General features: G+C 36.1%; 8 protein-coding genes and 1 long non-coding RNA gene across 21 annotated transcripts; 5 read left to right on the top strand and 4 right to left on the bottom strand.

Moving 5' to 3' along the window:
- Positions 1-1593: 1593 nt before the first annotated feature.
- Positions 1594-19530, top strand: pHCl-1 (pH-sensitive chloride channel 1). 5 transcript variants are annotated; one of them, XM_064692455.1, is made up of 5 exons: positions 1594-1829; positions 7321-7371; positions 10557-11198; positions 16668-16778; positions 16857-19530. In XM_064692455.1, the coding sequence occupies exons 1-5, from the start codon at positions 1626-1628 to the stop codon at positions 17001-17003; spliced, it is 1155 nt and encodes a 384-aa protein (XP_064548525.1). In that variant the 5' UTR covers positions 1594-1625; the 3' UTR covers positions 17004-19530. The 5 variants fall into 5 exon arrangements, with proteins under 5 accessions (XP_064548525.1, XP_064548526.1, XP_064548528.1 ...); XM_064692456.1 differs by lacking the exon at positions 7321-7371 and having other exon boundaries at positions 10506-11198; XM_064692458.1 differs by lacking the exon at positions 10557-11198.
- Positions 19531-37609: 18079 nt separating this feature from the next.
- On the top strand, positions 37610-44827 carry meru. Its single transcript, XM_064692463.1, has 5 exons — positions 37610-37803; positions 41119-41527; positions 42795-42951; positions 43284-43426; positions 43993-44827. Exons 2-5 carry the CDS (start codon positions 41147-41149, stop codon positions 44797-44799), a joined length of 1488 nt encoding a protein of 495 aa, XP_064548533.1. The 5' UTR covers positions 37610-37803; positions 41119-41146; the 3' UTR covers positions 44800-44827.
- Positions 44828-46992: 2165 nt separating this feature from the next.
- On the top strand, positions 46993-48084 carry LOC135435422 (zinc finger protein 706-like). The gene is made up of 3 exons (XM_064692468.1): positions 46993-47162; positions 47555-47723; positions 47797-48084. The coding sequence occupies exons 2-3, from the start codon at positions 47580-47582 to the stop codon at positions 47884-47886; spliced, it is 234 nt and encodes a 77-aa protein (XP_064548538.1). The 5' UTR covers positions 46993-47162; positions 47555-47579; the 3' UTR covers positions 47887-48084.
- Positions 48085-48167: 83 nt separating this feature from the next.
- Positions 48168-49382, bottom strand: LOC135435421 (CDAN1-interacting nuclease 1). Its single transcript, XM_064692467.1, has 3 exons — positions 49075-49382; positions 48521-49009; positions 48168-48461 (listed from the first exon to the last, which is right to left on the bottom strand). Exons 1-3 carry the CDS (start codon positions 49332-49334, stop codon positions 48284-48286), a joined length of 927 nt encoding a protein of 308 aa, XP_064548537.1. The 5' UTR covers positions 49335-49382; the 3' UTR covers positions 48168-48283.
- Positions 49383-51232: 1850 nt separating this feature from the next.
- Positions 51233-53492, top strand: NUCB1 (Nucleobindin 1). 2 transcript variants are annotated; one of them, XM_064692462.1, is made up of 4 exons: positions 51233-51614; positions 51685-52332; positions 52415-52958; positions 53025-53492. In XM_064692462.1, exons 1-4 carry the CDS (start codon positions 51372-51374, stop codon positions 53255-53257), a joined length of 1668 nt encoding a protein of 555 aa, XP_064548532.1. In that variant the 5' UTR covers positions 51233-51371; the 3' UTR covers positions 53258-53492. The 2 variants fall into 2 exon arrangements, with proteins under 2 accessions (XP_064548532.1, XP_064548530.1); XM_064692460.1 differs by having other exon boundaries at positions 51234-51614; positions 52415-53492.
- A 2486-nt stretch (positions 53493-55978) lies between these two features.
- Positions 55979-65088, bottom strand: ssp2 (short spindle 2). 5 transcript variants are annotated; one of them, XM_064692443.1, is made up of 7 exons: positions 64964-65088; positions 64646-64755; positions 64445-64563; positions 61670-61746; positions 57073-59463; positions 56855-57016; positions 55979-56795 (listed from the first exon to the last, which is right to left on the bottom strand). In XM_064692443.1, the coding sequence occupies exons 2-7, from the start codon at positions 64690-64692 to the stop codon at positions 56592-56594; spliced, it is 3000 nt and encodes a 999-aa protein (XP_064548513.1). In that variant the 5' UTR covers positions 64693-64755; positions 64964-65088; the 3' UTR covers positions 55979-56591. The 5 variants fall into 5 exon arrangements, with proteins under 5 accessions (XP_064548513.1, XP_064548517.1, XP_064548516.1 ...); XM_064692447.1 differs by having other exon boundaries at positions 56855-57013; XM_064692446.1 differs by having other exon boundaries at positions 61670-61749; positions 64451-64563.
- Nxf3 (Nuclear export factor 3) lies at positions 61675-63947 on the bottom strand. The gene has a single exon (XM_064692449.1). The coding sequence runs from the start codon at positions 63705-63707 to the stop codon at positions 61875-61877; it is 1833 nt and encodes a 610-aa protein (XP_064548519.1). The 5' UTR covers positions 63708-63947; the 3' UTR covers positions 61675-61874.
- A 349-nt stretch (positions 65089-65437) lies between the features above and the next one.
- GNBP2 (Gram-negative bacteria binding protein 2) lies at positions 65438-68061 on the bottom strand. Of its 2 annotated transcripts, none has more exons than XM_064692470.1 (4): positions 67844-68061; positions 67045-67782; positions 66930-66986; positions 65438-66008 (listed from the first exon to the last, which is right to left on the bottom strand). In XM_064692470.1, exons 1-4 carry the CDS (start codon positions 67974-67976, stop codon positions 65551-65553), a joined length of 1386 nt encoding a protein of 461 aa, XP_064548540.1. In that variant the 5' UTR covers positions 67977-68061; the 3' UTR covers positions 65438-65550. The 2 variants fall into 2 exon arrangements, with proteins under 2 accessions (XP_064548540.1, XP_064548539.1); XM_064692469.1 differs by having other exon boundaries at positions 67045-67791; positions 67844-68060.
- On the top strand, positions 66807-68771 carry LOC135435425 (uncharacterized). 3 transcript variants are annotated; one of them, XR_010437372.1, is made up of 5 exons: positions 66807-67002; positions 67073-67568; positions 67673-67846; positions 68410-68557; positions 68616-68771. It is a non-coding gene; the product is annotated as an uncharacterized LOC135435425 (long non-coding RNA). The 3 variants fall into 3 exon arrangements; XR_010437371.1 differs by having other exon boundaries at positions 66809-67002; positions 67655-67846; XR_010437373.1 differs by lacking the exons at positions 68410-68557; positions 68616-68771 and adding an exon at positions 68254-68374 and having other exon boundaries at positions 67655-67846.
- The last annotated feature ends 1458 nt before the right edge of the window (positions 68772-70229 follow it).

Raw genomic sequence — 70229 nt, 5'->3', positions numbered from 1 at the left:
TAGATGCATTTATGCATCTATGCGGTGTAAATGGCAGGGTATACAAACAGTGAAATATTCATACTAAACAAGAGCATATTTACAAAAACCGCTGTAATTTTATTATATTGAAAATTTGTACAGGTTGCTTCCCACTTCTTAATTTAAAATTTTTTTTTAATATTAAAATATAGTAGAATACCTATTTTTGTTTTATTTAAATGAGAATTGAATATGACAATAGTTTTAAAATGTCAGTTTCGGATAGAGGGTGTTTAACCTGATGACTCGCAGTGTATACATCTGTTTATAGAATTGACCAAAATATTCGAATACACGCTAAGTACATATATTCTAGACAGGTAATCAAACTAACTACCCATTAAAAACGAATATATAAGGTATAATGGCTTGTGCAAATGTATGTAACCGGCAGAAGGGGGCATGATCAATTTAGACATGCCCGTCTGTCCGTCTAAATAAACGCGTCGATCTCAGAAACTACAAAATCTAGAGCCTGGTAATTGTACATACATTTTTCTCTACTATATGAAATACAAGTGAATATTTTTTTCAATATATGGTGCCATTTCCAAGAGCAAAAATTAGGAACTATTTGAGTTATATACATAAAATATTATACATATGTGCACCCTAGTATAGTATACGCAGTGCATAAATATCTCACATAGGGGTATGTTCCTCATTCCCTCCGAAATTTCAAAAGCAAAATTTTAAAGCTAAGGACGAGATTTGATATACACACATATTTGAATGCCATGTAAATTATATCATAAAGATGGGACAAGAAACAATCAACATTCAATTTACAATATGGGGCGCAGGGGGAAGAAGCAGCTAATTTCTAGTTCCCGTTATTTCTATCTCTTGATTCAGTCAATAAACATTTAAGGTTAAAATTTCCCATTTGACTACCACCAAAGACATTATAAATACTGTCTTTATATTGCCTTTGCTAAAATGTTATTCTACCACAAAATATGGTTCAGTTTCTTATAAAGAACTCTTTCAGCCTTAATGAAAAAGCTTGCTTACACCTCACAACAAACTTTATACGTCAATCTTACATCAGCTATCATTTGAAACACACAAAATGAACTGCGCCTGTTATATTTTTGATCCCTACAGTTTTTTACTGGACATGTAGACTTTATACGTTTTTTTTTCAAAATGGAAAGTGTCGCTTTTTTAGAGCGGAGAAAGGCATGCTGTGAGACAGAAAGTAAAACGCAAACTACCCTAAAGCAGTCTAGTTACATTTTGAAAGCATTTTGTTAAAAGTACCTCCATACGTCTCCCAAACGATATTTTAGTATATAGAGGCTATTTACATTTTAACACGCATTATACAACCGCAATGTGGCCCTGCAATTTAACTCGAACTTTTGCTAATACATCTTTACGTACAAACTAATTATTAACTAAATTACAATAACCAAACAAAATACACCATCCTTGAACTGCAACATAAGACCCCGAAAATAAACCCGCCGTCGTGTTCCATATAAGTATGCAACATGATGGTAAACAAGTTACAAATCGCTAATGCAAGCTTTTCTGTCTTTCTTAAATCCAACTTTTCTACGCTCAACTCGTAACAACAACAATAACTAGGCGTGACAACAATGTTGAATTTCTTCACTACCTCGAATGGTTTCCGCAGCACCCTGCCCGTTGTCTCCAATCTGACGGCGATGAATGTGTGGGACGGAGTCTGCATGTGCTTCATTTACGCCTCTTTACTGGAGTTCGTTTGTGTCAATTATGTAGGACGTAAGCGTCCGCTGCACAATGTCGTCTATCGTCCGGGTGAAAATCCCGTAACACAGGTAAATTAGAATACAATATAAAAAAGTTTAAAATAAAAAAGTGCTCATAGGTCATAAAGGGGCCTGTGGCTGATTTGTTATGCATTTCAAGCAAAGAAATATATATCTTACATACGCGTCTATTGAACCATTCAAAACGCACACACACAAAAAACACTCCAACACACAGCTAAATTAACTTACCTTTATTATTTATACTCTTGTTTTAAATGTATTTGGTTAAAAACACAAACCCAAAAATGTTATTTTCGGATTACCGAAGATTAAATACCCTTGCGGACAGAAAGAAGACTTGCGAAATATTTCTATACTAAGCTCGACCACTTAAACTGTCTCCGGCGATTGTTGCTATTGTAGCTACTTAAAACTCTAAAAAGATGTTGCCTGTATATTTGGACAAATTAAGGCTCAAAGGTTCTGAGTTTTTATTGAAACTTATTAAATTTTGAGCGAATGTTCACGGTGATATAGCGGTGATCCGATATAAAAGAGAGTTCGCAGTGAGCATGGGGAAGCTCGAAGTTGATAAGTTTGAAAGAAATATTTTTCGATGGTCTGTATGGTGGTCCAGCCCGCGCGTCTTCATACGTACCAAGATTCATTAAAATTTCTTTAAAGCTGAGAAGCTGCTTTCTCGAAACAGACAGACGCACAAGATTTAGCCGAATCTGCTGATCAAGGGTACAAATTTATGGACGAATATGTCTCACTCGATGCATGACATATTTCGTAGCAAATTTATAATACCCTCTGCAAGGATATAACAACTTCAAAGCACTAGTAAACAAAAGTCATACAGAAAAAAGAAACTATAGTCACTGTGTTGTTTCTGTCTATCTCTGTAGCCTAACTATGTATGTATAATATGCTATCTTCAAGTTCTCTATCCCTTTTATCTCTACTCTACACATAAGTCTTATTTTAAATTTATTTCAATGTGCTAACTATAAACATTCCTGATATAAATGCTCGCTTTAAAGGTCACCTTGTATTTAGCTAAGCTCTGCATACCTCACAGTTAACCATTCCCAATTAGCATTTTGAATTGAACTTCGGTGTCCTAAACAAAAACAAAACAAATAATCCTTAAGTTACCAAAAATTTTAACTTTATTTGTACTCAATAATTGTTAATATTATAAAATAATAAATACATATGTATAAATAGTGATATATATGTATTTATATATATTTGTACGTTGTGGTCGAAAATAACTCACTCTACTTATTTTGAATGTGTTTCTCACTGTACTCAAGCAAACCCGATTTTATTTCTTTTTTCGGAGTATGCCGGTATTCTTCTGAATGTTTTATATTGAGCGAAAAATTACCCTTCACCGAAAACACTTTGAATGTTTACATATACTATTCAGAGTGTCTTTGTATTAATGTTATAGTAAAACAGAAAAATAGTTTCAGTTGATTGTGTTGTGTATGTTATGTTATTATTGTGTATGTTTGTTGCTTTCTATTTAATTACAAAATATTAAATATAAATAAATAGCATATATCAAATAATTAAGTAGTTTTATATTAAGCGAGCACAAGCACACAAAGCATTTAATAAAACTTTTTCTGTCACTGAAAGACACTTTCTTATTCTCTCAAAAATAAGTCGCCACGAGAGGGAAACATAAATAACGGAAAACTAATTCCCATTAAGCACTCTCACAAAAACGAAAGCGACTTTTTTTGCTTACCTCTGAACTTCTAACATTTATTTAGAACACTTCAAAGTTGAGTGAGTTATTTTCGACCACTGTTTGTATGTTTGTGGTGATGCTCAGCTACGTATTTATTTTGTTTGCAATTTTAATAAAATAAAAAGAATAAATCCCTCCCAACTGCTCCAAAAAAGAGACGTGTTGTTAATTTGATTTGTCCCAAGCAATCTAAAATTTTCATTCCTTTTTGTAAATGTTTTATAGTAACAATGTTGCTTGTGCGTCTACAAATATTTCAAATTTATTAAACAAATAATAATTAGATTTTAAATACGGCATCAGGTATATTTATTTATTTACATTATTAGGTATGTGAATTCATTTAAATAATAAACACTTGAAGTGTGCATGTGTGCAAGCATTTCGTTAATGCTGTTTAAAGAAAGGAAAACAAATTGAATATGTATGGTAACACTAAAGACAATATAGAGCACTCTGTTTATATTGGCTATAATAACACTATGTCGGAGCCAATCAAAAATCGATAAGGCTTAACCTCACTACTGTGGTGGGTTGGGGCCCCGAACGAAGACACTTACACTAATCAACAGTCACTTTGTATCAGCTATCATGCTTATGCATATGGGGCTCCAAACAACGAAAAATCACTTTTTTCCATGGTAAAATTTTTTTCTATTTCAAATCTGGCATTTTGTTCTTGTTTTTTTCCTCAGTTTTTCCTCAGGTTTTAATGATCTTCACGCGTTCTGAAATATAATGAATATTATTCATTCATATACGTTTTTAAATTTAAATTAGTTTCTTACCTATATAATTTACAATTATGAAATTATCATTTGTTGTGCGGTACGTTTTTCGATTTGTTAGCTTTAAAATTCGAGGAAAGCTCGAAAAAGAAATTTGTATAATTTTTATCACTTCATACAGGTGTAATGGTTTTAATTAGGCGTAGTTTTTGGTTAATAAATTTTCACCTCGATGAAGAATGGTATGTTTATTTCCCATGACACTACCGACTATTTTGAGGGCTTGAAAAACCGCAAAGGATTGGAAATTATTTGTTGACACCAGCAGGGATATTCTAAGCCTGGCTGTAGGCCGTCTTACTCAATAATGGAAATTAGACGCCCCCAAACCCTGTTCAAAGTTGCACGCTACAAGCTGGGACTATTAAGAACTTTGTAAAAGCTCTAGATACGGAAGGTAAAGAACAAGTGTTTCGAAAAACAGCCTTCACACTTCCTTCAATGCATGACAGGGCAGTCTAGAACTCATGCCAACAAGTCACTGCACAGCTTTTGAGTGCGGAATACATTGGAATCTTACAAAAAATTGTATTTGAATAATTGGAGCAATCATGTCACTGAAATACATTTCCTACATTCCCAATTGATCGTTTCCAACTCAATTCTATGAAAGGAAGTTGTGAGAGTTTGTGAAATCAGAACATGATGGGCGATTACGAGTGAGGTCTCACACGAGAATCTGATTCTTATACCGCAATCAAAAAAACTTCGGACTGCATTTTTTACTAAGGTTTTCTTTTTGCAAACTTTGATATACATACGTAAACCGAAGTTCGCTGAACCTCCCGACTCTAAGTTCTTACAAGGACTGCTGATGATAAAACCGGGAGCTTCTTGAAATAACTATGCAGAAACTTGTGGATGTTTGTCGTTTTGACCAATGTTGAGCTCGAACAGTCCAGCTTAAAATCTTTTTATATGGTTGTAAAATCAAACAGCCACAAAAATTAATTCAGAGCGGCATCCTGGGACTTTAAAGTCTCGTAGAGAGCTTCGCATATAAATCGTCTATATAGACGAAAACGTATCTAAATTTTGTCAATTCGTCGTCTTTATCAGTCCACTTCGAGTAAATTGAAAATCCGTTAGAGAATAACGCACAAAAAATCATAATTTTATTGATTCAAAATTATGTAGTTACAAAACTATGTTTATAGCTAAAAATGTGTATGAATATTATTTATTTATATATTGCTTTCAGGCAGCCGAAGCCTTATAGTCTTAAAGATTCTCATCTGTGCAAAGCCAATTTTAGAAAAACAAAGTTTTTGCAATAATATCACTATAGGAAAATTTTTAAAGAAATATATCCTGAGGTATACCATAAAGTTGGCTTGGTAACTAATACAACAATTTTTTAATTTTAATTTTTAATTAATTAATTTAATTAACTATTTTTAAAATTAAGCGAATAATTTTTATGTTTTTTTTAATGCGAGCGAAAATCTGAGCCGACTTAATCATATTAACAATTCTCAAAAACTAATTTAACGATCTAATAATACGTCATACACTTTGTAAGTGTATCTGAGTTATAGTTGAAGATTTATAAAAGAAAAACAAGAAAAAATCCAGATCGTCATACTAAATACATATATGTATATAGCTTCCGATTGTTCAAAAATTGAGTTCTTTCGTGAAAAATTTATTTTTGAAATGTAACAACAACTTTTCTTGTAATAACAAATTTAATAAATCTTTGACCATAGTTCAAAAGTACAAATTTTATATTTCTTATTCGTAAGACGTTCAATTACCTTTTCATATACATTTAAATATTTATTTTCGCTTTAGGAGTGCTCCAGTTTACCAAAAATTTGGGCCTTGCCACAGAATCTGTTGCATAGTTTAATTGTTGCGCATTACTTAGTTGATCAAAGGTTTGTCCACCAAAGATAAACAAAATAATTTTCTGGACGAAATTTTCCAACTGAAACAACTCAAAGCCCTCATGCATTCAGAACATGTATAGCAAGAATACAGTAATAGCAAGAAATATTTAAAAAACAAAAACATGTACAGTAAAAGCTCCGATTACGCACAGAGCTCATAACCGGAGAAAAACAGTGCGGCGGTGGGGGTCCGCTAATGGGAGCTGTAACTGTATTGACAAATCATGAATGTGCTTGTTTTCCAGCGTTGCAAACTTACAGAAATAACTTCTGTTAAAATTTTGCATATAAATAAATAATGCATTTAATTTCGTAAATATTCCAAATACCAGGAAATGGCAGATATGATGTACCATATATTTCATATATCATTTATAATCTGCTGACCTTGTGGCTCTATCATCTTATATGCTTCGATATATGTTGAAAAGAGCTGGACTTTGAGCCCGATCAGACTTGTCTCGATCTTTTACTCGTACATACATCCTTACCGAGGAGGCTAAATTTTCGGAAAAGAGCGAAACAATTTGCCAATTTAATTAAGCAAGGACTTTTTAAATAGAATTGATGTCGACTTAATGTCCAATTTTCTAAAACTGCTGGTGGAATTTTTGCAGGCCCCGCCTTAGAGCACACGTGCATCGCTTAAGGTAAAGATTTCGGCTTCTTAGCTTTTACAGCCTGGGATCAAAGTCGGTCACCAGCTAGGATTAGCATAGCTGCACTCTGCGGGCGATTTCCCTTTGCTCGCATTCTGTACTTATTGTCTAATGATAACGAAAACTATACTTATATATATGCCACTTTAATGTTTGTTATATGTATATGATAATTTTAATTTTGTAGATTATGGATAATTAAAATACATATAAAAAGTATATTTAGGCCCAAATAAAAATCAAACATTGTTCCCAATTTTTTGTGATGTTTAAGATTATATTTATTTGATACAAGAACTTGAGCATAAGCAAAACGAATATCTTACATAACAGCAACTAAGCTATGCAAAAATTACGCAGAATCAAAGCAATCTTAACTAAAATCGACAACTTCAATCAAACTTAAAGTGTGTTTTGAGTATGAACATTATTTTGTGTACATTTTTACAGCGTCTTCCAGCGGTACTAAGCAGGATCGGAGTAATTCTTGCAAGTCCTTTGGTAAGCTATTAACCACAAATCATGCACCTTCCCTTTTCTTGTCAAGAAATGAGACAAACACCAACAACAAAAACATAGCATTAACATTATAATGGAACACAAACTCATCCAAAATCGCGCTTCTCACCGCTCACACAAAACCGACATCATTAAGTGAGTCACACAAAATCTTACAAATGGCATGTGAATTTTGCTTTTAAACTTAACTGCATAAAAGAATTGTTTTATTTTCATTTACTTATTTATATATTGTTTTTTGGGTTTTGAGTATGTTTGGTTTTTTATTCATTTAATAGATTTTAAATGAAATAATAGGGAAGTATTATATATTTCATATAACATAATATAGAAGCATGCTTTAAAAGTTTAGTTCATTTTACTTTTTGTTTTTAGTTTCATATTAATCAGAGTTCCCGATATTTTCGTGAATTCTATTCTTGTTTTTACCATAATAAAACTCTCAATATACTCGTAATAAAACACTCGGCAGCCCAAACAATTATAACAAAACTGTGAATAAATAATATTTAATAAAACAATATGAACAAATCTGACAATATGACAATATAACAATAACAAACAGCCGGAAACATCAACAACAACATCAATTGCGTAAATAAAAATAATATAAAAATAAAACACACTTTAAGATCACTTACAATTGGGAAAAATGTTAAAAGCAAAACTCGAAAAATGTGAGCATATGAAAATATGTTCGTTTTATATGGTACTAATTTAAATGAAACTGAAATGAGCAATAAATTATTATATAATTTTATTTAATTATTTATTAAGAGTATTTATGTTATAATATTTCACCTGTTTTTTATGTCTTTGAGTTACTGACAACAGACACGCCATATGCAATAACTAAAAGATGCTTTATCGTTTTTAAAATTCAAAAATATTTGAAAAATAAACCATATTTCGAATTTGTAAATTGTGTTTTGAAGGTATGTAGAAGCAACCGAATAATGCCGAAAGTTTTTAATTTTCGATTTTATGTTGCTGTATGTTTAATAGCTTTTTTAGGTAATTTATCTGGTCGTACCTTTATTTAAGACTAACTTATTATATTCCTTGTAGTATATGAGTGCAATAACCCAATACAATACAAGTACAAATAAATATATATTATTATCTTAATGGTAATTGTGTTTGGTGAATGCTAAGTTATACTTTTCCAGTCTGCTTTGATTTAATGTTAAATTTATTATGTGTTTCGCTATACTTGTCATAGTAATTAAATGCAAAATAACCCAACACCTTAGAAATATCCATAACAGTATTTGTTTTTTGTGTATGCTTAATTCACATAGTTAATATACATGTCTATTATATTTTTGCTTGCGAGTAACCCTTATTTATAAGCTGACAGTGCAAGTATATCTTTTATTGTGAAATAACTGATTAAACAGATAATTAAATTGAGGGTTTTTAGTAGTTGTCGCCAAATAGTTTAATATTAAAACTATATTTTACATGTGGAAAGTGAACCTTAACCTTGGATATGTTCATTCAAAGCCTGGCAATCTTAGTAATTTATTATACAAGATTTCCGTTTTATTTAAGATTTCCGTATTTTTTAGTCTTCTGGTTTTTGAAAGTAGTATTAGTTAAAGGTATTAGAATAAAAAAATCGATATATTTTTATTCAAATGATGTATATAAAAAATAAATAAATAGAGATATCATGCCGAAAAGTTTCAGCTTAAACAAAAATATAAAAGCATTCATTACAGATGTTATTTTTTGGATTATTAATAGTTATCTCTGATAAACGAAAAAGCATTCATTACAGATGATATTTTTTGGATTATTAATAGTTATCTCTGATAAACGAAAAGGCAATGAATAATTCCTTAGGGTGCAAAAGTGAGTTTTAGTAATTTTTTACAATAACCCTATTGGTACATTTAAATTAATCGTAATGTTGGGTTGCTTGGCAAGTATTCTCCCCAAATCCTCCAGGATATTAGAGAAAATTTTAAAACTATCCTGTTAAGCAATGTTATGTTCTGGAACTAGAAAAATCCCATCGCATGTCTATCTTACTCATCGTATATTACAATATCCAGTTGTCTCCATTCTTCCGCAAAAGGATTCAATTAGGCGAACTGTATAGTTTCCTTTAACACAAAGCGCAACCCACAATAACTATAAAGTCAGCCTGGTGTTCCTCTATCCCTGCAATACTTGTGATGGTCACTTAATACATCCCGGTTAACATATTTCGCTTCTAAGCCGTACTCTGTTAGATTTTTAAGATTTTTTATTTAAGACCCAGATTTAAAATGTCCAGAGCAGCTATTTGCCCGAAATGGATGCTTAGTTTTAAAGCAGGTCATCATATCGTGAATTGGCTGCTGCCGTTTATTGCGTTTTGTATGGTAATTATTGGTCCGGTTCGCTTGCTCAGCATTGATTATTGTGCTTACTTTTAGAAGATTCCTTTAGATTTTAGATGTCATCAAAGCAGCAATTACGCACATCTTACACCATCTTCATTTACCGACTTGTTCTTAGACTGAACCTCTTTAGATTTCTCAGCTCTTCAAGGAACTTCGACCAAACATAAAATTATATTTTTCCCTTGACGAGCGTTTTATAATTTTGTCACAAAATGTGCATTCAAAAATAAATATTCTCAGAAATCCACTGTAATAATTATAAGTCCCTCACGTTTCCGTTTCCTTGCTGATAAGTGTTTATAGACTTTTAGAGATATTCAATGGCATATAAATAGTATAAGGCATATAAATAGTAAGAAGTCGTATTCAAAATAAATTGCAAATTGAGTTGCCAGAAGTAGCGATTACCTAGATACCTATTCTTTCGACTACTAACTGCCTTTGTTAAATGCGCTTTTACCTTACAATTCCCAAAAAGTGATTTGCGATCTGAAAGCTCAGCAATTGTGGAACAGCAGGAGGACCCTGCATGTTAAACTAATTCAACTAACTGAAAAAACAACTGTGCAGCAATCAAGTCCTAACTAAAAAAAATCTCCAACTCTCTCTCCAATCTCAACATCAATGTTTCCTCTTTCAATGTGCTCGTGCAACATGCAAAACCAAAAACAAATAAGTACAAAACTATTGCACCCAACTGTCCCATCCACCAATACAAGATAGGAAATAATCGAACAAGAATTTCACGCTGCTTTGTCGTCTCCCAACGAAAAGGCGAGCACCATCACCACGCCGGACATGGCCGGTACGCCGCTCCCAATGAGCTTAGCCGCGCCCAAATCCACACCGGGCACACAAAGGCCTGCGGAGAACGAACTTCTTAGCGGCATGCGGTGGCAAGAGGCGCATGGTGGTATCATTGGTGCAGCAGTGCAAAATTTGCGAGCACGTTCTATTAAACGTAAAAGCGGCCACGAAGCCACAAGAAGCGCGTCATCAAAGTCCACATCGCCAGGTCTAAAATCCACCTCATTGGCTACCGAGCACATTTATGAAGAGCCTGAGCCGGGTAGCAATATGACAGCAAATGTGGCTTCGACAAGTGTTAGATTTGAAGATGTACAGCAAAAGGAAAGCTCTCCCACGCTGCGCCGCTCTGTTGGCACTAGCACGCCAGCGTTGGTGGTGCGCATCGAGCAAGAAAAGGAAGAACAAGAAGAAGGGGCGAAGGAACAGTTGAAGCTGCAACCATTGCCATTTATCGAAATGGCCGAGCGCCAGCATCAATTAGAATTACCTTTAAAGCCGCCACGCAGAAAATCTTCGCGTTCAAATTCACCAAGCAGCGCCTACGCGGCGGATATGGAAGCAAGAATAATAATCGGGACAAGGACATCCGTGACTGAAGTGAAAAATGTGAGTAATGGCCCGTCGACAAGCCGAAAAAAGCCAAAGTGACTAACACAACTTTATTCCGTTATTGTTAACCGTTAACTGTTAACCCAAACCATAACAACGCGAACCCAAAACGAATTACATAAATTCGTACCAATTTATATATGTACATATGTACATTCACACATTCATGCAGAAAATCACACAGACTTTCTAACGCAAACGCCGTAAGCTGTGCACCTTACGCAGCGCTTGTGCTAAGTCGTTCTCTGTTCTATATATTTCCGGCAGGGATGCCTAGTACCCTGCTTCGAATTGCCGTAACATACATCCGTACTTTATAACAACATACATGCATAAGCAAGTAACAGTGCTCTAGTCGTATTTTCCCGACTAGAAGAGACCTTGAACCCAAATCTTCCACATCTAGTTGCTCAAAGTTTATCTAAGAAATACACTTTTACCCACTTAAAGGGCTAAAGAGATATCATGAACATTGTTAAAACTAAATACTTAAAAATATAAATCCGATTTGCTGGGATTGAACTCGCACCCCCATCAACCGAACGAACTTATTGGCACGGCTCATACTAACTCCCTATCTTGAAATAGCAGCACACATGGTTTAAGTTCCAATTGGCATTCTTGTAAATCTACTTACTTGATCTGTATACCAAACGGAAAGCTACATGTCAACTCTGAAGCCTAAGAGATATGCTCCGAAACGCGTATTTCGATATCGATTTGTATCGATTGCTTAAAAACGGGGCCCGATATTTATATACCCTGTTCGTAAAGTATATTTTATTTGTTTTCTGCGATTTTCTTCTTGCTGCCCATCCGTCTGTCGTTATGAGACAGCCAGACTTATTACTCTAAAGATCGAGGCAAAATATTTCGACCACGCCCACAATTTTATAAAATTAATTTCCCTAAAGTTTGAATGTCACGGTCATGAGATTACAGTCACGGAGTATTAAGCGAAAAGACTCAATTCGATTGATTTAAGGTGTTATTGCACTGCAAACTGAGTATCGCGCAGTCGACTCAAGCCGACTGCAACCTTCCTTGTTTTAAATAATATTATGTTAAATATTTGTAGAACAAAACTCAAAAATGACCTTTGATCGTTAGCAAAAAAAAAAATGGGCATTTGCAATTATCATGACAATGGCAAATTAGAAAGTGTGGCAGCAGTTTGCATAAAAAAGAAATACATAGTTAATAATTTATGGAGTCAACGACGTCTCATTAATTGCCTTTTTTACTAGGCTGTAATTAAAATACTATTTAAAAGGGTATACAAAAATATTATCCCTACAAGTTATCCATTTTGAGTGCACTCGGTACTACAGAGTGTTTTGTGGTTTCTGAATCAATGCAGGGAGCAATCAACAAGTGATAGTCCTCCAGTTTAGAGTACCCGACTGTCCTAAGGAAAATATACACTATGGAAAATTTAATGTTTGTCCATCTTCGTGAGATAGTCGACAGGCATTGACGCCTACAAAATTGTATCAATTAAATCCCATAACTCATTGAATTCGTTAATTTATATACCAACGGTTATTATGAAATACTTTTCAAATTTATAGGGAGGTGCTTTCATCCACTGGATCTACTCCTAAAAGACTCAGGCGAATAGCATACAGTCCCACTAATTAATTTTCCTCCACATACAAAAATCAATAGCATCAATAACAAAATCATCATCAACTTCATAATTAAAATGTTCTCCCCTGTATGATAAACAATGTAAATGTTGTGCCATATGTCAGCTAAATGTAATTTCTCGTTGAACGTCAAGATAAATCGACACAATTCAATGATTGTCTCCGTAGGACAGATTTGAAGTATATTACATATTAAAAACAATTGTTGCAGGGAAAGTGTCAACAAAATTAAATATTCATACTCGTACACAAGATGATAAGTGTGTGGCAGTTGCCTTGAGTCTTTGGTACAAGCCTGCCATATGGATGGGGTCTTTTATACCAAGTGTAAAAGACCAAAAGGCTTTTAGGAAACCCTTAACAAATCCATGCCACTCGGTTCTAGCTTACCGGATTGGTTGGGTTGTTGCTAGCCAACTATACTTACACATCCTAAATAAATACTAATAAATTGAAAATATGTCCGGTAATTAGAAGCTACAAGCACCGAACCGCTCAAACGAAATCTTCTGAACTATCATGGAAATTTGCATTTGCTTAAGAGGGGCGATGTATACGCTCCTATAGTAAAGCTCTAAGACCTAAAATTATCTTATACGTATTGGGCATATACTCGACAGTGAAATATTTTTTTCTGACTGATTTCTGATTAACGCACAGTCCAAACCATAAGAGCTAGGAAGCTGAAACTTTTACTGTAATTACTTCATGTGTTGCAGATGCAAAACGGGGAAATTCCACCCACAAGTATGGAAAAATCGCGAAAAAAATATGTATGATAATTATTTCTTTACCATCTGATCGGCCTAAAACTCATTCTCAAAGATGTTTGTTCAAATTTAATCGAGGGATGCTTCACACTTTTCGGAAAATCCATTCCTCTTTGGTATAAATGGGCGTCAAAGATTTGGTGATTCGCATTCAAATTCGTTGCCAAAGATCTTAATGAAAAATCATTTAAAATGAGTTTCACACTTTTCGAAGCCTTCTCCAAAGTTTTAAGTTTCGTTCGATCGTCTTTAATCGTATTTTTAAGTCCCACCCTCATCTATGGAAATTTGACCGAAAGCGGTTTTATGTTTATCGGCTTCAAATTCATTTTCAAAGATCTTTGCTCAATTTCATTTGATACGCATTTCACACATTTCGAAATTCTACCCGCATAAGTTAATTATCGTGCCTTTAAAATTTCATAAGGAACTCATCACTTCCTCAGCTTTGTAGCTCTTAGGGTCAGTCAGGACAAACAGTTTTATAAATAGAGATAAGGTAGGTAGGGTAGACCGATAATCATTGGAAATCACTGAACATATGGAATAAATACGTGCTTCTGATATATTGATTGATCGTTTCCTTCTTAGCGTTATACATTTAATAAATATAACGGCAGTGCTTAACTTTTTCAAAATTTTAGAACATAAATATGGTATGCAAAAGATTGTTTATACCCATAATCTATTTGTCCAATATTAAAAATGTGAAAGATATTCTCGTCTTTCTTTGTCAATTTGTTATCCAACCTAAAGAGCGTAACAGAAAAAACAAGAAAATAAAATCAATAAGAAACAAATGCACCTTAATTAAAAAGTTAAAAAGGAAATTCAGACTTCAGCTTCAGCTTTTTCAGTCTGTTTTTGGATTCTAAGTAAGTCAATCAATTAATCGGGTCTGTCAATAATATAAACAAATGTAGCAGCCCGTAAATATGCTTTAAAAAGGTGCATATACTTTTTATACTTAACGGCCTGTTAGTTTTCTGTATTTTTCGTCCTTCTGTCTGGCCCTCCTGGAGAACTGTTTTTTAGACGCTAAGACGTTTTATGTAGATACCCGCGTTAGAAAGAGTAATGCAATCAAAAATGTGTGGCTTCCACAGCTATATATTAATATACAAAACTCACAAAAACAAAAAATGCATTGCTACGAAAGTTATAAGTCATGAAGGTTAAATTAAAGTGTGTGCATACCAAAAAGAGTATATCTCAATAACTTTTGTTTGCAAATTTTTAACGAGCATTAAATGAAATATTTTTTGTACAAAAACCGACTTATAACTCACTCTATTTAATCAGGTGATAATGGCTGGTTTAGGAATTTGTTGGTTTTGCGGGAAATTTGCCTCTTCTTTGCCTCTACACATGCGTTTTCACAAGACCAGAATTCCCTCTTTTACCCATTTAACATGGATACAGGGTATAAAAAGTAGAAGCTTTTTACTCAACCCTTGCTTTGCGCACTCGCTTTATATATGTAATTTTTCAGCACGTTTAAATTATTAATTTCCATTGCTTAAATTACTTAAAACTTCGCACCTCCCACGTACAATAACGATTTTCAATGACGTTAAGCTTTGATCATTTTTTAACAAAATAATTCATAACATACGCCTTTCCACTCATTTACTGCATAAATCCGAAACAAAATTCTCATGCCATATCAACAACAAAAAATATTATTTAAAAAAAACAGGCTTCGGTGTGCCGAAGGTTAAATACCCTTGCAGTATTGGAGCTTATCCCTTTATCCACATAACGCAACTTAAATAATAAATTCAGTTTTATATCCTCCTTATTCCAATCAGAAGCTATATGGTAGGCAGTCTGATTTAAATACAGTTTGTTTTGATAGGAACGAATTCACAGAGTTCAATAATCAAAGCCTATATTGCTGCTTAATGTATCTTAACCAAATACGCAGATATGCCCGAAACGATTAATTGCACTGCCTGCAACAAAAAAAGAGATGATACTTTTAGATCGTTTTACAACCGATTCAATAGAATCAAACATCAATATTACAATATAGTCATCATGTACATAAACATAATTGTGTATCCTACAAAAATTATAATACCATCTGCAAGGGTAACAGCTATAACAAATAATGGTACAAATAAAAATGTTAAGCAACATTCTCTAAATAAAACATTTAATGCCCAATTTTCATAATTATTAAATGCTGCCTTCAAAAAAAAATCGTTCAACTGGGACAGCCCGTAAGTATGCAGTAAAAATACGCCGTATTCCATTTAAATTGCAGTCAACATTATTTTAGAGCTGCACATTTAGGGTAGTGGGCATAATTCTTCCTTCCTCAGCCTGGCAATATGGAACATTCATTGCTAAATACCCTTATTCATAATAAGTATATATATTTTAGTTACTACCAACAGCCGAAAGAATCTAGCCACGTTGATCTGTGTATCCATCAATGCAGGGCTTAAATATGGTACACAAGAGAGAGTTTTATTATTCAATTTTGTGTAAAAAGCGGAGTTAAAAAACTATGTCTCAAAATGAATACGAGAGTATTTATTTCAAATTTTAGGTCTTTAATCTATCTTTCGCTATCTGTTGGAGCGCATACTTGATTCAAAAATTCTAAAAATATGAGATGATAAATATATATACTTTAAGTGGCAGGAGTTATAACCGTCTGGCACTCTCAATGCATATTATAACCAATAAGACTGGCCATATCTTGTATACAGGGTATAATTGACAAAGGCAACAATCTCAATATATCTTCGTTATTTGGCAACCTTTAAGAAGTTTTACTCCGAATCGTACATGCAATATTTTTTCCCAGTTTGTATACCCTATATACTGGTCCCTAAGCAATGTGTTCGCATAATTTTTATAATCAAGGACATAAGACTTGAACTGTTAAAAAGCTTATATTTCTATTTGTTTGTGATGAAAATGCATTTGGAAATAAATTCAATTGTTTATTGTTTTACGCATTTAAAAGCTTAAAAGTGTTATATTCTTTTGCGAGTGATCAATAATTAACCGCTTTCATTTTTTTAATGTATTAGGGCGAAAAGCGACGTGACGCCGGAGCACCGAATGAGATTGTGGCATGCACCACATGCGGAAGCAGCAATAGCCCGTGCACCCACTCCGCTAATAATGGATGCGCCACGGAGGTGAGATACGAGTTTGCGCAGATATCTCAGCAATATAAAGAACCTCTAAATATATATATTTTAATTATGTATTTGCAGACCTGCTTTGTTCAGATGCGCAAGAAAGAGCCACCGCATCCGATACGTGTGGCGAAGACGATTGATGTCATCGCGAGAATAACATTTCCAACAGCTTATGCCATATTTCTCATATTTTTCTTTGTACACTATAAGGGATTTTCATAAAATTAAGCTAAAAGCAACATCCATTAACTTGCGCTTAAGGAAACAGCATAAAAACAGCATACAATTATTTGATAATCTAAAAATGTGGAAATACATCTTAAAAGTCATGACCATAAATGAACAAAATTTCAAAGTTCTAAAGGTCTTGCAAAGCCATTTAACTTAAATTTATTAAAGAAAACAACACAAACTAATTTATTTAAAAATTAACACATAAGTTAAAGCATATAAAAAGCATATAGTAAAGCAAAAACAAAACAAAGAACAAGTGATAAACAACGCTAATCGTCAATATAAAAAACAAGAACAACCCTAGTTAAAAAACATAAAATTTTTTATTAAAATAAATATACAAACGAATTGTTTATTATTAATATAATATTATTTATACGACATTAAAAATAAACAAGCAAAACAGTAGCAGTCGGGTGCAGCCGACTGCTCAATACTCTGTTCACAGTGTAATTATAGCTTAAATTAGACAAACAAAAACCTTGATGATAAGTTGTTGGCTCTAAGAATGCAATTTCAAAACATTGACTTTCAAACTGTGACTGCGAGATATCGATCATTTCCTTCGTTAGTCGGGGAGTGGGCGGAGCGGGAATATTGCCTACTCAATCTTTAATCCTTTAGGATTTAGAGATAGTCAGGAGAAGACTGCCTGCAATATTTGTGACTCTAGCTTTCAAATTGTGTGAGGTCCAGATTTCGCGGTTAGCCCGCCGCCTAGATTACATGGCCAAAAGTCTTAGCACATTGTCTGGCACGGACGTACATGGGATACGGAGTTATATATTTCATGTTTGAAGAGTATAATATTTTAACAAAGGTTGCGTTTATTCAAACAAACGGACGGGAAGCAAGACAATGCACAAAGCCAATATACTCATTTTCAATTTGTGAACAGAGTAAAAATCATACGTATTGATATTCGACTGCTTGTTTAAAAACTGTGGACAAGAGACTTGCTTTAAATCAAATGTTTGGCAAGTTGGAATAAATAATTATTTTCATAAATAATATTTAAACCGATATTTTAAGAACTTATGCTGAAAGTATGTACCAAAATGAAACGCCGTCTAAAATAAAAGACCTTAGCATAAAAAGCAAACAAAAATCAGCTTTAAAGCTATAAGTATCTAACCGTAGTTGAAAAGAAAAATAATAAAAAGGTGATCCAGGTTATCATCACACAAAAATAGTAACAATGAATGAACCTTGCATAAAAGTCGTATTTATACATATGAAGATATTATACACATATGCATATGTTATTAACAACGTTTCTAGTCAAATATTTTGCGTGAAAATAAATTTTGTTCAATTACTTTATTTAATTTAAAGCCTTCAAATATTCAAGTTATTATTCTACACATTTTGGGTTCCTCAAAATTATATATTTGTGTATGTATAGAAATATAGGTTTATTTGTATGCTCTGTTTCTATTTTATTTTTTCCTTAAAATAAATGTTTTGTTCTTTTCAGTGCATTAGTTGCTGCCAACGTTAGTCCTTATACTCTGTACCCATTAAAAGTGGGTCAAAAAGTGCAGAAGAAATCTCCTAATATTAACTTATATGTTAAATCAGAAAGTTGATATTGGTCGTTATAGCCATGTCCACCTGTCGGTCTGTATAAGCTCGCTGATCTCAAAAAGTGCTAAGGGTCTAAAATATTGAATATTGTTTTACCTACAAATCGATTAATATCAATTATGAACTTCACTTTCTTGAGTAGATGAGACAGATTATAATAGTTGAAGCTAGGATACAGATTAACGCATATATTAACATTATTTAATGCCTTCCAATATTCAAATTGAATGGCCCGTGTTATCAGATAAGCACAAAACAGTTTGAGGATCTTTTCTCAAAGCCATGGCGTTAAGTGAAGATTAAGCGTAACCACACAATATGTGTTTTTGTGAGAAATGTAATACGTGTAAGTAAGTACAAATGTAAGAGGTGGGTACAGGGTATCTACTAGTCGACCACGCTCGACTAGAGCACTAATATTTTCTTAGGTCTTTTGTATTACTTAAGTGAAACAAGCCAGCAATTAAGCAGGCGTTTCATAATATGTTAATCATCTTCAATAATTTATAAATATGTATTTTAATAATGTCGTATATATCCAATAATTGCACTCAATTAAACCACACAAGAAAGGAATTGGATTCAACAATATAATTAAAAACATATCAAAGCAAATAAAACAGCATGAAAGCATAATATAAAATATATTAAATATAAAAAAAAAGTTAAAACAAATAAAAAAAATGTAGAAGCTATGTTAACTCAATTATAAACAACTCGCCCAGGTATTTTAGATACAATTTACCTTAAAAGCAAATAATGCCTCACAACATTTGCATATAGAAGACCAAAACTACACAACAAACCAAAAGTATTTAAAAATAAAAACAGTATACTTAAATTAAAACATTTTAGCTAAACTAATTCAATCCTTAAAGCCTTGTGATAAACTTAACAAAAATTTAAAAATAAAACCGTTGCATAAATATTTATTCAAGTTAATTAATTGAGCAGGTTATGAGGGCCACCGTTACCAATTATTTTAAAATGCATATTTATTATAAACACGAATGCGTAAACGCCGCTTTTTAGAATTTGTATATTCCTAGAATGGTAGATTTTTGAATTATATATGTATATTTAATTTTGCAACACTTAATGATATCACAAATTTTCTGAATTTCACTTTTATAACACAATAATATATAAGATATAACACATTTTTTACGACTAATGCAAATATAATTAAGAATCCAAGCTGTGGTACCAGAAAGGCCCATTTTTTATGTAAAATACACATTAAAATTCTGTCGAACACATTTTATGCCCTGTATCCACTAAAATGGGTATTATGGCTGTCTGCAAACGTATGTGGCAACAAAAGCTGGAGATTTCAATTGGAAATATATATATGTTCTCCGTATAACTATTTATTAATTGAAGATTATAGTAGTTAAGTAGATTCATATATACACAGATGCCGAATATTTCACTTTTAAAATCCCCACCAAATGAAAGAAATTTTTTTTTGTGCAGAAGTATCAGACTATATGCACCGAAGTACATGTACTGCGTAAAGTGCGCAGCTTATATAAGAAAATTAGAACGCGTATCCCCAAGTCGGAAAACACCGGAGTAGAGCACTTTAACTTGTTTTTAAATATCCTTATTAAAGCACGGTTCTTATACTCAGTTTGCAAAGAAAAAAGGGGTCTATTGATTTTTTACGTCCATCTTGTTGCATATTTCCGAATGAACGCAATATTTGGGTTTTTTATTAGGCTTGTTTCGAATATATAAATATGTGTTCGCAAGCAAACCGCGCAAATCTGTATATCCCACAGCTTTAAAATAGTCAACAGGCAAAACCGCAACGCCCACCTCCAATGTCTTTAGATTCTTTTACTTATTGCTCAGCTTATACAGCCAGTGTATACATGTATCCAAAAACTTTCCGAAGTTACTTTTAAAAAAGAGTGGAAGTGGACGTATGAAAAACAATAAAGTTTTTTACAACCGCTGTCTACAAGTTTTTTACGATTAAGCGAAGAACTCACAACATTTCATGATTTATCTAGCGGTTTGGGCTGGGTATCGATCATCAGTCAGCCAATCAATCAGTTAAGACAATCAGATTTATATACAGAAACGTCAGGAGAGCAAAGAACTTTTTTTTAATATTTTTACAATATATTAACATTTTTTGTTATTGTTTTTATTTTCCCCTTAATGGATATGGCCAGCCAAATCAAATATTTCATTTGACCTAGGCATGCATGAGTATAATTTTATACCCTGGGAATATACATTGCCCATGCATCTGGCAGAAAAATACATAAGTTCGGTACGTTGTGGATTAAATACACTTGCAGACATTTACTTTATGGCTTTGAAGATATGTAAGAATACCAAAGCTTGCAAATGAGTTTGATATAAAAAATAACAGAAAATTTGCCATATGACAACTCAGTTTGCTATATAAGTGGTCCGATTCGGCCGGTTCCTACGAATGAACCCCCTATATATATATAAGAAATTTCAAGAGTGCTGTAATCGAGGATCCAACGCTTAGAGTATAGGGTAACCCAGCATCGAGCAACCTTTACGCACTTTACGCAGCGGTTGTGCTTCTTCTTCCTAGTCACACACTATTGAAAATTCTAGATAGTTTGATATTAATTATTATTTATTATATGAAAATACCACATTAAATTTTTCCGATATATACTTTTAATCATTTATTTAAAAATCACATTAATCGATCTTAAGCAAATGCAGTTATCGATAAAAATAAAACGGTTCTGCATATGATACATGAAAACCTATGTTTTATATTTTAAGCACCCAGATCCGACGGTCGGACAGACGGGCGGACCGTGGCTTGCCTCCTTTTGCCTGTTACATATATTTGCACAAAACCATTATACCCTACTTAATCCATTCTCAATAGGTACAGGGTATAGCAAACAAATAAGCTGCCAATTATTTTTATAGTTTATCGATTTCAAGGACGTGGGGGAATAATTTAAATGAAAATTGTACTGCATATACGTAGGTATATTTAAAACTAATTGTGATGAGCAATGCACAGCCAGCTTCGTAGTCTGGCAACATCTACATTGCATTGGTCGACCTTAGCAATTTTCGCAGGAGTAATGTTAGGTTAGGTTTCATTATTATTAGTGTTAAGTCATAATTTCGCAATGAAAAGAAACAACACCGATAATTAAATACCCATGCAGATATATTTTTTAATCAGAAGTGCTTTATTTTCCGAATGATTGATTATGGGGCTCTATGATATAGAAATCCGAGTCGATAATATTTCACTGATATCTCCTTAAGATATCTCGAACAAAATAGAACTGTTTATTAATATTTATTATTATATATACAAAATAATGTTATTCTTTGCAAGGACTAAGTAGGCCTCGCCAATTCTAAGTTTGATAAAGGTATCTTCAAAAATTAATGTTCGACCGGACATTCTTATGAGAGCTATATCATATGGCAATCTATTTCCGAGACATGTTCTAATGCTAAGTTTCTCGACGATAGTTATAAAACTGAAGGACTGAGAGACTAGCAAGCATAGACAAACGGATAGGCAGAGATGAGTTAATCGATTTTAAGCTGATACGGGTCGTGAATATATCTAATGTTCTAGGATCGGGGATGTATTCGCCTTCTCATATTTAGATACAAAATCATAATACCCTTTGCAAGATTGTAATAAAGAAGTCGGCAGTGCTCGGTTTGGAAATACCCTGTACCAATTTCAGAGCTGCCGCTGTACGCATTTAAACTTTCTTTCATTCATACATGCAGAAAAGCACACATTCACGCATATAAAGAACACCCCGCAAGCTTCTCACTTTTCGCCGCGGCTGAGCTTCTTCTCCTATCAGCCGCATCCTATGAGCAATACATTATTGAATTACTGCCATGCTTCTAGTCCGATCTTTCGGGGAATGTATGTAAAGACCAAAGCACACGCGTCTGTCTTAAAAATTTTATTTTTTTTTTTTACAAACGGGTAGACAGGCGCACATGGAAATGCTTTCTCCTGCCTGTAAAATTAAAAAAAAGTTGTAATGCTGTTAATGCCAATTTACTTCGCATTTGATAAGTAAAGCGAACAATTATTAGGCAGTTCACAGCAAAAATTAAAGCTTGTGCTGTTCAAGTCAAGCAGTAAGAAAGTTTTACACAAAATACAACAAAAACGAAAAGCTATATAAGTTGTTTTATCACAATATTATTAATGAAAATGTTTTCAACTGTATAATAATTTCAACTTTAACATTATTTGTTAAGTCATTAGACAAAAAAAATAAGAAACAGCTAAATTCTTTGTTAATTATAAATCGCTCAAATACGAAAAGATTACACTGTCAAAACAATAAAATAATAAAAAAGGGCCCTTTTGATATAATTTAACAACCTAAAACGCAAAATCAACCAAAAATAAATTAAAATAAAGAAAAAGAACGTTGAATGTTGAGGTTTTTTAAAGGAAGTTTTGAAGTAATATTTGGTCATATCTCATGTTATATCCATCGGCACCTTTATTTTATGGCATATAAATTTAAAATCTAAAAATTTGAAATTTGAAATACCAAAATCATTACAGCAAATTCGACGATGTTAAAATAATTATACTGCTTGTTACTTTTATATTTGTCACATTGTTCAAAATCAAACCTGCTTTGGTAAACATAGTAGCGTTCTAGTAAACTACCAATTAAAAAATACAGAAAATAAATAAATATGCGCGGTCTTTTGTTTTAAAAAAGTATACAACTAGAATCTGAGCTTCTAAGAAGAAATTTCATACAAATTACATATGTGATTTCAAGCTGCATTTTCGCTAGGTGGCAATACGTATTCAAATTTTTTATTAAATTTGTTTGAAATTTCCTTCTGTCACTAAACCTATAAAGTACGAGTTGGAATTGAGATGTCCATCTGACTGAGTGTTTTTATGCAAGCCAGTCACAGACTTTGCACAAGTTCGTCTTTATTTTACAGGCCGCACATATGTAGAAATCGACCGATTGATTGAGTACCGAGTTTTAGCTTCAAATATTTTATGTTTTTCAAAGATATCTGCATTAAACTTGAAATTTGCAAGCTTCACTTCCCCCCTGACATATTAGCAATGAATTATCTGGAATATTAAGCATTAAAAACATCTGTCCGATTCCCTTAAAAACCTTAGACAATAATAATAAAAGGCTAATCTGGCAGCCTGAAACTTATATTCTCTTGCCGACATATGTGAAATGTTATTATACATAAACATTAGTTGCGACCGACTGTTTCTAAAGCTATATATTAAATAGTTCGATGTTAATAAGATTTTGCACCAATATTAGGGGAATATTAAGCCCCGTAATTTCCAAGTTTGGTTAAGATGTTGTAAGAAACAAAAAACATTTCACATAGAGCTATATGATATGTCGGCCAATGTTGCCAACATATTGCTTACATTGTGGAAAATTGTGAAGCTCCTAAATGCCCAGTTTTGTTAAATTGTTAAATAAAACCAAAAAGGGTTTTATACATACCAAATTGTCGGCTGAATTCCTAAAGAAGTTTAGTATTGCAATCCGGTCAGCTAACTTGGTTTCACGACAACATTTTTTTAGGAGAATGATACTGACGACTATTGAGTAATACATACCGCTGAAGCAAGACTTTCCAGAAAGAAAACTATCTTTAAAATACTTTCGACTTCCTCAAGAAATGGTATGAAATTACAATGAATTGATTTTTTCAAAGAAGAACTATAGGGGGATTCATAAGCACCTAAGATTGTCGCAGTTCCTTTCTATATAAGATGCACACATAGATATGGTGGAAGCCCCGGCACATTATTAACCAGCTGTGGGTCAAAACTGATGCTACAAGGGGCGAGGGTTAATTTCGTTAAGATACTTGCAATGGTTCATCTTAGAGCTTTTTCATAATTTATTTTGAGACAAGTTTATGTAGCTGGGTTACCAAAGAATTAACGACAGGCCCTGAAAGCAAGCTTAACTTCAGTTAACGTTTTGTCGATTTGGCAAATCTAATTGAGTATTATATTCAGAAAATCTCCCAAACATTTGACATCATTGCCTCATAATTCGAAAGAAGCACCACCGATGAAAATGTGATGCACAGCGTTGATGCACAGTTTTTCATCCAGTTTTGCAAGAAACTCGTTCATCATTACGGACTACTCGAATGCGTACAGTCTTGACGGATCCCTCTTAAAAACATCGTGTCGACCCACGCGATGATGTAAGAAACAATACTTCTCTTAGATAATAAAAGAGGTGAGACCAATTGGTTGGTAGGATTTGGGTCGACCGGACGGACAATCTGACAATAGAAACATCGACGAAAAGATTGAAGGGATCGGTGGCAGAGCCTGGTAAGTGAACTTAAAGCAATAATTTAAGTGTTTTCCGTAAGTCCTGTGTGCATAAACCATCTGACGAATTTATAAGCCTAACCCCACGAGCCTTTCCCTAAATCATTTTGTAGTCTTACAGTTTCATGGAAAGTCTCTACACAGTCGTAGTAGAATCGCCCGAAGCTGCGTTCAGCACTTCTATTGTATGTAACTTTGTCAAATTAGCTCGCTGTCCTAATTAATAATATACACTGTGGGTCACTTCGATAATGCCCCTTTTCTTGAAATGTGAAAATGCGTATAGCTCACAGATTAATGCACTTAGTTGTAAAACTTCCTTTGCATTTTGCTTCTAATAACTCTACCATTTCCAGGAAAAAAAGTTCTAGTTTGGGAATTCGCCAGGATTAACTTGCGTAAAAAACGCACAACATTTTTGGCTCATTTGAATAGCGCCCCCCTTTCTATCTTCACTTTTCGTTCAGTTTTGAAAGAGAAAAGGAACGTGCAACGTACGCGAAATTGCAAACAAATTTACAGAAGTCGAAAATTCATAAGCAATTTTGTACGGAATCTACATGGCTATAGAAATAATATAAAAGTACGAAAATCCAGCGGAGTTTCATCGGTTGATAAGAGAGCTATTTCGAGGTGTGCATCTAACTCGCATGATTCTTCTGCTAAAATTAAGGAAAATTCGGGTGTTGTATCGAAGGAAGGACACCTAAAACGTCAAAAACTAAAAATAAAACCACCACTGAACAGTGTTCGAAAGGAGCAGTGATTGTTTTTCCGAGCCAATGACCATGCAGCGGGAGTGGCAGCGACGAGAAAAAATTTAATTTGGAGGTCCCGGATAGTCATAACTATTACTTTCCCTATTTAAGGAAGGAAGAGCATAAACTTAACCGATTGCATAGTCGACGGCGGCGTAATGGTTTGGGGAGCAATTTCATATTATGGGACGCTCCAATTCCAATCGACACTGCAAGAGTTGTCAAAGCTTGGCTAGATAGTGAGAATATCTCTTTAATGAGTTGTCCTCCTTACTCCCCTGACTTAAATGTTATTGAATATGCGATGGGATGGCTAGCAATGAAGGTTTATGCATCTGAGAAACAATATTCTACAAAATCGGAGCTTATTGAGGCGATCGCACAGGCCTGGTCAAGAATATAGCTTGATTATATCAAGCGCTTGCATGATTCCCTACCAAACAGGATATATGTATGAAGTTATCCTGAATTGTGGGGGCTCTACTCATTATAAATATTTATTAAATCTGTTTGAAATTACTTATATTGTATCAAACTTACTAAGCTTAGTCAGTAAATATCAAATATTCAACTTTAATTAAGAGGGAGCCAATTTTGGTGGCATGAATTTTGAATATTTAAACAATATTTTTTTTAAATATTGTTTTCTGTTATTTGGTGAATATTTAATTATAATTTAAAAAAAAAATGATATGAAACTTGAAAACTATTTTTTATTGAGAAATCTTACTTTTACTTTTAAAGATTTAAGGGCGCTATTCAAGTGAAAGGCATGTGTATATTGTATGGGATCGGAGTTACTTTCATCTACTTTCTACATAGATTTGCACAAAACTATAAAGCCCTCGTTGCCCATTTTTATTGCGATCAGACTATTACAAGAGCACTTCTTCCTCTGAACTTATCGCTACACTACCGATACTCTGCAACTACAGACAAGGACATCTCTCAGGGTGTACGTCCCACAAAGTAACTACAGTACCATTTTCAGCTTTGGGCTGTGTGTTTATCACCAACCAATCAGACAGTCAGTCAGGACACACAGTTTCATAATATACTAGCAAGTATTCCCCGTCCTTGCCCGTGGCAAGAATTGTGCTTAAAATTTAAGATATAAGTTTTTCACCCAGTTTACGACCGCGGAAAATTTAAGTCAACCCGTACTATCTTGTACTATTTGAAAATAAGTCTTATGTCCATCGAATAAAGAACCAAAAGTTGGAATAAAACATCCTTTAAATTAATTAATAAACTAAAAATTAACATTGGAAAATGAGTTTGAGGTACAAAAATATGTTTCATACAACCGTTTTTTTTTTTTGCAGAATTTTATGTTAACTTCGGGTTACAGGGAATTTTGTAGTCAATAACTAAGCCTATTTAAAATGGGTAAAAAGGTTATGATGGTTTTTGCAAATGTATTTGACAGGCAGAGGGAAGCATCAATATTTGAGTGAATCTAGTCAGTTTCGTTAGTCTGTCTATCCGTATGTAAGAACGCGCCGATCTCAGATGCTTCTAGTATAGTATACACAGACAATGTTTATTTAATATTATTTTGATACCGACATTAACAAAAATGTCTAACCGGAATCAAATATCAATTTTAAGGTTTATAATTTTGCTAACATACTAAAATATTCTATGGCACACAAAGATCTAGTCCAGAGAATTTCATAAAGATCGGTTAGAAGCACAAATTACAAAGTTGTTCACTAAATTTCTAAATTTCACTGTTGCGGAGCAAAATCGTTAAAGTTCTCCTCTATAACCTATCACCCGCATTTATCAACCGCGAAAGATGGATTTCGCAAAAATTGTAAAGCACGTCTCAAATGATTATCACAAAGATCTTTAAAAATTAAGTTTAAAACCGATAATAAACAAAAAAGCTGCAAATTTTTCACAAAATTTGCGGCTGGAATTTCCAAAATCGCTGAAACACGTATGTAATTAGTTTTTATGAAAGGCGTTGAATATAAATACGAAGTTGATCGACAAGAAGGGTGTATTTTGCAAAAGTGTGAGACGTATCAGATGATTTTTTTACCAAGGCCTTTGAAAATGATTTTGAAGCCGATCGGAGCTAAAACACGTATTGATTAAGTTCTTATGTGGGGCTTTGAAAATGAGTTTAAAGCAAATCGGACAAAACTTAAAACATTATCCAAAAATTCTTTTTATCACATTTTCCACCGGGTCGAGTCATTTTGCAAAAAGTGTAAAACGTGTCTCAAATGAATTTTCATATATATCATTGGAATTTTTTTTAAACGCCTAACTTCACCCACCAATTCTTTGCCACCCATTTATAAAGAGGAGGAATCGATTTTCCGAAAAATGCGAATGAATTTGAACAAAGATCTTTGAAATTGAGTTTGGGGCCGATCGGATGCTAAACAAAAAGTACAAACGTTTTCGTAATTTTTCCACACTTGCGGGTGGAATTTCCAAAAACCTCGTCAATCTCATGTAGTGGGCTGTGCTTTGATCATAAATCAGTCTGTAGTCAGTCAGGACATTCTTAAATATAATGAGATATCGGCAAAATAAACGTCAATGACATAAAAAACCTTAACAATTTTATTGACTTTCCAAACCTTAAAACCAGTAAGAACACTGTAGTCGAGAGTCCTCGACTACAAAATCCCCTGTAAGCCTCAGTCAATATAACATTTTGGTTCTTAGAACTACTCTTCGAATTCTCGAAAACATAAAATGGAAATTTAATGTTTTATGGATTCTATTTTTGTTGTTCGATCTTCATGAAGCATTAAAATGTTTGTGTATACTAAGTCACAAGACTCTAGTTTTTAAAATGCATTTTTTCCCTTATGGGGAAAAATGGGGTAGGTATTCGAAAAGTTAAATATTCATGTTCTGTGTATGGTACACAATGTATCTAGCTCTTACAGTTTTGGATCTATGCTTAAAACACCAATTCACTAAACGTTTTCGTTTTAAGATCTGTAGCTTTTCTAGTCTCCAAGATCAACGCTTTAATACAAAAGGACGAAGCCGGCTAAATCGATCTTCTGCCTGTTACATACATTTGAACTAACCCAATATAGCTGCTTTGTCCTCTTTCTATGGGTGCAGGGTATCATACGCAAAAGTGTCCGACTAGGAGGTATCTGAGCCCAACGCGGATCTACCCTTACCAATATACTAGCTTCCTTCTACAAAATAGTATACAAAAACAAAAATATACCCTCCACACAAATACGAAGTTTGCTTCGCAGCTTATGCTGCCGCTGTATAAGCCCATTAAAAATGGGTAAAAGGGGTATAATGTATTTATGGTAACGTTTGTAACAAGGAGAAGGAAGCATCTCCGACCCCATAAAGTATACATATATATATGCTTTATCAGCATCAATAGCCGAGTCGAAACGTAGGTCCTCCTGGTGCCCGCGAAGAACGAGTTTATTTCCGATAACCGATAACTTGCCCAGTTTTCAAGTAATCAATAAAAATGGAAATCGAAGTCCTGTATATAAATGTATATCAAATATCTTTCCGCTATCTATCCGCTACCACACCATAGCTATAAATCAAGTAAAATCACCAATTTGTATCGCACACCAATTTAAGCCACAATTTTAATGCAATTGTCTTTTTGTGAATACACGAATATTCTATAGTACAATGAGATCTACTGTTGAAAATGTTATCAAGATCGGTTTAGAAACACAGAAGTTATTAAAGTAAATGTGTTTTGTCAGCCCACAAATTACAAGAATTTCTGATAATTGTACCCACACACACTCGCTTCTTTATTGAATTCTATCAACAGCATTGCAATTGCGATTTAATATTTTCTGTGCTGCTATTTTAATCCGTTTTTTTCTCGCTAAGAGAAAATTGTTGGTGTAGCTGTTGAGTAGAGGCGGCGCCAAGTAGATTTGTATATTATGAGTTCGAGTCCTATTGAGGGTACTATTTTATATTTATTTTTTAATATATTTTTATTACTGATAAATCAAACGAGCTGGTAGCGCGAGCTGCATTTGGTATTGGCAGAAGAGGGTTTAGGGTATCCCATAGTCGGGAGCTCCCGAGTAGACCCCTTTACTTGTTTGCCTTAGTATAATGAATAGATTCGGTTTCTATTGTCAAATCTTGTTTTATGTTTTTATAGGGGCATAGCTTGCCGGACAGGCTGTAAATTTTTCCCAACCGGGTCGGTGATTTCCCGTTACTTTCCAAATACTATCTCTTTATCCTATCTACTTAACACTCTGTATATCTACCATACAGTTCTTTACTTTATTACCAATCTTCTTACTTTCTTTTTTCCTATTTATGGTATATTCTTAAATAATATAGCAAATTAAGATTATTTTTAATTTTACTTAAGAACACTTTTTCCTACTTACACCCTTCTTCTTAGATGAAGGCTCTAATAGCGTCACTGACAAAATTAGCTGTGAAAAGGGGCACAGCTGGCCGGACTGGCAAATAAAACACCTCCATCGGTCGGTGATGCTATTAGAATTTTGTGTTCTCTAACTAGGCTTTTAGCATTAATTTTCATAATTGTATATATAATGTAATAGCGGGTATAACCCGGCCTTGCCCGTGGCACGTATGTTATAAAATCAATGTTTTCAAAAAGCTTTGAAAATAATTTTGAAACTGATCGGACGGGAATCAAACAAACTTAAAATTCACCAAAAAAAAACTTTGAAATGCATTTTCCACCGAAAGAGTTTTGATTTTGCGAAAAATGTGAAACACGTCTCAAATGAATTTTCATATAGATACTTGGAAATAAATTTGAGGGCGAAACGTCACCCACCAAATTTTTGATCACCAAGCAGTCTGTCAGTCAGTCAGTCAGTCAGGACAAACAGTTTTATATATAGAGATTGAATAATTAGGAAGTCACTCGTTTTGTCGACCCCTAAGCTCTATATATAAAACTGTTTGTCCTGACTGACTGACTGACTGATTGGTGATCAACGCACAGCCCAAACCGTAAGAGCTAGGAAGCTGAAATTTTCACTGTAGTACCTTTTGTGATGTAGGTGCACGTTAAGACGGGGTTTTGGGAAATTCCACCCGCAAGTGTGGAAAAATCGCGAAAAACGTTTGTATGTAACTTTTTTGTTTACCATCCGAAAAGCCCCAAACTTTTTTTCAAAGATCTTTGTTCAAATTCATTGGAGGGGTGTTTCACACTTTTAGGAAAATCCATTCCTCTTTGGTGGAAATGAAGGTCAAAGATTTGGTGGGTGACGTTTCGCGCTCAAATTCGTTTCCAAAGATCTATAAAAAAAATCATTTGAGACGTGTTTCACACTTTTCGCAGAATTCAAACTTCTTCGGGGGGAATGCGATTTAAAGATTTTTTAGGCGAAGTTTTAAGTTGTGTCCGATTTGCTTCAAACTTATTTTCAAAGCTCTACATAAGAACTTTATAAATACGTATTGCAGCGATTTGGGAAATTCCACCCGCAACAGTGCTAAATTGGCGGAAAACGGTTGTATAAAAGTTTTTTGTTTACTATCCGATCGGCCCCAAACTCATTTTCAAAGATCTATGTTCAAATTCATTTGAGGGGTGTTTCACACTTTTCGAATAATCAGTTCCTCCTTGGTGGAAATGGAGGTCAAAGATTTTGTCGGTGACGTTTCGCGCTCAAATTCGTTTCCAAAGATCTATAAGAAAAATCATTTGAGACGTGTTTCACACTTTTCGCAGAATCCAAACTTTTTCGGGTGGAATGCGAAGCAATGTTTTAAGTTGTGTCCGATTTGCTTCAAACTTATTTTCAAAGCTCTACATAAGAACTTAATTACTACGTATTTCAGCGATTTGGGAAATTCCACCCGCAACAGTGGTAAATTGGCGGAAAACGTTTGAATGTTTGTTTACCGTCCGATAAGTTTCAAAATCATTTTCAAAGCTTTTTGAGAACGTTGATTTTTAACATACTCGCCACGGGCAAGGCCGGGTTATGCCCGCTAGTAAATAAATAAATAAATAGCTTCGGTTTTGATAATCCGATTTTGATAAAATTTCCAAGGCCCTGCCCCCAAAAATACGTTCTTTCCAAATTTAGTGGAATGCGAATAGGCACCAAAAAAGTAAAATATTCCCAATTCTTATAGATAGTAGACGAGAAAGTGCACTCTAAGCTTGGTGTATCTAAGTCCATATTATTTCTAAAAATCCATAAACTCCTTCTGCGTATGGTATAGGAGTGTACATATTACAAATTTCAAGTCTCTAGAATTTGTAGTCTCTGAGATCGACTCTCGCATACATAGAGGCACACAGACGGACATAGCTAGATTGGCGCGTTGTCATAATCAGGAATCGATATATATTATACGAACGAAGATGTGCCTGTTACATATATTTGGACAAAACCATTATACTCCTTTTACGACATTTCAGCAAATTCAGGGTATAACGGACAGCGGTACTTCATACTTTTGCAATTGATTAAAGTTTAAATTTTTTTTAATATTAATATAAAAACGAGAAAGAAGGAACATCTTTGACACGTCAAAGATTTAATACCCTTGTTGACATTTACAGAGCGGCTTTGCAGATATGTAGGAATAGAAAAGCTCAAAGCTGCTAAGTTTGGTGAAGATATCTTGAAAAATGGAATATTTTGCCAGACAACTTATTTTTCGACCGATTCTTCCTTTAAAGTTATATAATGTCGTAATGCGATATTGATAAGTAGCATAGTTTCAATAATAAATGCCGGGTTTTGGTCAAGATATCTTGATAAGCAGAAATGTTGTTCACACAAGATTCATTTTCGACTGATTGTTCTTATAGCAGCTTAATTATATAGGGGTCTGATGTTGATACTGAATTTGCTCAAAATATCTTAAGAAACAAAAGAGTTTTTTATGCAAGAACTTTATTTTTGACTGATCGTTCCCTTAACAGCTATTTGATATAGTGCTCCGATACGGCTGGTACCTACTTATGTACTGCCTGCAAACCAAGACGTTCCTATGGAAATGTCAAGCATTAAGCCTGAGAGACTAGAAGAAACAGACAGAGGGTTTAGAATATATACACTTTATGGGGTCGGAGATGTCTCCTTCCTTCGCTCTACCAGGTACTATATTTGGCAAATTTAATTTGCATTCGAGTCCCTATTTAGGTACATATGCCTTGAAATTGCGAATTAATGAACATTTTTAAACAATTAAACTGTCAATTTGAGCAAACTTGTGAGCGTAACGCATTTGGTGAATACTTAAATAAATAATTTTAAAATTTAATTGAGAAGGAATAACAAACAAAAATAAACAACACCAAGAACATTCCAATTTCAATAAAAGCTTTGCATTAATAAAGATTGTTCCAAAAACAAAAAATAAACAAATTAAGGTCTCGGTTGCCTTTCGGCTTTGGTATTCAGAAAGATAGCGCGAATTTTCAGGTCAATGCACACGCGACGCAGCCGGCGGCATCTTAACGGAACAACCCCTAACAAAGGAACCATATGTCAAGCGGTTGCCACTGAAGCAAGCAGCTTGCAATATCCGCGCGCCCGAAAACAGGTTCCTATATTTTTTTCGACAAGCAGACAAGTGTTTTGACCAGCGCAACAGCCTCTCGTGCCTGGCCCAACTGCCTATCCACCGGACTCTGTTACTCGACCTGAGGGTTTGAGCCTCGCCTCGTTACGCTCGTTGAGTTCTACACCTGCAGCTGCAACGTGGCGGCAGCAGAAAAGGCAGCCGCATCGCAGTTGACACGAGACTCAATGCAGGCATTGGAAATTCGTACCCACATTCGTAATACATTTTCACCCCTCCTTGCAATTAGTAACTGCCATTGGTAGACAATGTTAATATTGTAATGCTTGTGCTGCTCTACTTTGGAAGGGTATCCAAGTCAGCTGTTCTCAGTGTAATTAACGATTAAATCAGCCGAAAGTCTCCTCGATTATTGGTTGACTTCAAGACTGGAACACTAAAACTGTAATTCTGAAACTGCTGCTTCTTGAACTATCGATTTGCTATTGTAACGCCGGAGGTGGATGAGGACGTAATTATTTGTACGGATTCTTAGAGGAGATCGTCAGTAGTCTACAAATTTTGGGACCATATCTGAAAGATTAAGAGATGATAATATTTGCAGTGTGCACGATGGGAGTAAAAATTGTTGTGCACATAATATTTGGATGTGCAAAACCTTGAAAACAGTTAGTTCTTACCACTTTAGTGTCAGCCTATTGAAACATGTAAAAATAAAGTTTACAAATTTTGTTTAATAATTTACACATTTTTAGGATAAATTGTTGTCGAATATTTCGATATTTTGTGAAATAGATTTTATTATTGCTGTTTTTTTTATACAATGCTAAAATTCAGATTAACATTATTAGAAATTTGTGCGGGTGCCATTTAAAGTCCATTGAAAATGAAAAAAAGTTGAATACGATCGATCTTTTTTCACATTAAGATGTTTCTATCATTTTCATTAAGAATGTTTCATTGCTATTTAATTTGGTTTAATAAATAATGATCTCTATATATAAAACTGCTTGTCCTGACTGACTGATTGGTGAAAAATTCACAGCCCAAATCGTAAGAGCGATTTTTCGGGAAATTTCCGTAAGTATGGAAAAATCGCGAAAAACGTTTGTATGAAACTTTTTGTTTAAACTTATTTTCAAAGCTCTACATAGGAACTTAAGCAATACCTGTTTCAGCGATTTGGGAAATTCCACCCGCAACAGTTGTAAATTGGCAGAAAACATTTGTTTACCGTCCGATCAATGTCAAAAACATTTAAAGGTTTTTTAGAAATGTTTTTTTATACGTGCCACGGGCAAGGCCGGGTTACACCCGCTAATAATAAATAAAAGAATCATTTTTTTTTTAACTGTCCATATAACGCTAATCTGCATATTCAGAAAAATGTAACCAGCTGTTTAGTGCTTGTTTACATGTCGTTTACAGCTACCCAAATTATTTTACGTGCAACTTTAGTTTTAATTCGTTTATTTGTAAAAATGCTGGGAGTTCAGCTGCCTCGAGGTCGAGGCTTGTAAGTTCGAAGCTCCATGCACAAAAATGTATACCCTGAGAAATACTACACGAGAACATCGAAATTAAAAAGGTAAATCAATTTACAATATTTTACCTAAAAACTCAACCCCGAGCTGGCTTAAGTTCCAGCTACTAATTAGTTCACAAAACAACTAAGATAGCTAATGATTTAAAATTATATGTGTTTCTTTTCTTCAACCCAGAATATAGGATGAGTTCGTGAGTAGCATCGGTTTTGACAACCGATCTTGATGATATTTGCAAGAACCTGCCTCTACATACATACAAAATCAGCATATACACAAGACTACAGAAAGCTAGATCGACTTAGATGTTATTCGTGATTATGATGTATTTATTTGATGTTTATAATATTTTTTATTTATAATAAGCATAGGAAAACACGTTAGTACCATATATTCGTAAACTATAGTGACACAATCATAGCAACCTCCACAAGGCAGAAGGGTATATCATGTAAGATTGCTTTAAATACCTTACGGGATCGGAGATATCAACTTCTTGCTGTTACTTACATTATCCCTTTGTACCAATTCAAATGAGTAACTGGTTTAAAAAACAGCTAACAGTGTCAGTCCAAAAGCTGGCTTAGCAGGAAGACTGTCATCGCCGTGAGCATAACAAACTTTTTGTTAAATATAAATTTGCATACTATTCTGTGATGTTCTCAGTTTTAATTAAGCTTTTGTAACAGACAGTACATACTTCGGAGTGGGTGGACCTTAATATAAACAATTGGCATATCTTAAATTTGATATTTTGATTATGTTCCTAAAATATGAGCAATGTCTTCTCAATATCAGATAACCTATTGTAAAACAAAAAGTTTAATACCCTGAATCTATTGAAAATATACATATATTGCATTTTATATTTACATTACATATGTAAAAAAGTAAGGGTATTTTATTGACAATCGTCTAAGCGAGCGCATAACGCAAACTGTTTCTGAGAAGTGTTTATGTGTATGCATGTATTAATAAACACTAAGCAATACGTATGCACTTTCAAACAAAATTAACTAATTTTTCATTTCTGCCTAACATCAGTTGATGTAATCGATGCTCTTTTCTTAATTATACCGTGCACCCATTGAAAATTGGCAAAAAGGATCCGATAGGTTCTTCTATCGCATGCGTAGATCAAACCATCGACAGCGTGCCCCTACGCGGGTGCTTGTGTTTTTTGGGTAGCAAAATATGTCCTAGTCGAGCACTCCCGATTAGAGCTGTCACTATAGCCCTTAATAATAATTAAATTTCAATCAACAGTATCGCTTTACTACTTTGTCGTATAGCTGCTATATTTCTAAAACGAACCCTTATCCAGTATGAGAAAAGTTTGAAACATAAAATTGCCATTATTAAGAATTCGTCCTAAAATATATTTTTTCCCGTAGTTAGACTTGAATCTCTATTGAAAGAGATATTACCATAATTTACATTTAGGTCTGCCTTTTTACTGCTCCGCGGCAATAATGTCCATGATGTTCAATGAAAAGACATATTTTTACTCAGCCGTTATCAATCAAAACGCACGATCTCACACATTCTCCAATATTGTTTTTAAGAATTTGTTTTGAAAGAAAAAATGTGAATAAAATTCTATTGATACCTTACCGAAAACCCATCAACATGACACTATTATTAATAAAGAACCTTAAGTGAGAAAGATTCAAATATAAGTAGTTTAATACATAGTCTTATTTAGGCAAGGGTATTAAGTTTTCGGCAATCCGAAGATAATTGCTACAGTGTAAAAGAAAATCGAGCTTAAAGCCAAATACTACCCACTAACAATAAAATATAGAATACACATAAAACCCCAGTCGTAGAATTAGGTCCTGCCAGCAAGGTACACACATTTTATGTACGGCTAGTTATTGTTGCTAACTGTGGCATTTTATCAACAATCTGGTTTTACCAAATAACGCCCGAGCATTGGTAATGGTGAAAGAAGAATAAAAGAAATACTAACAACATCGAAGGGAGTGGAGGGTTGTAGTTGTAGTAGTAGCCGTGGCACGCTACAAAAAAGAACTATAATGTGGATTGAGGGAGTGGTCGCATGTGGATCGCCTGTCTATAGGGCAAGTGGGAAATTGGTAATACGACAAAACGCGACTTCGCTTGCTTGGTGGTTGCTGCTGGTTGGCCAAAAAACGACAACGGACCAGTTGTTAGCTGCTACTGCCAGCAACAACAGTCGCTGATGACGGCAGCAAACAGAACCTAACTACCCCTAGACCCTCTCTCTGCCGTGCCATGTACATGTGTGTGTGTGTGTGTGTGTGTGTGTCCGTATGTCCGTGTGTGCGTGCATGTTGGTGGCAGGTGTGCGTGTGCGTTTGTAGCTGCCCGGTTTTGCTTTAAAGTTTTGTGTGGTAGCAAATAAAATTTTAGTTAGTCACATGCCGTCGTCAAGGATACGTCATCGTTCAGTTTTATTTGTTGTGCATTGAACGCGAACGCGAGTTGTCACTGGCAACGGCAACGGCAACGGCAACGGCAACCAGCTACAGGACTGTAGAACTAATGACTAGCTCTTGCACTCCCTCTACACCTATGTGTGCGTGTGAACGTGTGTGAGTCGGCTGCTAGTCCTAGGCATTATTTGAATATATACGAGCTGCACATATGCTGGGGCTATTCTTCCGTGACTGCAGCCAGACAAGGACGGCAGCTTAGCACCTAGCACCTGTCTAGATCTAGAAGAAATATTAGCAGTTTCCGGCAGCGCTGCCTGGCGTCGACGCTGCTGACGCTGACGTTTAGAAACACGTTACGTAGCTGCAAATTCAAATTTGAACTTCAGTCAAGTGTCAAAGCTCAAAGGATTAACATGTCCTGTGCCTCTAGCCTGGCAGCTGGTCACCAGCTAAGCTAGCAAGTGTGAATCCCCATCCATAAAACCGAAAAACAAACTAAAACAAAAAGTTATTTCATACTATTCAAACAATTATTAAAATTAACCCAAGTAAAGAAAAACCGAACAAAGCGACAACAGCAGCAAAAACTACCGAATGGTAAGTCTATTCTTGATCAACTCGCCAGAGAATGTTGTGTTCATCTACGGAAAGCAGAGCTTCTGCCATTTTATCTTGGCACTGGGAGAATTCACAGTTGATTACATAATATTCTGTGGTTCTGCGGGTGCCAAAATGTAATGTGTGGACCAAGACAGCCCGAAATAAAATATTTAATAAAAATCTTAAAAATTGTGTAAAATATTTAACAACCAATTAGGAGTGCCCTATTCGAATTTTTAATGGGTACAGCCGGAAAATAAAAATTTCTTCAAAAAACAAGAAATGCCCAAGTCCGGAGTTCCCGATTCAGAAATACCCTTTACCCAGCTCCAAATTAGCGTAGCACACTACAACGTCTGTCCTTCTATCTGGTTTACACAGCGACTTTTGCAGACAGATTGACCCCCCAATGGCGCTTATAAGATACCATTTAATCAGATTTAAATATAAAGCGTGTTTAAAATTGTCAAGTTTTGTTAAGTTATCATAAAAACCAAAAGGAAATCTGGAGTAAAAACTCAATTAACGACCGTAATACTTCAAGAAAACAGGAAAATGAAAGCAATCATTAATTGTGTAACCATAGAATTATTTTTAAACTATGAGGCTTACTCTCAGCTTAATGGCTTGAAATAGTGCCTTTCCGCTATTATAGATGGCTTGTTCGAACAAAACTTTCAGTCCATTTGACTTTAATCTTACAGGGTTTTAATTTTTAGGTATAACAAATTTGAGAATATTCACTTAACAACTTTTTAGCTATACTTTTGTCTACCCTCTATAAATACAAGTTTTTGTCCTGGCCGAATGACTGATTTGTGATCAACGCGCAGCACATGTCGTAAAAGCTAAAAGTTGTACTATAGGGACATTATGTAATGAAGGTGCACGTCACGACGAGGTTATGGAAAATCCCACTGGCAAGTGTAGTCACTTTTTCGATTACTATCCAAACCTCAAACGCATTTTTAATGATCTATGTCAAATTTTTTTGGAAGGTGTTTAATACTTTTCAGAAAATTCATTCCCCTTCATTCAATGGAAGACAAAGGTTAGGTGCGTAGATTATGTATTATATTAAATAATTACCAACCACTAATTGATTTTTGGGCGAGTTTGAATTTGGTCCGATCAGCTGCAAACTTATTTTCATAGCCCTACATAAGAACTTTATGATCAGCGATTTGGCGAAAAACGGTTGTTTGCAATATGAATATTTATCAGGGGCATTTCCCGGCCTTCTCCGATTCTAGTTTTTTCAAAACAAGTTTTTTTCAATTTTCGACATCAATTTTGTAATCACTTCCAGCCCGTGGAAAATTGTAAATACATAAAATTTAATTATACAAAATTTAAAATATACTTTTGTTTGTACGAATTCGGAGCAAGAAACCCTAACCGGGAAAGGCTGGAGAATACCAGCTAGTTAAATATAATTAAAAAGCAAATCTTGCTGCTTGTCTGTGCGCTAGAAATAGAGGATTAACGCCCTAAACTAAAGTATTAATGTCTGAGTTCGGTTTCTTTCAGCCACTATAACATGCATTATGATTAATACATAGGCAATCACCCCGCACAAGGGTTTATACTTACAAGAATTAGTTGCACTTAAAACGTCAGGGCCACGCGTTGAAATAATTGTCCTGTGAAGTTGTCCGAGGGCCTGCCATTTTAACTTATCATGATTGAAAACTTCATATTTTTTAAATGAATGTTTGCATGTGTAGCCCCTGAGGTAATCAAAGACTGAATTGACATGAACGGATGCCTGGTGGGCAAGAAGGGGTGCGATGGCATGGGCGTGTCCCTGCATATGAAATGCATTGCCTCATTCCGCCTGGAAGCCATTTAGGGAAATGCTTGACGACCGATCGACGGGCGTAGATTGTTTTGCTGTCGTCGGTCAAGTGCAAGTGGAACACATGTATTTTTTATAATCGACCCATTCTAAATACATAGATTAAACCAAGAAAGTACGTCTATCTTCGGCACGCCGTATATCAAATACCCATTCAGCTATATGGCTAACTGTTTTGCAGATACGTAAGGAGAATTCTGGAGCTCATAATAACTGAATTTCGTAAAGATTACTTGAAAACCAATTTCATAAAATACCTTGAAAAACAATACAGATTTTCATACAATAATTTAATTTTTTTGCGATCGTCTGTAGGGCAGCTGTATAGTGACCCTATGCTAGTAAGATTTCGTTGATATGGGAGCATATTTATATATAGCATACTATATATTTATATATATATAGCTGTATAAAAGAACCCAACTTCGACAGCTCATTCCTATGGCAGCTATTTGATAGCCCATTCAAACTTTGGTAATGCCTGTCTAGCGTCTATCTTGCATAGAAAAAGACAGACGGACAAGCAAATATAGCTATAATGTTTATACAAATCAAGAATATATGCAAAAAATGCATACTGACAGAAGGCATTGTGTATAACATACATGGTTTACTCTAAAAGTAGAAATGTTACCTGGCATGCCAGAAGAAATATTATTATTAGGTCATGTATGTTTATAATAATGTTATGTAGAACATAATATCAGTAGATAAATATTACATTTGATTTTAACATTCAACACATGTATTACAGATAATGTATTATTTATTATTACAATTTTGAATTCCTGCAGAGGAACAATAAATTTCCCATAATATGCAGCATGCACCCCAAATAGTTCATAGGTAAATTCTTGATCAGGACGAAGATCTGAGTTAATATATCCAAGTCCGACTGGCCGTTTGACTATCTGTTACTATTTGACAAGTCTCAGCTTAATGAAACCGGGCACAGATCTGTATTGAAATTGTGAAAATGGGTGAAAAGGAAAATCAACATTATTATTTATTTATATGCAAGCAGACACCTAATCTACAAAATGGAATTTTTGTACAGCTAGAAAGAAATTATGCGCCACAGCAGAGGCACGGACAAGTCTAGCATGAAAATGATGGCCATAAAGCTGCTGAATAGTTTTCCAGGAATTGACGTAAGGCAATTGGCTGGGCAGGTGGATTTTGTTGTGGTGTTTATTGAACCACCGCCCATAAGTTGGTAGGCAATGGCAATGCCATGCAATGTGAAACTCATGCATAATTTGTTTAATCGCTGCCAACAAATCTTAATGGATTGTTAGTCGTGGGCTTCCATAGAACCAACCACCACCAACACAAGTTTTGCGTGCTTAAAAAAATCAAGCCCAATATACATGCATATGAACAGAAATACACATTTACACATATATAAACACCTATAATTACAATTAGCTTTTACCTGCTTTTTTCCATTCCAGTACCAATTAGTGGGCCGATTTTACCAAAATGGCGGTACAACAACAGCAACAACAGCAACAACAACAACAGCAGCAACAACAGCAAAATTCAACATTCATCGATAATAATCTTGAGTCATGTACGTCGCTATTGAATTTTCCTGATAGCCCAATACTGCCGCCCAAAAATCGTCATCGTCGCCAAAATCAAGACAACACCCACCTCAAGAAGCCAAGTGCTAATCTTTTGATAGATGCCAAGGTGACAGCACCCAACGCATTCGTCGATGCCCCACCGCCCACACAACGGGGCCAAAATAAACACGGCAACATGGCAAACGGAAATGGAAATGGAAATGGCCAACACATGGTCACCAGTCGACGTCATCGCCATCGTTTCGTATCCCTATGCGGCGCTAATAGCACCGTGGTAAGTACGTAAATAAGAGGTCCTGAGCTTGCAGTCAAATCAAACAAAACTCCGAATCGAGTACAGTTCTGTTCTGCTTTGAAACGAAGGATTTTTGGCTTCGGTTAGTTTGTTAGTCATCCGAATGAATACTATTCCGTGGCGTGAACGGCAAAGAAGCGCGTGGACATTTGTGCCGTGTCAATGTTTACACAGTGACACTTGTATTTGGAAATTGTTCATTTAAACCACAAGAAGACCCGTGAAATAAAAGACTGACAATTGAATTCGGTAGATTAAAACTCTCAATTGGGTTTTTGACTCTGTCAACGATGTATCTCAATCACAGTTCATATAATTAAAACAATTTTGAATAAAATATAACCATAGACTCTTGAATACAAAAGCTTAATAATTTAAGCCAGTAAGATTACCAATTTAATGCATTTAATAACTTTGGATTTGAATCAGTCTTCCTGGTTATTGGCCTGACACTCCAATGACTAAGAATTATCGTTTCGTGCGATTCGTATTTATGCAATGCTCCCAGCAAAAGCATAGAACACAGAGTACAATACCAGCGACCAGAGCAATTTCTTTGAGTAACTATCAAAAGGAGTTTTAGTAATTTGTTTAAGGAAGTCTAGGAAAAATTACAGTTCTTAATTAAAGTTAAGCATAATAACCAATGAGAGTGGTCTATTAGAGAGTGCTCGAGTAGGAGATATCCTGTAATCAACACAGAAATCACGCCTACACTCGCTCGCACGCAGCGCTACGTTGATTGGAGTCCAATATTTGTGAGAATTTAATAGCTATGCATAAGCCATATATAACAATTTTGGGGGAGTGGCTCTATACATCTAAAAGCTTTTATAGTAGCTGATTTTATGTATGGGACCCCTGAGATCAAATCGTACGGCTATATCGACTCGTCTTTGATACTGAGTAAACACAGTCGAGTCAGATGTGCCTCCTTCTAGGCAGTTACTGCAAGTAACAAAGTAAAATATTTCGATCATAGCGTATATATTGTTAGATCGTCTGTAGTTAGACTGTTAAAATTGGTGTCACTATCTTTCTGAATATATGCAAGAGAGTTAACTAATAGTATTGATTTGAAACGAGCATCTACACCTGCCCGATTCTGAGATCCTTTTACAGAATCTGCATAGGTCAATATCGGATAGAATAGGCGTTTTCAGTTTCTAATAAACCATTTGGTTTGTTTCTGTCTTTAAATGGTGTTTGACTAATAAGCCAATGCATTATCTATCTGCGCAAACAGGAACAGTGTGGTAAGGAGTTACCCATTTGGCTGAACCATAATGAACTACGTTATGTATCGGGTGTAACCAACAAGACGACTTGTAATGATATAATAAAAGCGCTGATAGATGACGAGCAGTGCAACAACAATCACAACGACATCAACAATAAGCCGGGTAAGTTAATATTTGTATTAACCAACCTAGAGCCCAATTATGTAACGTTCAAAAGGCAACTTAACAGCCAATTCGTCCGTCCGTCCGTCCGTCCGTCCCCGGGACTATTAATAGGCACATTTCAAGTTTTGTGTATTTGTGTGTTTGTTTTTTTCTCGTCAATGTATAGAACTAAGTATGTGTACGTGATGGTAAGTCAGTTAAGAGCTGGGTACAGGGCATCTCCTAGTCGGGCACTTTCGACTAGAGTACTCTTATTAGTGTGTGTTTTAACAAATATTTATTGTGCCTTTTTATTTTCGTTACGTTTGCGCTGTCCCCCAAAAAACAAGATGGCGACCATGGCTCAGGAGCAGCATTGCGTGACTACAACGATTTCGTTATAACGGAACGTTGGCGTGGTATCGAGCGCAGCTACGATGGCAACATGGCCATTTTGCCTGTTTGGCGCGCTTGGAGCCGTGTGCACAATGAGGTAATATGCGATAAACCCACACTTTACCCTAGCCCCCCTGCGCACAAGCATCATATCCTGCCCACATGCCGTGCAAAAACTAGGCCCAAATGCAGGAACAAAAGTCGACAGTGATTGCATAATAAGCGTTTTTTGTTTTGCTTCGTGTCTGCCCGCCCGTCTGGCGCTGCACGCGACCAGAAATGCGAAATAGGTGCTTAGAAGCGACCACCTCCCGACCGCTGGTCACTCCACTGTATGGGCCTGTACTCCATGTATACTATAAAGTATATAGTATGTGTACGTATATACCTATATGTATATATGTACATAAGTATCAGTTAAATGGTATTTCACTTGATTATGCATCGTTAGTGAAAACAAAACTTACCTATCGATTTTAATATTAAAGGTAATGTTTTTTTTTGCTGGGGGGCTGTGGGGTAATTTAGGTGATTGTGCCCTCTCTCTATTCAAAGTAATTATTAATTTTGTGGGGCTTTTTTGGGTTAATAGTATTGTAATTATTATAGAGCGCTTAAAATATATTTTCGACTTATATTTACATATACTGTTTCTCTTTACAGTTGTGCCTGTCGCTCAAACAACGTCATCAGTTCAAGGAATCGCTGCCACCTCAGTATGGGGAATTAACTGCACCCGCCTCTAACGGATTTTCAATGCTCAAGTGGCTGAAAAGACTTTTGCACTTTGGCAGCAAGAATAAGCACAAAACATATGCCAAAAAACCATCAGCCAAAGTGGCCAACCAAATCAGGGAAAACTGGTTGCCACCAAAAAAAAAAAATGAAATGCTCGACGAAGTGCTACTGGTCCTACTTCCCGATCAGCATTACGAGAACTACAACCGCAATGTCAAGGTCCAGCTAAACAGCTGCGAGTTGACGACAAAACATCGAAAAAGCAATCGCGAAAAAATAACCACCTCCGATAAATTTGTCAGCAGCCATTGCATTAGACGGCGCCGCAAGGATGCGCCGTTGCGCAACAGCTTGCGCAATAAACTGGCTGCGCTGCACGCAGAGATGAATGTGAGATACGAGAGAGAATACAATCTTACGCGCCAGCTAACACACAAGTGCAGGCAGTTTAAACTGCAAAACGAGCGGTATAGGTGTAGGGAAATGGACCTTTCCGTGGGTCAGCTGCAGCAAAATATTGAAGCCTATGCGGAGGATATTATTAAAACGGAGCACGAGCTTCTCGAGCTAAAGAACGAGATAAAACAGGACATTTCGCTGATAAACAACCTTAAGCGAATGACGTTGGCAGAGGATAAGGAGACAGCTCAAGTTGATGGCATTCCACATGAAATGCAGTTCGTTGACAATATTTACGAGTTTTGCGACAATAATGCAAGCATGTTAGTCTAACTTTTTATACCTTTATACCTTGTTAAGTTTTTACCAATAAAGCTTTTTTTAGAAGTATACATACATTTAAATAAATATGTTAAAAATGCAAGAGAAACTGAAATTATTGAATTCCCGCCAACTTCAGCCTGAAAATAATTGACAGTGTGCGTCTTTCTTTGAATTTTATCGTAATAATCTTCTCCCTGATGACATAGTTCATAGGATTTCTCACCGCCAGTCAAGGTTGATTGATCTAATTATGTCTGCGACTGATCAGTGCAGTACCAATTTATTTAAGGCGCACTGTCTCTAACACAGCATACATTGGCATGCAGCAGATCTGACCGCCTTAGAATTCGCAATTGGCCTTCTAAACTCATAGACATAAGGGTAAATTTGTTTTGCGAAAATGTGTGTAACAGACAGGAATGAATAATCTCCAAAGCCATAACAATCATATGTCAATCTAGGAGTATCCTGTCTGTTAAATCCGAACATACAGATATGTATGAAAGCGGCGATTCAAAAATCAATAACAGCTTAATACTTGAAAATTTGAATATATCAATATCACGTTGGCTTTAAGAGCTAGAGCGATCAAATTGGGTATGTAGCTCTTGTAAACTATAAACAGATTCAACTCAATTCAGTTGATCCCAGCACATCGAAGTTTTAATACCCTTTGTTACGCAAATATGTGAGAATGGTGAACATTGTGAGTGCTGTGTTTGATGAAAATATCTTAAAAAAAAGGAAAATTGTTCCATATAAAAACTAATATTTGGACCGATCCATCCTATACAGATATATAATAGAGTAATGCGGTATTGATAAGCATGTTAGTTTTATTTGTAAATGCCGGGTTTGGTCAAGATATGTATCTCGATGAACCAAAACAAATTTATAAACAAAAACCTACTTTTCGGCTGATAGTTCGTATGGCAGCTATGTGATATAGCGATCCGATCCGACATATGTACTGCCTGCAACAGAAAGACGGACATGTGCCAAATTTCAAGACAATTGCTTTAAAACTGAGAGACTAGTTTTCATAGAAACAAACAGTTGGACGGGCGGAAATGGCGCATAAAGCGAGCTAATTAAAGCCTGAACACATCGAAAAAGGCTATAATGTTTTTGTGAATGTGTATGTAACAGGCAGCATTGGAATCGTGATTGTGTTGTATTCTGTGCTTTGTGTATGTTCGCTATTGTAATTCGTTTGGTGTTGGTGAATTTGGTGTTGGTAGAAAAGGGCTTAGGGTATCCCCTAGTCAGGAACCTCCGACTAGAGCCTCTTAATTGTTTTAGTTACCACTATTGGTTACTTAGTGTATCTTAGTATGTGTATCTTAGTGTTTATTGATTAATGAACATCCAAATTGAATCAACTAAATACGTACTTTTACGAAACATAAGTTGACGTAACCGATCTTATTTTTATAACTACACCATTAAACTATTTAAAAATACCAACGTGTATTTGTGGCACGCGCAGATCAGCTTGGTTTCAAATCGGTCCGGCGTATGTTTATGGTAGAAGAAGGTTCGGTGTATTTCCTAGTCGGTCACTCCCGGGAAGAGCAGCCTATCTTGTTTTTATCTGTATATATTATACCAACACCTACACACCAAGTTTACAGTATCTAGGTCTGAGTTGTCTATGCCGGTCTATGCCGATCTGCCGGGGCCATATGAGGACCTACATTCAAAATTTGAAGACTCTAGCTGTTATAGGTTCGATGCATCCATACAGACGGGCGATCGGACAAACAGACGAACATGGCTACATCGGCTCGGCTATTTCGGAGATGCCTACTTCTGCCTGTTACATACATTTAGAAAAATCCACTATACCCTTTCTTTTCGTTTTCAATGAATGCAGGGTATAAAAATACGAAATTCTGCGCGTGTACTCACGAGGCCGGGTAAGCTGGAATACCCCAATGATTAACTAAAACATTTGTTTGAATTTTTATAGTTTGTATGAAATAAGTGTGTATATACATAATATGGCATATTTACAGTCAATTAAATGTGCTTCTCACATTTAAAAGAAACATTCAGTGCTGTTTAATAATAAAACGGCCGTTCGCCTGTAGAATACCGAGATGTTATCAGAAGTCCGATAAGTTGTGGTGGAAAGCCAACTAATCATTGCGTTAAACCGATAAATCGCTACACAACACTTAACACAACAAAAGCAGGGGTCACAATTCGTAATACCATAAAAAAAAAACAAACTACGCTACGGAAATTAAACTCTAAACAAGTGTCAATAATTTCGGGTATCAAAAAAACCTAGTTTGTAAATTTCACAAATTTATAAGTTTGTCATCAATTGCATTTGGCGCACAACGCACTACCAAATTTATAATTAGGTGAGAAAATAGAACGTGGTCGCTGAAATTGCAGAAACGTGTTAAAAAATATGGTTGGGGGTGGCGGCCAAGACGTATTTGCGGCAATATCTTTCTGATAACGTCTTGCGGTTGATTTTTATAAATCGTAAATAATCATTAAAAAGCAACAACACTTTATGCCACAACTTCATTATTCCATCATCAAAGCGAAAGAGAAAGTACAGGCTGTATCGCTAATGCTGCTGCAATTGCCAAATGCCAACTGTCTGCGTTTGTTACTGCAGTTCATAACACACAGTTGAGCCAGCATTGTTAATTACGAAAAATAAAAAACCAAAAAACTTAAATTATTGTTGATGTTTAACCAATAATGGCAGCACTTGAGTTTATAAAAACCGTTGTCGTTGTAGGGTTAAATAAAGCAACAGCTTTGAAATGGCACGCGGTCATCAGAAAATACAATCGCAAGCCAAAGCCGCTGAGAAGCAAGCAAAGATGAAGAAACAGCAGGGTCATAGTGCCAATGATCAAAAGAAGGCGGCCCAAAAAGCACTGGTTCATGTTTGCGTCCTGTGCAAAGTAAGAAGCGTACAAAGTATACTAAACATGTTTTGAAAATTAAGTTAATTAACACAACAAATCTTTTACACAGTCACAAATGCCGGATCCCAAAACGTACAAGCAGCATTTTGAGAACAAGCATCCCAAAAACGACATGCCCGAGGAGCTAAAAGACTTGTAAGATTCAATGATAAGTATAACAAGTATAAAATGTCATCAACTAAACGACGAGTTGCCTACCAGTACGAAAAAACAGCAACAATAAAAATTCAAACAATCAATATTTTGAAATAATATGCAAGCTCGGGCGCCAGCTAATCTTTAAAAACTATATACACTTGATTTGCTTTAAAATAAATATTTAACTTTGTCAAAATAATTATTAGAAAACTGCACTTGGGTTCTAGGGCAATTATTATACTTTATAGTTTTATACATATATGCAAAAAAAAAAAAGGAATGTGTTTTTGTACTTTGTAAAAATCAAAAAGAATTTATGTAAATGAGAATTTATAAATACAAAAATAAATACTGTTAAATAACAGTATGTCAAGGGGTTAAATGGAATATTTCAAAGGCTAACCCACAGAAATGTCTGTGTTGCTCGCAGCAGGCGTCAACTCTGGCAACTGCATAAAAACTAAATCTTCGCGCGCTGGAAAATCTGCCAACACTGTTATACCAATATTATTATCCGGCAGCTGCGGGGTTTCTTCGTGATAGCCAAACCAATAGATAATGATGCCAGGTCCAAAGCTGAAAAGAAGTAAATTAATGTATAAAGTGCGGTTGAGCTGGCAAAACCATGCACTTACCGGTTGCAGTAGCTCAGCAGTTGCTGCTGAATGTTCCATTTGTGGCTCTTGGGATCACCGAAATTTGCCTTGCTCTCTATCCAATTTACTACAAGCCCCTTGTAGATAAATGGTAATATCAACTTGATATCGGGGGTCTTGTCATATCCCATACGTCGCAAATCTTGCTCATCATAGAAATATATGCCCGCTTCTTTAGCCAGTCGTTTCAGCTTCAATTCGTACTCTTCGCCAATTATCCGTCGTCGTAGGTCCGTGATAGGCCCCTCCTGATTGTCGCTGTATAAACACTGTTGTACGTTGGCGGCCAGGCGTGAATCATTAATTAAATGAGGGTGCTTTAGCAATCGGGAAATTAGAGGTCTTTGCTTCAGTTCGTATTTCTCTTGCAGAAGCAGCCGACATAGCGCAATGGGACTCATGTTCTCCGCACATGCAATGCGAATCACAAGAGTATTATCATTGTACAAATGGCACTGATCTTCATAGCTAAACGTGATGAAGTTTAGAAGATTATGAATAGCCGTCAAAACAATAAACATATTTTTACGTACGTTTTTAACAGCTTTTTGGAGCGGGTTTCGTGCCGCCAATGCTGACCCCGCGCAATGTTAAATAACTCTGTTTGCAATATGCAGATCAGGGCTAATGGCTCAACGTCAGTGAAAACTCGATTTACCATTTCCAACTCGCAATCCATCGGCAAGCCGCCGCTAAACTCATTGATAAATTGGCAAATGCGTGAATATTCTCCACTGCTCAGCACCTTTTTCTTGATTGCAGCACTGTCAGCTGCAGCTGCGCTGTTTGCCATTATTTCAAATTTTAAATCTTTGTCTATTATTCTTATCAGCTGATAGCACAGGACTGTGTTTCATTAGAAGTAAACAAAAAACAGTTGCTCATTAAATTGAACTGGTTCTATTTGGACAATTGTTCCAACCAGGGCAACACGAATCATGTGCGTCAAAGAAACATCGGTCACTCATCGTTGATTTAATTTATGAATTTCGGCTTTTTTATGGACAGTATTTGTATTTATACGTATCCTAGAAAGTTTGATCCAAATTGAAAAATATGTTCATAAGATATTTTGAAATAAAAAATTATCCTTTATCCTATCTCAGGGGTAATGGCGCTAAATATACTCTACTCTAATTTATTTATTTATTTTTTAACCGTTCTTTAACATTAGTTTTATACGGAGGTTTTTTTTTAGAAAAATTTCGGTCACTTACCGTCGATTTTTTAATTTGATTCCGGGGCCGAAATCATTCATTTAAAAATTCATTGTATTTGTTTATGAATGTCAGCTTATAATATGGGAAAACCAAAGCGTCGAAAAATTAGGTTTTCACCAATAGTTAAATAACTTAATTCGAATCCAAATATCACATATACATTAATATGATTAAAACTAATAGTTTGCCCTAACCAATTTTGAAAAAAATTTTAAATTTATCTATACGTTTTTGAGATGTTTGAACAATAGTGCAGCAAACTCGTTGCCAGCCCCATACATAATGACCGTAAGAAAAACGTTGTTCTTGAAGATTAATTTTCTCATGGATAATGACCCCAATTACACGCTATACCTATTTAAAGATACATATTTTAGGAAGCCTTGGGCATTAATTCTAAACGAGTTGATCAGCCAGTTTTTGAGAAAAATAATTAAAAGTAAACACACCTCATGTTGTTCATTCAATATGTCCATCAAACTAATACTTCCAACGGGAACTGAACCACTGCTCGGATTTAGTGTTAAACAATTTTATACAGCAGTGAGCGAGAAAAGATTCATTTGAATTACTTGTATATATTAAAAAATTAAGACGTTTAACTGGATGTGTCACTTATTGACTGCATTGGGCAAGGGCGTACAATTCACTTGCGGTGAGATCGATTTATAAGGCTTTCCACATATTTTAACAGCATAGTTTCTATCTAAAATGTCGCAATTGATAAACAGCAAAATTTTTAATTTTTCTTGAATCATAATAGTACTTAAAATGATCATCGGTCAAGATATCTTGATAAAAAAAAACGTTTCATATCAGAACCTACTTTTCGACCGATCAATGACAGCTATATGATATCAAATTTCGTCTGTTTGTAAGGAGCATAGTGAAACTACTTAATGACGAGCTTGGACAAAAAAGCTTGATAAACAATAGAAATCAATTTTCGAATGATCGTTCCTATGGCAGCTATATGATATAGTGGTCCGATCCAGTACATATGTGTACTTTCTGCATCAAAATGACCGACATATCCAAAGTTTTATGACGAAAGCCATAAACCTAAGAAATCAACGCATCGAAGCAGACAGATGGACAAACGAACATGGCTATATAACCGGCAGTTGCTGCTGATTAAGAATATATACTTTATTGGGTCGGAGATGTCTCCAGCTATGCGTTACACATTTCATGATGATATTATAATACAGTCCGCAAAGGTTTAATAATAATAATAATAATAAATAAGAATATTATTAATTGCAAATGATCAATATCAATTTCATTCGTTAAATAGCACAACTTTCGAGCTTAATATGTATTCATATAATTCACTTTGATTTGTCTTTCAACAGCTGTTTGGATGTAAAAGTAAATGCTTCCATAGTGTAAAACACCTTTTGAGTCTTATCGATACTTTTGGATGCAGTGCCAGTAAAAACCTTAAAACTAGTAAAGCCATCTGGTAACACTCAGTGACAAAACAATACCAAGGCACGGATCTTTCGAGACAGACACGTCAGAATACACTTATTTTGTAAAGTTATTTACACAATTGTTTTTCTTCATTGAAAAGCATTTAGAAGTAGAGACTTGCAACACGTGTAATTATGAAACGTACCCTGGCAAAAGTCGTGCTGGCGCTGGTTCTAGCTGCATCTTTAGTTGTAGCTTTGCCTGTCACGCAGAACAAAAAGGAGGATAAGGCCAAGGAAGCAAGCAGTACTCCTGGCCCGGCGGACGTAGAGGCTGCGCTGGAATATGAGCGTTATTTGCGCGAGGTGGTAGAGGCACTCGAAGCCGATCCAGAGTTTAGGAAGAAGCTGGACAAAGCACCTGAGGCCGATATACGTGTAAGTTTTGCTGTGAATGACAGCTGTTTCGGTAATTACCCTCTCTATGAAATAATTCCAAATAATCTAGAGTGGAAAAATCGCTCAAGAACTGGACTATGTGAATCATCATGTGCGCACAAAGCTAGACGAGATAAAACGACGTGAGTTGGAGCGTTTGCGTGAATTGGCCAACCAAGAGTTTGAGCTTAGCAATGACATTGATCGCAAACATTTGAAAGTACCACAGCATTTGGATCATGGCAATGAGCATACTTTCGAAATCGAAGATTTGCGAAAGCTTATACAAAAAACGTCTGACGATTTGGCTGAAGCGGATCGAAAGCGACGCGGCGAGTTCAAAGAATATGAAATGCAAAAGGAATTTGAGCGGGAGGCCCAAAAAAAAGAAATGGATGAGGCGTCTCGCAAGAAATTCGAAGAAGAATTAAAGGAAAAGGAACAAAAACACAAACAGCACGAGAAAGTGCATCATCCAGGCAACAAAGCCCAACTGGAAGAAGTCTGGGAGAAACAAGATCACATGGACAAAGACGATTTTAATCCAAAAACATTTTTCTCCATTCATGACGTTGATAGCAACGGCTTTTGGGACGAGGCCGAGGTTAAGGCACTTTTCGTAAAGGAGTTAGACAAAGTCTACCAAAGCAATTTGCCCGAGGATGATATGCGCGAGCGGGCCGAAGAAATGGAGCGCATGCGGGAACATTATTTTCAGGTAAGCTTATATTTTGTATATTATAAAAAATGTTTGGCGTTTTAAAACGCATGTTAAATCCTTATATACATCTAAAAACTAGGAAACGGACACTAATCATGATGGCCTTATCAGTATAGATGAGTTCATGCAGCAAACCGCAAAAGAGGAGTTCCAAAAGGATCCCGAGTGGGAAACTATTGATCAACAACCGCAGTTTTCACATGAGGAGTATTTGGAGTTTGAACGACGACGTCAGGAGGAAGTACAGCGCATGATTGCTCAAGGTCAACTTCCCCCACATCCCAATATGCCTCAAGGCTATTACGCAGTGCCACCACCAAGTGGTGTAACCTATCACGCGCCATCCCAAGGTGCTCAATTACATTACCAGCAACCAAATCAGTTGCACGCGCAGCAGCAGCAACAGTATGAACATCAGCAACAACAATATGCCCAACAGCAACAGAATCATGGCCAACAATATCAACAGCAGCAGTATGGACAGCCACAGCCCGTTCAATTGAATCCCAATCAAGTATATCAGCATGCTGGACAGATACCAGAACACCAGCCAGCGTATCAGCAGCAACAGCAGCCGCTAATCTATCAGCAACCCAGCCAACAGCAACCTTCACAACAGCAGCCTGTTTATCAGCCTGTGCAACCGGCTGTCCAACCAGGGCAAGTGCCTGCGCAACATCAACAGCAACCTGTATATCAGCCTGTGCAACCGGCTGTCCAACCAGGGCAAGTGCCTGCGCCACAGCAACAGCAGCCCGCCCAGCAACAAGCGCAACAGCAAATCAACAATCAGTCGCCTTTGCCTCAGCAAAACCAACAGCTACCAGTTCAGCAACAGCAACAGCAATCTAAGGACCAGGTGCTTCAGCATGATCCTTCTAAACAACAACAAAAGCCAGAACAACAAAAACTGCAACATTAACCACAACATTCCCGTTGTCGCATTTTCTGCTAAATTCTCGGTAATTAAATATGCAAAGCAAATATTTATGTATCTCAATTTACAAATTAGCTGCCGATTGCAGCTTTGTCTTTCCATTACAGCATTTTTTATGCTTTTATACTTTTTGTTAATTCCCATAAATACCCTGTGTACATAATTCAAACTAATATAAATTACGGATCATACAACAAATAAAAAAATCGAATACATTTAATTATGTTTGGTAATTGTTTAGTTTAGGTCTCGTACATAAAAAAGGTCAATTTAATCGGATTTTTCGGCTAAATCTGTGAATATTGAGAAATCGATTTGCGGTGTCAGGAAGTAGTTATATCGCCCAACAAATTTAATAATAATGAAGCTAGCGGGTATTATCCGGCTTCCCCGTGGTCTTGTGCTAAAAGTCCTATTTGAAATTTGTTTAATTTCCATCGAATACAGAACCAAATGTTGGAATCTTGAACCCGAAAAAGAAACCATCGTTTATTGAACCTTTCTCCCGCATTTTCTTTCCAATAGCGGTGGATATCGTGAAAAGCGTCCGAAATGAAATTTCACAAAGATCTTTGACAGTAATTTTGATGTCACTTTGACGATCTTCAATGCCTCGGATTATCTAATTCGCTGGCGATTAGGGCCTTAAAAAGCATCTTTTTGCTATTCTATGTCTTATCAAACGGTACTAGATTCTAGTATTTGAGCTGAGCGCCAGAATCCGTTTTGCCGAAACACTGAGTGATCACGATGGATGCGTCATCACGCTTAATAACCTACTGATCCTGCTTCGAGGTCTGAGGACCTCTCAACCACCTGCCCCCAAAGATAATTGTTTACTGAATCGCACGCTGTGCGGACTTAGGGGCTTAGGGGCTGCAGTTCCACCTAAGACTGGGGAAATTTGCAAAAACGCCCGTCAGCACTCGGGAATGGGATGGACATGACTTTATGAAGAGTCTAAACCGTTTCAAATTTTCAGGTACCTACTACACTTGCTTCACATAATATCAACGCTTCAATATGATAATAACTAAGTTAATTCGTTTAAGAAAATATTTTTTTTTTAAATTAGTTAAAAAATAATCGATTATTGTAATTAAAAACTAACAAAAATACACTGAATAGGTTATATTTATGGCACGGTAAAAAAATAATGTTTCAAATTACACAAGCGCTTCAAATAGAGATTAGATTTTATAAAAATCTCGCAATGCGAATTCTTCGAAGAGATTATCATAATTACATATGTCGGGGAATTTCGAGCTGGACGGCTTAAGGTGTATATTGATCGTAAAGACCAACAAAAAAGTATAAACACTAAAAGTGAGCGCAGGTTAATATTTGGTTTGCACTTAATAGGACACTAATATCATATTGTTATCATATTTCATATTTATGTCTATAGTGACATATAAACACAAAATATTATAAACATATAGCCTGATGATAACAATGGCATTGGTTAAGATCAAACTGTCCCCTTTTGTTAGACATAAACAGTTCACCCTAAAAACCACGGCACTGTCAATATTCCCATCGGAGCACAATCCGACGCATAATTGCTGGCACAGCTCAAGCTTCACTCAGTTTAAACTCAAGCTCTCTCAAAAAGGTTTGCTAAGCATCCGCAACATTGATAAATAGTTCATATTCGGAAGGCAAATCAGTAAGTGAAAAAAAAAAAATTATATTTTTTTAAATATCTGTGTATATATGTATCTGTATATAAAATATCTGTGTATGGTGATACTGCTTCTGGTTTTAAAGCTTACATATGCCGTAGTTGATTAGATTCGAATCATTTCATTCTCATAGGGCCAAACGATCAAAACAGTATTGCATTATCACCGTTCTTTTAAGGTATCTAGAGCCTTTTAACGATCCGTCGAAAATTTAATATTTTACAAAACTCAAAGAGCAATCAAAAAATTGTTTGTCTCGTGTTTAAATGTTGCTGACTGGTTGTTAAATATACGATCCATTCAAAATCAATATAAAATTAAATGTATGGATCTTTGATCCATTCATATATGCTATTGCTAGCGGGTATAACCCGACCTTGCCCGTGGCACGTATAAAATAAATTTTCTCAAAAAGCTTTGAAAATTATTTTGAAAGTGATCGGACGGTAAACAAATAACTTTCATACAATCGTCTTCCGCCAATTAACCACTGTTGCGGGTGGAATTTCACAAATCGTTAACACACGTATTCATTAAACTCTTATATAGAGCTTTGAAAATAAGTTTGAAGCAAATCGGACAAAACTTAAAACCCCCACATAAAAAATGTTGAACCGCACTTTCCACTGCGGATGCTTTGATTTTGCGAAAAATCCTTGGATATGAATTTGAGCGCCAAACGTCACCCACAAAATCTTTGGCCCCCATTTCCACCAAGAAAGAATGGTTTTTTCGTGAAGTGTGAGATACCCCTCAAATAAATTTGAACAAACATTTTTGAAAATGACTTTGTGGCCGATCGGATGGTAAAAAAAAGTTTCATACAAACGTTTTTAGGAATTTTTCCACACTTGCGGGTGGAATTTCCCAAAGAACCGTTTAACGTGCACCTACATCACATAAGGTAACTACAGTGAAAATTTCAGCTTCCAAGCTCTTACGGTTTGGGCTCTGCGTTGATCACCAATCAGTCAGTCAGTCAGGACAAACAGTTTTATATATAGTGATAGAGTTTACATAATTTAAATGTTATAAATGTATTTAGACTGGTAACAGGTTTTATTATAGTTAATAGGCTTATCATGTAGATATTACATTTCTGTTGTTTGTTTTTGTGGTCTAGCCACTGAGCAGGGAGAGGGATATAATCATACGGTTCAGTTAATGATAAATGTATTTATATTTATATATAATTTTATTATTCGATTTCCTTATTTGCAGCGCTCAACTACAACAATTAACGTTGATATATTTATTTTTGCATGTTTTACAAAAATATACAGCAATAGTTTTCGTTTCATTACTATACGATTCACATGGAGTTATCTCCGATTTTCGTTAAGGCATAGTGTGTGTTTTTAATTCGGTATTGGGCTTCGCGTTTACATAAGTCGAGTTTGCTTTCAACTAAATGGAAATGCTTTCAACTAATGCATAAAATAAATGCTAAATCTGAAATCGAATGGACAGTACGGCAACAAATTCTTTATAGAAAGGTAGTTGGAGATAAGAAACGCATATAACAAAGCGAGTAAAGAAACAAAATTGGATAAACGAAGCACTTTTCTGTTTTCTATGGTCATATCTTCTATATTAGTCTTCTGGTCGAGTGGTCGTTGTGCTTGTCATGTGGGTCAACGCCTTAGTATGCTAGATGGTCGCGGCAATCCACTGCGTTTCATTTGTGTCGGTTGCCGCAGACCCGATGGCTTTGGTATGCCCGTTGCACCGGTTGTCACCTGTGTGAGTTTCAAGCTAAGCCCCTGTGTATCAAAAGGGTCATTTGGTTTCGTGTCCTTTCCATACAGGCTGCCACGCGACGATGCAGAAGACAGGCTCTGTAACCAATAATATATTAATATTGAAAGACTTATGTTGATTTTAACTGTCAAATCACCTCTGGTGTTTCAGATTCCCCAGCTGCTTTCACGCTCAGACTATAATATCCGGACGAAGGACGGGCGAGTCCATTGCCCACAGTTCGCTTAACACCTGCATTCGCCGGTGCACGCAATCCACTTACTAACTTGGGCACTTTGAATACGGAAGATCCATCCTGCTGAATGAAGTCTGTAACTACTTGTTTTAAAATTAATTGTTTCTTATTTTACATACCTCATGCTGTTGCGTTGCTCGAAACAGATTTGTCAGCTTGCTTACTTGGACGCTGGGTCGTCGCAAGGCGCCACCCAAACTAGGTCGAGGCGTCAACGCATCTACAGTACCGCCAGCACTCACACAGCCGCTAATGTTGGACGACAAATTGTGAAATGACTTCGACTTAATGCCCATTGGACTTTTTAGCCCTCCAAAGTCACTAGATTTTGGAACAGATTCCGTCGTTGTTGCTTTTGGGTTTTCTAATGCTGTTGCATTCAGACCAGCGCCAGCGGAAGTTGCTTTACTCACAGTACTGAGCTTTTGCAAGCCGCTGATATAGCGCGGTCGAGATAGCGAACGTGGCTGTGGCCGTGCATTCTGTCCGGATTCGGCTGATGATGGCTGGGGCTGCTGCTGCTGTTGATGCATCAGCCATGATTTCTCCTTTGGCTTCTTGTAAGTCAAGTAATTGCTGCCAGAAACGGTATTGTTCTCCACATCGTTTATGTTGCTGAGAGATGTCTGATCGAGTCGTGAAAGACGTCTATGAAATGACTCCTGTCGATCATCAGGTTTAACTGTATCCAAAGGGCCATTCTGCGGCTCTTCATCATCAATACAAGGCACAACAATGTTTCCCAGCTCCTCGTCGCGTGCGCGCATTTCCTTAGTTATTTTGATAGTCTTGAACCGCTCTCGATCTCTATTACGTCGACTTGTGACCTTGTAGCTGGAAGACTTGGAGTCTACAGCCTCCTGATTTTCCACTTCCATGTCCGCCTGCTGCTTGTCAGTCTCATGTAGAGTGGTGTAGACCTCGGCTATCTTGGCTGGCTCCTCTTCGCGTCGATGAACAATGAACGAAGTGGAATTACAACTGGCGTTGCTGGCATCGCTGTTATGCATTGCGCTTAAATTGACATCGTCGTAGAGGCGACTACGTCGGCTGAGGAGTCGCTCACTGCTGCTGGAAGATTGACTATGACTACTTGTTAATTGTGACTGCGAAGATGGGGGCGTAATATGCTGTACATCCTCTATCTGTTGCTGCTGCTGCTCAGGCTGAATGTGAGACTCCTCATCTTTGTGAAAACGACGCTTTATACTGTCCAGTGATTTTTGCATTTTTAGCTGCTCTGCATTAAGAATATTTACTTTTCCAAGCTCGGCCAGCATATTCTCAAATTGCTCTTCATCACCCTGTTGAGCAAGCAGCTCCACCTCAGCCTCGGCCAGATCCATAACGCACTGCATCTGCCTATGATCTTCAGACTTGTTGTAGGTTTCATCTAAGGTAGGCTGTTCGATTTGCTCAAGCAACTGCATTGTATTTACCACAAACTGTTGGCTGTCAAAGCCGCCAGGCGCCACCTCAAGCTGAAGATCCTTCAATATTGCTGTTGGTGGTTCATAGGTATGGTTGAGCTGTTGTCGGCTTTTGTGAGGCGTAGTGCTGCCCACAATCGGAGATATGTTTATTATTTCGTCACGGCCTTTCAGTGTAGGCGTATAGCTTAACGGCTTATTGTTATTGTTATTATTGTTGCTATTGTATTGAGAACGGCTACTTGCTGTGGTCAGGGGTGTGGATTGCATCTGGACAGATGACAATTTGTTTTCAAGATTCTCAGGTGTATCACAGCGGGCTGCCTCGGGCGTATGACAGTTTTCAGTGAAGGTGCTGTTAATCTGTCGCCCCGCAAGGAGCTGTGTCTCATTTAACACTGCAGTGCTTATGGCCGTTGGCCGTTTAAACGTGGAATTTGTCTCCCCTTCACACATCGATTCTGTAGTAGTACGTGATGTCAAACTGTCTACCAAACTGAATGTGGTATCGCCAATCATCTCCTCACTCAACACCATAGTTGTGCACAACTGCGACTGGGGATGTGCTGGTGCTTGTGCTTGCACCTGGATTTCATTTGGCATGGACACGCTGTCTGTGCTGTTATCCATTGTGCTGCAACCGGATGCAGTTTTGCTTAGCGTCGTCAATGATATGTCATCGATCTGGCCAATATGCGAATCCTTAATTAACGTGCCATCACCGGACATGCTCAGCGATTCGAGAACTTTGCGGTCCCTTATCATGTCGCTCAGCGTGTAGCCTCCCTCATTGATCAGCGTTGCCGCCGTTGTCAGATTATGATCTGCAGGATCCGACTCCGTTGGTTCCAGACTGTTGATCGATTGCAGAAAGTTGAGATTTGTGAAGTCAGCGGAGCTGATAAGTGAACTATTCATGCATCCGTTGCTTATAGATGTACAGATGGACGATGGTGGAGAAGTGTCCTGCAGAAAGGATTTATGCATGTTGGTTACAAGTCCTCCAATTTCTAGACTAAGCATCAGCGATCCTGAATTTGTCGTGGGCGATGTATTATTTTGTGTTTGGGAAGCATGCGTCTGCAAGAAAAAAATAAAGAAAACGTATCGATTTATAAGCCACTTTATATACTCTAACAGAACTAACGAAATTTTTAACACATTGGAGACAGAATCTCCAACCAGACATGTATTCTAAATTAGGGCGACAAGCTTAATCGATATAGCCTTCTTGGCATCTTTAACTGTTTCTATATATATTAAGATGCTACAGTATGAAAAAGATAATTTTTAAAATTCCTATATTATTACATAACTGGCAAGAATATTGCACCTAAGATTAACTGAATGCACAGTACTGTGTAGTGTATTAACAAATAAATTAGCGAAAAAGACTGTTTTCATTATAAGGATGGTGACTCAAAGAGTCAAGAGCAGGTTATCAGAAGTAATCATGACTAATTTGGTGACACCAGCTATAGAAATGTAAATTTAATTTCCGCGTTTTGCTATCAGCAGAAACAAGTTAAGACCGGGTAATCTTAGAAAACAAAAATAATGAAATTTTAATATGAATAATTAATATCAATTGATTAAAAATTAATTTTAAATCAGAGTTAAATAATCTTCTGTAATTTCAGATCACGCTAAAACATCATTAAGGAAGTTGTACTTTATATCAGACAAAGACAAGGAAAATATATAAATTGATTAAAAATTAATTTTAATTCAGAGTTAAATAATCTTCTGTAGTTTCAGATCACGCTAAAACATCATTAAGGAAGTTGTACGTTATATCAGACAAAGACAAGGAATATCTCATTGCTGGATTGCCACATTTGAAGATGACATCAAACCGTCCTGATATTACTTCTGCACGGGATCTTCAAAGTTGTAATCTACCTGAGGACAACCCCGCTGGTTCTTCATATAAAATTCCCATAGAAGAGGACTTGAGTGTATCGCGCACTAATGTCGACTGCATTACCACCAGTTATGTCTGCTTTAGAAAGACATTTTATATTCTTGCTTCAAAGCAGACTAAATGATTTTCAAGCATTTTCAATCCGACAACAATTAAAGAGTCTAATTAAATTCATTAAAGATGGAGGGAACCCTCATAATATACAGATTGGGGAAAAACTATGTTCAGTTCCTATGATTCAAGTACAAGATAAGAAGGAGCAGAATGAGGGAACACCTTCAAAATATCTACCGGATTGCTCTTCAGACATGGGGGCCCCTCCACCACGACCACGTGCACCTGAATTGACAGATCTCAATGAAAATATGCATTTTTCCAGGCTTTTGCGCACACTTGATAAGGGAATATACTACATAGAGTTCGGGACACCGAAAAAAATATGTTTTATTTCAACTAACGACCCTAGATTTGCTCGTGCACAGTTAATGAGACTGTATCCTATACCAGATAGTGTTCCCGAATCATTCAAAACCTTCATGATCAAAACTTTCAAATTGCTGAGAATGTTCAACTGAATAACATTAAATATTCTTAGATTTGCATGAAAAAAAAAATAATGCAGCTATCAACATATTAAAACGGTCAGCAGCAGCCATGTAGAGAAAGATCTACAAGAGAAAGGAATGAAAACACAACCGATGTATCTTGAGAAGGGATAGCGGGCGCATGGCTAGAACACGCACCGGTCACTACCTAGCTTCCGATTATGGCAAGCATAGATTATCTGAGAAGCCAGAAGCTACTTAATCTCTGAAACATCCCATCTGCAGCTGACCTCCAATCGAATCATCTTAATTTACAAATTAGCTGCCGATTGAAGCTATGTCTTTCCATTACAGAATTTTTTGTGCTTTTTAACTTTCTGTTAATTCCCATAAATACCCTGTGTGCATAAATTAAACTAATATAATACTGATCATACAACAAATTAAAAAATCTAATAATGACCTCCAATCAAATCATCGACTAACTTTTTAACATTCGGACATCTACAACTATGAAACTCAATATTCTCTAGCTTTTGCTATATTTATAAATTACAATTTTTACTATTATGTATTATGGCTTCCACATTAAAGATCAGGCCAAATGCACTTATCTGCTATATTCCTGCAGAATGAGATAGATTTTTAGTAAAACAAAAGACAGATTTTAAACTCAGACTAATTAATGCCAAATAGACGAAGGTCTCGGCTCTTTATACTTATCGGATATGGCTTGTCTATAGTTAATATCTCCTTCGGTACTCCGAAGACGATTGTTCTTTCTAATAATATATATTTAAAATGAAGTTTGACTTACGAATTGTGTTTCCAGATTTGCCGCCGCCTGTGATCTGCGTTTGGGTCGCGTAAACGTCTTCGAATTAAGTTTGTATGCTTGACATATAATATATATACATATATATTAGTTTTAACTAATTAATTCATAAAAAAAAATGGTTGTGCTGGGTGTGTATGTGAGTATAGTAGTTTTTTCTTAAAAACTATGCATGTGTATAAAACATTCAAAAGTCGCCGACATCCAAAAGCACATCCTCGTTGATGACCAGCAACATTTCATCGTCGGAGCACAAGAGCGTATCATCGACTTCCTGCTCTAGCTTACCGTGCGCAACAACAGAAGCCTGTGTCGCAAACTGAGGCATCTCTTCAAAACTCGGCAGCACAGCTTTAGTTTTAAATGATTTTTTGGGCTCGATAGCCAGTTTTGGCATGTCATTGCTAATTTCTTCTAATTGGTCATCAATGTTGCAGGACTTGTCATGGGCTTGCTTATGTTGGCTGGCTAATGGAGCTGCTATGGCCTGGGGAGCTACCATAATTTGCTTGCGCCTGACTTCTTGTTTGGCACCCAATGTGATGTTCAGCATATCGTTGGTAATAACCCATCTTGGCGGCACACCTGGGCGCATTACAAAACTTCGCGAATATATGCGCCTTTGCCAATCGTTGTTGGTTGTCAGCTCACTGCAGCTACCGGTTAATGTAAAGGCGCGCAATTTATTGTTGTAAATGTGTACCTCCAGCCGCGCTTCATCGATGCTTGTCTGCATCTCGGGAAGTTTGCAAATGGTTTGGACCACATTCTTTACGCCGAAACGTAATTTGCCACAGAGTGCAAATGATGACCGCAAGTGCAGGTGATTTCGATTGAACAGTTTATAACAGCTGTTGCACTGCAAGGACTGCGTCAGCTCCCTAGGCGCGGAAAACGAGAACAGGGCCTTGGCATCATAATAAATGTCTAGCTCCGGACGACAGCTAATTTCATCAAATATGTTATAGTAGAATTTGGCGAACCCAGCGCAAAACGCGAAACCTTCAATATTAATGCTATAAGCACCTTGTGCTGATGGGGATGGCGCTCTCATCAATTTTTGAGATTGTAGCTTTTGGCTGTAGCCAGAGATGTGCACCCCTTGTGGCAACATTGCGCTCAACTGCCACGGATCGTATTTGGCTAGCGGATTGTCTGCAATCTTCAAAGTCTGCAAATCTATGTTTCGTAAATTCTTAAGCTCCATTAAGCCCTGAATTTGATTAGCGCTTACATCCAGCATTTGCAGCGCAGGCATATCAGCACGTGAAATCCCATTAAAGGCGCGCAGTGTGCACAAAAAATTGTCACGTAATTGGAGAATCCGCAACTGCGGAAACTGTTGGGATATCATAAGCAGCACTCGCTGCAGCATTAGCAAGGCATGCAGTGCACAAAAGTGACCCTCTAGCTCAGCGACAGCATGAAAACGCGACAGATTCAGAGTCTCACTATCAGCTTCATAACAGGCAAAAAGCGCCGTCCTAATGGCGACTAGTAGTTCGGGCGTAAATTGCGACGTCGTTAACATATTTGAAGGCAGACCCTGTTCCACAATTATATTGATAAGTTGGCTACTGTACAGCACAGAGACTTTGCCGCTGAGTCGCTTCAAACGATTGGCCATCAGGACATTATCTACCAGGAATTGGCCACAGTTACCGCCGTGGCTGCGTTTGAAATCATACAGCTGCACTTTTAGTGGCATCATGGCGTATTTCAAAGCCAGCATAATGGAGCTATCTGGCAATTCCATGCAATTGGATATAGTCACTGTAAACCAGCCAGTGACATTTATCATTTTAGGTGTTGCACCGTGCTCCTGCACGTATTTATCCAGCACTTTGCACAAATGAACGGGAGTTAGATCGCCAATCCACACGCCAACGTATTCCTTGAATGTGCTGCTTCCGAGGTTTCTGTTGCTAGCTTTTAATATATTTACTGGCGTTCGTATTTTCATGTTGATCCGACGACCATTTCTAATGGCGTTTTCCTTAGTCTTTCGAAACACACTCATTTTGAGAACTCCGATATGAAACTAAAAATGCCACTTTTTCGCTATTGGCAGAATTTTACAGTTACACGACGTTGACATCTGAACAGTGTTGGCTAACTGCGCGCCTTTAAAAATTGCTTTTAAACTAGCAAATGCCATTCACACTTATCGCATTATGCAAAATTTTACAAAACGGAAAATGTTAAGTGCCAATCAAAAATTGAATATATACATGACCTATACTAAAAATAAACTTTTCTGGGAGAGTTTATATAGTACAACATGCCTTTAAATAGGCGACTGCTTAGGGATACTCCAATTTTTCTCATTTTTCATTTAAACACATTTTTCAGATTATAAGTTATCGAATGAATTGGCAAAACTATATGTTTAATTGTTTAATATGCCCAATATATTTATATAGCTTATTGTCGGCTGAAAATCAATTTAAACCATGGCCATAATAAAACCACGCATAACTGTTTTATTAGTTACTGTAGATATTAACGAGCGTTAATTCCTGTCTACAATAACATTGGCCAAATATGGGTAAAACAAACAAGTAGTACCCAAGGGTACGGGTCAGTAAGCGGCTTGCCCGCCTACACTCACCAGAAAAGCAATCAACGTTGTTGCCGTCTATTTAACCCACATGTGAATATGTTTTAGAAAGCTCCAAAGGCAAAACATGGTCTGCATTTATGTGTCTGTGTTTATATGACCTATGACTGGCATACATGTATGATGCATGTACCTACCTTGTTCATTGTTTGGCTGCAAATGCAGTTGCGTCTGCATCTGCGACTGCTGTTGATTATTTGTTTTCCACTGCTGAAGAATGTTTGAGATATCATCGTGCGTTTTATCTGCCAGAAAACTGTCATTTCAAAGGAAACAGGCCTTAAGTATTTTTAGCATATGAACCAACGGCAAAAGCAATTGGAAATGTTACTACATACATGTATGAATCATCCTTTAATGCTTCGTCGATATCCAGTATATCCATGTCCTGCTGATGTGAAAGTATAAACTTTTGGCTTAAACTAAGTAAGTATCTTCAATCTATGCGCTGAAAGCAAGCAAAATATTTACTCTCGTTGGTTATAAGCGAATAGAAAAATTCCTTTGCTTCGGCCTTAGTTTCGCTGTACACGCAGACGTCACAAACAAAAATATACCAATCAAATGTTTTGTTTACATTGTTGCTTTCTTTTGTGCCTAACATTCATAGCTATGTAGTGTAATCGTTTTAAATCATACTTATATATTATATTCACCGTATTAACAAATTAATGGGCAGCCGTACAGAGCAGAGCACGGACATTCTTTAGCGAAACATCGACATAGACGGAATCAGCGATAAAAAGCAGGGATGCAATAAACACTCAAATATATTGAGTTGTAGTTTATGGAACCAGTAGGTTCGTGAACTAGTTTACATTTACTAACCAGGTCTAACGATTGCTAAAGATCAGATTTTGTGCGATCGATCTCAAATTTATATTTGAAGCTATACGTAAAAATTACGAGGTATATGTTTCATTTTGAAAAATCCACATATTAAAACACATATTTTTGGATCAGCTTCAAATGAATATTATTTAGATATATTTATATAATATATTATATTTACATGCAAAATTTGTTAAATTGCCAGTTATTTCTTTTTAAAATTTAAAAATACATATATTAAAATTTAATTTAATAAAAATGAAAAACATAACTGGCAATCTCACAAATTTTTCTCTGGAAAAAAATTTTTGTTAAGCAGGATAATTTTAAATTTAATTTTTCGAAATATGGTTATGTTCTTAACGATTTAAATAAAAATAAATTAAGCAACCAAACAAGAACTGTATGGCTTCTAATCGGCATAAACACGCACATAATCGATAATCATCGCGCTGCTTTTTCCCCAAGTGGAAGCCCAGGTATCACGACTTTGCCAAAACGAAAGGGCGGCACGCGGCTGTTGATTCTTGTATGGCTTTACATCGTTCATTAAAATATTATCATCGAAATTAAGAAATCCGCCCACTGTAACGCCAAAAATTATGAAACACTTCTCATTAAAAAATGGCAAGCCATCGTAGATCTCTCCGTAAATCTCATCGTCCACCATTAGTGTTAGCTTATCCCGTTGCCAGACCATTGTGTAATTGTGGAAGTCATCACCATAGTGCTTTGTATTTAATCGTTCCTTAATAAATTGCACCGGCCGATCTTCTTGCCAAACGATCATGCCACCATATAACCGATTACCCGATATGTCTTCCTGCTTAGTGCTGCGCAAGTGAGCGTTACCACGAGCATAAGCAATGCCTGAAATTGATTAGATTACATATCATTTATCATTTTCACTTTTAGTTTTAAAATAAAAAGACATTATTTTATGCCCTGTATTCCCCCATTATTTAACATTATTACCTAAGTTAAGTCGCTTGAAATTTATTGCCTCTGATCTTTAAATTTGCAAAAGCTATAATGTGGGAGCCTGATCAAAAATTCTTACATTTTCTTTTAATGATAATTTATTTGTTGACATTATGAAAAAATTAAAAGTTTCAATAACACAAACAGCTGATAGAAAAAAAGGTTAATTTTGAAATGCCATTAGAAATTGTAATCATTGTACATTTTTTAACATTGAAAGATGAAAAACTATCAAAAATAATCAATTAAACTAGTCCCCTACTACGAGGCCAATTTCAACTTGTGGTAGAAGAATTTGTGCAACAAGCCGAAAATTGTTTATTAAATGCAAGCGATATTTTTTCCTCACATGTCACCGATAAGGAACAAGGCTAGTGAAATCACAAAATGGCAAGTATGTAAATGTAAGCTGTGCATATATAAAATTATTCGAATCAATTTTATCAGCGGTACTCCAGTTTTCGTTTGCGCAAGTCTCGCTCGATTCCGTTTTCGAAACGTGTTGCTGGATTTCGAAAAACAAAATTCTCCTTCGTTTTCAATACGGGTAATTTTTTCACTAAGTATTATTTTGATGTCCTATCATAAAAACGTAAGCTTTAAAAACAATTGGCAGAACAACAACACTTCATTTTCGCCTGTCCGAAAGAATAATTTTCTCATATTATGCGAAAACGGGAGTATGTATTTTAAAATGAATTCGCGGGCTATCGATAAACACGCAAAATGCAAACCTAAGGTGGAAACCGGAGCACTACTATATATAATATGGTATTAAGAACTAGTTATAGCCAAAATACCGTTACTTACGAAGTTGATTGGCATAATGGGTTTCCGCGTGTGTCGAGACTGGTTGCAGCATCACATCTGTGGATTGTTATTGGTAATAAGCTTTGTGCTACCTTGTTAAAGTCAAACCACTTACATGGAAATAACCAATCGCCTTTTGGCAGCTTGGCACGCACCACAATTTTGCCATATTTAAAGCTAAAGGTCTGGCGTGTATGTAGTTGAGCCGAATATACAGGAGGCTTGATTTTATAGAAGCTACCCTTGGCAATGCTGCACTCGAGCTCCGGATTGTCAACAGCTGTACAGCGATCGCCTAGCTGGTAGACGCCCTGTGTGACTTCGTTGGCTACCATTGGCACAATATGTAGGTGTCCCTCCCGCACATACGAATAGCGCGGCGAGTCATCAAATGCCACCAGCTCCTCTTCCACATGGTACATGCGCTGACGTATGTCATGCGTCCAAACGCTGCGATTCAGTTGTGCGCCACTAAAGTTGTCCTCAAAGAGCAGCTCGCCCTGACATGTGCCTTGACTATTGCTCACAATGCTGCTGGCTGGCTTGCAATGCTTCCGCGGTTTTTCTGAACTGAGATTTACCTGGCACTCTTCCGCGCTGCTGCGATTGCTGATGTTCCGCGAGATGCTTTGTTGTGTGGTAAGCAGCCGAGTGTTGAGTATTACCCGCGTCTCGCTCTTCTCATATATTAAATCATTATATTGCACCAATATAGAGATTTGTAGTTTATCGTTGTTTTGCAGGCTAATGCTTTGTTTGCTAGTCCAGCTCCCATTGGTGGCTTGCGTTATGTAGTCCATTAGAGCCGGACATCTGGAATCCACTTGCAGCATATAAAAAACGCGTTGCATGCCTGGCTCATCTATAATCATTATCATCACAATGGTGACCTTGAAGTTAGTCGCACCACATACCAGGTATGGAAACCTCAAAACCGCGTTCATTCAACATTTCCATGTCCACGCTAGGTATTTCATATGCCAAGTTTTGTGTGCATTTCAAAAGAAGCCACGCAAAGGAGAAGCTTAGAAAAAGTTGGCAGATCATGACGCAGTTTTATTTATTATGCTAATATTACACGATTTTTTTTTAATACGTATCGTTCTGGGAAACTTGGCGCCTCAACTGTTGCAAACCCGTCAAGTTGCATTTGGTGGAAGCTTAACAGCTAAAAAAGCTTTTTAGTTACTAATCGTAAAGCTTTCCTTGAGTAAAACAAATCTTATAATATTATTTATAATATGAGAGAACGGAGTGAACGATTGAATTGAATAAAAGCAAGAGGGGCTACATTTCGCTAACTAAAGTTTTAATAATTTTCCAGAAATACGGCTCACGATTTTGAAGAGATGTGAGAAAAGTATGGCAGCTATATATGTTAGGAGCATACTGAAAATAATAGATGCCGAGCTTAGTAAAGATATTTTAACAAACAAAAAATATTTTGTTTATTCGCCGATCATTTCCATGACGTCTGTAGAATCCTGCCGGCTCCGACATATACTGTCTGAAACAAAAAGAGCGCTCGATAGCAAAGGATAGTCTACAATTAGAAGGACTATTTTTCAAAAAAAAGGAAGACACAACCGGACATGAATGCATCACACAATAACTTATTGTATTGTAAGGTAACTAACATATTTGTTTATAGAATTTTCATTAATTTGACTCTCAAGTGTCTTCCAGCGAATTGATGGGATGCTGGTGGCCATTATAAAACTAAATTATCCTGAATAAGAACCCAATATGTAAGAATTTTGAGTTATAAATGTATTATATTATAATTACCCAAAGATTACTGTTATGCTATTGGACATTTGCTGAAGTTAAAAAAAAACTAATAATATTTAAGAACTTAACATTAACATTTACAATCAGGCATCCTGCAGAGTTTTTGAATGTATAATAAAAAGGAACTATGTTTTGTCAAACTATATTCTGTCTATAAGAGTTACATACATACATAGGTCAAATGTGAGGCATTCAATTTTGAGATGCGCCCATTTTGAAGCCGTGTGAATGAATATTTAGTTGGGCTGTTTATTTATTTATTGTTTGATTGTCATAAAACTGTCTGATTCGTACTCAACAAGCAAGTCTAATAACGCCAATGCAATCACTAAGCATACAATATGGTATGCTTCATGGGAGTTGAAGAAAAAAATAGTTTTCTATCGATAGTTTATATATATTATGTGTATGATCAAATTTTAAAAAATATGTTTCCTATAATTTAGGAGCACAGTGAAGCTCATAAATGACAAGTTTGGTCAAAAAAACTTGAAAAACCCAAATTCATGATGAATCATGATGAATAATATGTGCAAACAGACTTTTTGGATCGATTATTCTAGTGCAGTATATTTTGATGCCGCCGATGTGAGATACTTCATGTACTGCCTGCAACAAATGGCTATCATGAATTGACATAATTGATTAAGTCACCCCCACCTACCTCTTGTGGAACGATTATAATACCCTCTGCAAGAGTACGAAACAGTATATTGGTTGCTGTAGTGACGGCTTTCGGTGTTGCTGTAAATGATCGATATATTGCCCCGTTTCCATAAAAATGTCGAGGTCTGTTAAGAAACACAGAAGTTATTTAAGAAAACGTGGGATCATGTTGGCTGCTCTTTTACGAAGCTTTTTCCTGTAAGCTGCTGATTGTAAGTATGTTAGTATAGTAGGCATGTATAATTTGTATAAATACGTATGCATTTTCAAATTAAATCAACTTAATGAGTCTTTATGCGAAATACCAGTCGATGTAATCGCGGTTTCGGATAGGATATTATAAATTTATCATGAAATGTGTAACGGAAAGAAGGAGAAATTACCGACCCCATTTGTTATATATTTTCAAGATCAGCATCAACAGTCGAGTTGATATAGCCATGTCCATCTGTCCGTCTGACTGTTTTTATGAGAACTCGTCTTTCAGTAGCATAGCTATAGTCTTAAAATTTTGCATAGGTCCGACTCTCTGTTGCATGCATGTTTCATGTTGCTGCCATAGGAACAATCGGAGGAGCATTCAGTTCTTGCGAGTAAAACTTTTTTTTTCAAGATATATTGACCAACCCCCGGCGCTTACTATTAAAACTATTCTGCTGATATATGAGCCAAATGATATAGCTCTATAGGAAGAATCGGTCTCAGTATAGGAAAATATTATGTTCATCAAAAACAGCATTTACGAGCTTTACTTGCAAACCCGTAAGGCAAATGTCTACAAGTGTCTACCTAAACCTATTGAAAATGGGTAATAAAAACGTATATTGGTCTTGAGCAAATGTT

The sequence above is a fragment of the Drosophila montana genome, unplaced genomic scaffold, assembly GCF_035044405.1.
Source record: "Drosophila montana isolate Dmon_TW-CO22-7 unplaced genomic scaffold, ASM3504440v1 contig_3615_1, whole genome shotgun sequence".
Classification (NCBI taxonomy): Eukaryota; Metazoa; Arthropoda; class Insecta; order Diptera; family Drosophilidae; genus Drosophila; species Drosophila montana.
The sequence above is the reverse complement of the archived record's forward strand: the minus strand, read 5'-3'. Positions and strand labels throughout refer to the sequence as shown.

What these genes read in the sequence shown, in the direction of transcription:
- pHCl-1 (XM_064692456.1), top strand. Translation starts at nt 1,626, where the DNA reads ATGTTGAATTTCTTCACTACCTCGAATGGTTTCCGCAGCACCCTGCCC. An exon ending in GTGAAAATCCCGTAACACAG is followed by an intron (nt 1,830 to 10,505) that starts GTAAATTAGAAT and finishes AATACAAGATAG; the next exon opens with GAAATAATCGAACAAGAATT. An exon ending in CCGTGACTGAAGTGAAAAAT is followed by an intron (nt 11,199 to 16,667) that starts GTGAGTAATGGC and finishes TTAATGTATTAG; the next exon opens with GGCGAAAAGCGACGTGACGC.
- meru (XM_064692463.1), top strand. Translation starts at nt 41,147, where the DNA reads ATGGCGGTACAACAACAGCAACAACAGCAACAACAACAACAGCAGCAA. An exon ending in CGACATCAACAATAAGCCGG is followed by an intron (nt 42,952 to 43,283) that starts GTAAGTTAATAT and finishes CCAAAAAACAAG; the next exon opens with ATGGCGACCATGGCTCAGGA. An exon ending in GGAGCCGTGTGCACAATGAG is followed by an intron (nt 43,427 to 43,992) that starts GTAATATGCGAT and finishes TTCTCTTTACAG; the next exon opens with TTGTGCCTGTCGCTCAAACA.
- ssp2 (XM_064692443.1), bottom strand. Translation starts at nt 64,692, where the DNA reads ATGGATATACTGGATATCGACGAAGCATTAAAGGATGATTCATACAT. An exon ending in CAAATCTGGAAACACAATTC is followed by an intron (nt 59,464 to 61,669) that starts GTAAGTCAAACT and finishes TTTTTCTTGCAG; the next exon opens with ACGCATGCTTCCCAAACACA. An exon ending in GGGAATCTGAAACACCAGAG is followed by an intron (nt 56,796 to 56,854) that starts GTGATTTGACAG and finishes TATTGGTTACAG; the next exon opens with AGCCTGTCTTCTGCATCGTC.
- GNBP2 (XM_064692469.1), bottom strand. Translation starts at nt 67,976, where the DNA reads ATGATCTGCCAACTTTTTCTAAGCTTCTCCTTTGCGTGGCTTCTTTTG. An exon ending in TTTTGAGGTTTCCATACCTG is followed by an intron (nt 67,792 to 67,843) that starts GTATGTGGTGCG and finishes TAATGATTATAG; the next exon opens with ATGAGCCAGGCATGCAACGC. An exon ending in CCATTATGCCAATCAACTTC is followed by an intron (nt 66,009 to 66,929) that starts GTAAGTAACGGT and finishes AATCAATTTCAG; the next exon opens with GCATTGCTTATGCTCGTGGT.
- NUCB1 (XM_064692460.1), top strand. Translation starts at nt 51,372, where the DNA reads ATGAAACGTACCCTGGCAAAAGTCGTGCTGGCGCTGGTTCTAGCTGCA. An exon ending in CACCTGAGGCCGATATACGT is followed by an intron (nt 51,615 to 51,684) that starts GTAAGTTTTGCT and finishes CAAATAATCTAG; the next exon opens with AGTGGAAAAATCGCTCAAGA. An exon ending in TGCGGGAACATTATTTTCAG is followed by an intron (nt 52,333 to 52,414) that starts GTAAGCTTATAT and finishes TCTAAAAACTAG; the next exon opens with GAAACGGACACTAATCATGA.
- LOC135435421 (XM_064692467.1), bottom strand. Translation starts at nt 49,334, where the DNA reads ATGGCAAACAGCGCAGCTGCAGCTGACAGTGCTGCAATCAAGAAAAAG. An exon ending in TCCAAAAAGCTGTTAAAAAC is followed by an intron (nt 49,010 to 49,074) that starts GTACGTAAAAAT and finishes CATCACGTTTAG; the next exon opens with CTATGAAGATCAGTGCCATT. An exon ending in CTGCTGAGCTACTGCAACCG is followed by an intron (nt 48,462 to 48,520) that starts GTAAGTGCATGG and finishes ACTTCTTTTCAG; the next exon opens with CTTTGGACCTGGCATCATTA.
- LOC135435422 (XM_064692468.1), top strand. Translation starts at nt 47,580, where the DNA reads ATGGCACGCGGTCATCAGAAAATACAATCGCAAGCCAAAGCCGCTGAG. An exon ending in ATGTTTGCGTCCTGTGCAAA is followed by an intron (nt 47,724 to 47,796) that starts GTAAGAAGCGTA and finishes TCTTTTACACAG; the next exon opens with TCACAAATGCCGGATCCCAA.
- Nxf3 (XM_064692449.1), bottom strand. Translation starts at nt 63,707, where the DNA reads ATGAGTGTGTTTCGAAAGACTAAGGAAAACGCCATTAGAAATGGTCGT.